The sequence below is a fragment of the Thalia democratica genome, chromosome 8, assembly GCF_965202585.1.
Source record: "Thalia democratica chromosome 8, ktThaDemo2.hap1.1, whole genome shotgun sequence".
NCBI classification, from domain to species: domain Eukaryota; kingdom Metazoa; phylum Chordata; class Thaliacea; order Salpida; family Salpidae; genus Thalia; species Thalia democratica.
In genome coordinates this window covers 54,242,924-54,315,012 of record NC_139172.1, presented here as the reverse complement: position 1 = coordinate 54,315,012, position 72,089 = coordinate 54,242,924, and the positions used below count along the sequence as shown (strand labels likewise).

At 23.0% G+C, this 72,089-nt stretch overlaps 1 protein-coding gene across 1 annotated transcript; it reads right to left on the bottom strand.

Moving 5' to 3' along the window:
* Positions 1-20,165: 20,165 nt before the first annotated feature.
* LOC145843319 (uncharacterized) lies at positions 20,166-47,871 on the bottom strand. The gene is made up of 7 exons (XM_082950781.1): positions 47,684-47,871; positions 23,502-23,607; positions 23,111-23,456; positions 22,715-22,819; positions 21,267-22,655; positions 20,666-21,167; positions 20,166-20,277 (listed from the first exon to the last, which is right to left on the bottom strand). Exons 1-7 carry the CDS (start codon positions 47,869-47,871, stop codon positions 20,166-20,168), a joined length of 2,748 nt encoding a protein of 915 aa, XP_082806907.1.
* Between the last annotated feature and the right edge of the window lie 24,218 nt (positions 47,872-72,089).

Here is a 72,089-nt window from a genome sequence, read left to right as displayed (position 1 = left end):
AATATATTTCAAACTAATGTCCTTTTGGTTCAGAATCTATCATATGTTGTTTATAAAGCGGAAACAGTTTTTATAAGAATAAATATCAAAAAATATAAATAAAGCAAAATCAGTAGTAACATTAGTTGTAATCATCAGTTACAACAAACGTTTTGAAACTGTAGTTTTGTAATTAACTGTAACCTCTAATAAATCGTGTGTCTAATTTATAAATTTTTAGTTAAGCAAAGTTTATTAGCTTAATTGAAGTGATAATTAATTCAATATTTTAAGTTTTTTAAAGTAAGCTCAACTAGTATTGATATTAATTGGTATTTTACTTTAAGACTAAATAAAGTAGGATAAAGTTTTGGTAAGCTTTCTTTTTACTAAGTCCACAGAAATTTAGCTATAGTGTTAAAAGTCCATAAAGTATTACTTAATACTGAAGTTATTTTGTTTAATTAATTATAATATTCAATAAATTTTTTATGATCATAATATTCGCGTAATCTTTTAAAAACTACTTTTGTTTTAGTTTTATAGATAGTATCGGAAGACAGTAAACTACTAAACGTTCTAAAAAATGACAAAAAATGTTTATTATTTTATTTATTTTTATTTATTTTATAAATTATTATAAAATTTATAGCCTATATTTATTTTTAAATTATATGTAATATATACGTTCTGTTTTATATACAGTTCAAAAGCCATAACGATCAACTTCAGTGTTTATCTTAAGTAGTGTTAAGTTTCAACTTTTTATTAATGAGATATGTTTAATTGACAGCATTTTTTATTGTAATGATTGGCCTTAAATTGTTAAAATTAAAAGTATTATTATTTATTTTGTTTAAAACAAAACATATCAAGTCTTTTATAGTTTAAAGTAAATAAACCAACAACTGATGAATCTTACGATAAACTTATAATTTATGTAACACGTAGCTAAAAGTTTGACAACAATTTATCACCTATTATCTAAAATTAAATTTGTTACTGGTATTTTTTGTTTAAAAATTGTTTAGCTTGTAAACAACCTTAACGAAGACTAAATTTTTTGAAAACTAAAACATTTTCGTACTACAAGCTTAAGCATCATAATAAATTGCTGTATAGTTTTTGTATCTATTTAAAATTTTACCCACATAATTTAATTAAGTTTATAACAACTTGAAGTCATAGTTGGTATCTTAAACTTTAAGCAAAATTTTGCTACAAAAGATGAATTACATAAAGGTTTATATATATTTAAGTAACATTTATTTAGAAAATGCATTTTATTATGAAAGTAAATGGTAAATATACGAGCCATTAAGTATGTTTAAAAGTATATATATTGATTTTTGTTACATTGTTTTGATTAAAGATAATTGATTAAAAAACTCGTTGACGTTATTGTCAAATTCCTACAAATTAAAGTATAAAATACGTTTATAATTTCTGTAATCATTTTGTAAAAATAGTTAAGTGTTTAAAAGTTATTTTTATCGAGAATTTCAAATTCTCATAACTTTCAGCAAGTTTTACCTAAATGACATACTCACTGTCTCAGTTAGTTATGAAGGGTTAACCATTTACTTAACTGTAAACTTCCTAACTTTTTTACTATATTTTTAAAAAGTAAAATAGAAATTTTTGCCTTTTTTTCCAATTTAAGTTAACAAAATAAAAAATAACCTCAATTAGACATAAATTATCGGTAAAAGTTATTAAAAATAATGGATTTTTTTATAAGTTTTTTATGAAATATTTTTTTATCTCGTTTTATATTTTTTATGTTTCATACCTTAGAACTATTCAAGTCTACAAATGTGATAGTAAATGAATATTATAAACTTAGATTTTTTTTTGTTTTAATTTAGTTACAATTATAAAATTATACAATATTTCTCAACTAGGGAACATTGCTTTGGTAAAAACGAACAAAGCATACCTTGTAAATTAAACAAATGCAAAATAAAGTCAAATAATTTGAGCACTTTTACATCTCTATTTTATTCTGTTACTAGTGTCTATTTTAACATTAATATTCAAATTTTACCAAATATTTTTAAATAACAAGTTCGGTATTTCTAACTACTTACTAGACTAAAATTATTAAATTTAAAATACAAAGGTTATAAAGAAGTATCTGTAACTCTATAAAATTATAATAAATATATTAGTTGCAACTACTTTTCAAGTAAAAATACTTTCAAATTATTTATCACTGTTTCTGCTTTTACAGCTTTAAAACATTTAAACAAAAAATGCTTACTTCTAAAAACATTTATTCGATTCTTAACGCTATTGGATTACCACTTAAAAAAATTGTAAAACATTTAGAGGTATCTATCCACGTCATTATTGTTACAAATAAAGTATAAAAACATTAACTTTTATAAATGAACATGTATTCTTCTTCAATGATCTAGCTTGCTAGAAAAAAGTTTGTACAGCTATTTTGAAAAGTTGATAAGAAAAACACTTTAAGTTTGAAAATAAATTTTAGTTGCCAATTTTACAAAATCTTGTGTAAATTCTATTTTTGTTCTTAAAAATTACTAATAATACTATTAGATATATTTTATTAGAAGTAGTATTAATAAGCTTTTTTAACAAAATAAGCTTTACACTTCTAAAAAAGCAAAACTGTTTTTTTGACGTGTTATAAAAGATATTTATGTATACCTTAATCTTCATATTTATTTTAAATCATATCACAACTTCAATCACATAAATAAATCAATTAGGTATATACTGTTATAATTTATCAAGATTATATCAGGATAAGTATATAAAAAAGGAAAACAAATAATTTATAATTATTTATTGGATAAACACATAATCTTTTTTAAATTCTTATTAATACTATATGTTAAATTTTATAACCTACTACTATTATATAAAAAAAAATAACGAAATATTGGTTAATGAAGTATTTTATGTTTTTTAAACAATTAAGTAAAAAGTAAGCATTCATTAAAATAAAAGTTTTTTTAGGTTTCTGAAATATGATATTTTATTTCTCTTTAATAATTGTTTTATACAACGTTTAGAAATAGCTAAGTTGAAAATTTTTACGTTTTAAAAATTTATTTACTTGATTTTTACTTGATTTTATTTACTTGTTTTAAAATTTTAAGAATAATTTTTGTATAAATATTATCATTTATAATAGTTAACTAAAAAAAAGTTACCGACTAACAAATAAATTTTAGACAGTTAAAACTTAAAATATAATTTTAATATAGGAATTTTCTATATAAATAAATTATTAATTTTTGCATTAAGTCGACAATAAACTGTTATTTAAAAAATTATTGAAACTTAATTTAATTTTGAAAAAAGGTCGAACAATGAGTGTAAATCTTTTTAACTTGACTGGAATAGCTGTAAAAACTTGTACAGTATAAGAATATAAGTTATTATGGTTATTTACAAAAGTTTATTAAGAATATTTGCTGTAGTTTTAAAACATTGCTTGTAGTGTTTTAGTTAGTTTGTAAAATTTTAGTTACATATTTTAGTTACAAATTCGTTTAAGTTTACCTATCATTCCTTGATAAGCAAAGTTTAAACTGTTTTCTTCCTATCTCAAAAAAAATAACTTTAAACATTTTGCAACACTTTTAATAAGTGATATCACCGGAATGTGCATTAATATCACATTTTTAGCTGACAATGAGTTTGGTGCGATAATGAACTTCAGTAAAAGAATACCTTCATATGGAATTCAAAACTGAAAAAATTACAAATTTTATGATACACTTAACAATTTAATTTTTATCAAGAGTAATTTTTATCATTTGAATTATTGCATTTATAAAACTATTATTAATTCTGTGTAGAGTTAAAATAAAGACAAAAGTATAAATACTTAAGATATATTAACTTCGAAATTTCATATTTTAGAATATTTTTGAATTAAATAGATTCTAAATAGTTATCAACCAGATCAATAAAGTTAGAATCCTGCCGGATCCCGATAATAATAACTAGGATCAGACCTAAACCGAATCTAAAAAGTGGTCATCTGACCGGATCTGTAAACTACTCCGGCCCGCAAAGAACTCAAATTTTTCTGATCCGGCCCGAGGATAAAAAACATTGCTTATCCCTAATCTAACTTAAGAATAATAAAAACTTAGCATTAAAAACTACGAATCAATAACTAATAAAAAAAGCAAACTAAAGTATAAACTGGCTGAAAAATTTGTTTTGAACTTGTTCTATATCCCAACGAAAACAACGATAGTACCTATATGTATTGAGTTACTTTCTAATAAGAAAATACTGAGTCATTTAAAATAGTATTAACAAAATGTTTTATTTGATATGAAAGAAAAAAAAAGGGGAAGGTTTCGTGAATTTTTAACTTTAGTAGTGTATTTTCATACAAAAGCTGAATATTGTTTTATTAAACGTTTAACAGATGAAATTAGATTATAACTGTAATTAAAAACTAAACTTTGTAATGCTTTATATTAGTATCTTGTATTTGATAAGTAAACACTGATGATATATTTGATAAATATAATAATAACAATTTTTCAAACCTAAACGGATAAGTTTAATAGTTATTGTTCTAAAACTTAATGTATAGCTGTTGTTTTGTTTTTATAAGTTAATATTCTTGCTTATTTTATAAATATTTTTTCAGCTAACTGAAATAGCTGTACAAACTAAGAAAATATTATGAATCAATTTTTTAGCGATATTATCACCAAAATATGTAGACAACTATTGATACTATTTGTAGTAATATTAGGAGGACGATGTTTATTTTACAATTAGTATTAGTTTTTTTTTCTAATCATTTAGTTTTTTTCGCTAACTTTTTTTTATTACCTAGCACAGGTTAAAAAGTTAGGTGATTTGATCCTTAACTTATTTAAGCATATTTTGTTCTGATTTTGTAAAAAACGATATTTTGTTTGTTGGTTACATTTTATTGTTTAAAAAGTTACTAAAGAGGTTTAAAAAATTATTGCATACCTTTGTAACTAAACTTTAAATTTATAATCTAAATCATTTATGGTCAATAATCTGTGCAGATTCTAAAAACCTTTTAAATATTTTGTAGCATTAAGTTCAATACAGATCTTATAAATTAAAAAAAAATAAATAGCTAAAAGTTGAAGTCTTTTGTAATTTTAGCAGGTTAACTGATTAGTCAAGCAAATATTATGAAAAGTAAATATTATTGAAAACTTGATTAGAACATAGATTAATTTTACACGAAAAAGAACTTTTATATTACAACAAAGGAAATGTAGACATTATTTAATAAGTGCAACTGGTATATTCAACTATGATTATTTTTAATTTGCACTAAAAAAAAAAACTTAAGGTAAAGAGAACATTAAGTTCTATAAAATTACCCATGTCATTCAAGTACATGATTTTCGGAGTTACATTATTATTCTATGTATTCTTCTAAAGCGAACATATGTGGGCTTTTACAAACATCGTCACTTCGAAGTTTTATAAAAAAAAATTATTTGTAAGTATTAGTTATAATGGGATTTATTATAAATAAAAAAAGTTTATCCATTCCAAAAAAATTAATTAAGTTTCAAAACATACTCATACGTAAAACTAAACCAATAATAATTTGAAAATGTAGTATAATTAGGTAGTTACAAACCTTGAATCATATTTTATATTACTATTTAAAAAAATTGTACATTAAACTCGTTAAATTGTATAATTCTTTGATAAGGATACTTGTAGTAAAAAAGAAATTCCTAGAAATAAATTTAACTAAACTAGCATATGTTCATAAAAAAAAAATTAATAAACCGATAAAAACGTTTTATATAAACATTGGAAAAAGTTTAAGCAAATTTTTACTAGATGATACAAATTTAATGAATTTGGTTTTTGTTTTGATGGCTGTTAAAAAAAAATTTAAAAGATATAGGGAACTATCAAATAAAAAGTATATTTTTCTTTAAATAAAATTCAAATATTTTTGGCCAAATTTAAATGATGTTGCAATTTTATCAATCGTTAGTCAGTTAAAAACTTAATTTGCATTTTTTTAAATGTAATAGTAAAATATTTCTTACGTCATTATGGAGCTGCTGCAAACGTAACAAGTAAATGTTTATTCAAATTAAAGAACTTTTTTTCTTACTAATAAAGAATTTTTCAAATCAAATTTTAAGGCCAGTGCGATTAGCTGAATACAATAATATTTAAGAAAAATCAGTGCTTTTAAAATAAAAGGTCAGTACAACATTTAGAATCAACGTTAAACTTAAATTATTACATATAAACAGTTAAATGTTTTTCAGTAACATTTTGCTTAATACATTTATGTTTATGAAAACGACATACTAGAAAATAAATGAAATATGATATTGCATAATATCAAAGACAAGTCAAGTAAAATACGTTTGAAAAAAAAAAATAAATGTTTGGTTTGTAACAAATTATCAAAATTATTAGTAAATAAAGTCTATTTATGAACTAAAAACTGCCTTTTTTACAAACTAAAATTTAGCATTACTTTAACCATTATAGTTTTATGACACAACTATTCTAGTGTGAAATATGTATAACGAAATATAATATAATATATTACATTTCGGGTACTGTAATAACCTAAATCTAATGATAAACTAACTTACTTTAAAGCATAATTATAATTGACTGTACATTTGTAGACTGAATATTATTGATAATTAAGTTCATGCAGTCTAACTTTTGAAAAAATACGTTTTACATTATGTTTAGTTTAGTTAATACTTTAAAAAAGATTTTGAAAAAAAAGTGATTTGTTAATTAAAGAAATAAAGGTTGATTTATGAAATATCATACTAGCTATGAACTTAAAAATAATATAATATATACTATGTACTTGTTTTGATAGTTTTATAGTTTTTTTTAACGAGAAAAAAAGAAGACAAAAAATAATTCAAAATGTTTGGTCTCAGGACCTGGGGAAAGAAGAACTGACCGGTCATCAAGTCGCACACCACTTGAACACCTTTTAAGGTGTTTTCCAGGGCTGTTGATAGAACATGCTTTGATTATACTTAAGTTTTTTATTATTAGTTAACATTATAATAATTAACAAATTTTAGTCATTTGCTTTACTTATCTGATCACGTCCAGAAAGTCTTGGCTTTGAAAGTAAACATAACTATTTTCTAATGTTACAGTAATTGTAATAACCTAACAATTAGATAATTGTTCAAAAAATCTTACATTTATGTAAACAATTATTCAAAAATATTTTTGTTTAATATTGTTCGTTTTATGTTACATATTTAGACTGCTAGGCTACAAAAATATCCTAATTTACAAGCAAAGAAACAAAATAAAAACAAAAAGTATTTTATTAGCATATAATGCTTTATAAGATAGCATATGTAAGTAAACAAAAATTAAAACTTTTTAGAAAAAAAAACAGTTTATAAACAAACAAGTGTACATGAAACAATTAATTTTTAAAAATAAGTTAGAAACTTACGTAAAAAATTGTTTTTATATTTTTGAAAAAGTAATTCATAAGGCACCTATTGTTATCTACCAGTTGACAATATGCCATATAAGTCAAATATTTTTTATTCAACTTACGTCATGTTTGGATCCCCACAAGTCTTGAAATTAAAAGTATGCATTTGAAATAATATGTTAACTTATATTTGGATGATGGTGAACTGAAACATTTTTAAGGAATGGTATATTCTCAGATATAAAATAAAGGTTTTAATCAAAAGTAAATTTTATTAAACGGATAGTTATAGTCTAAGCACTTTTCATGTACATTTCATTATCATTTTCCTACTATGGTTAAATAAAATAGTTTTAATTGTTAAAGTAATTATAGTCGTATAATAACGAAAATAGAATACTGTAAAGTTCATTCAGTTTATAAAAATTTTGATCTAATACTTTGAAATTAATTTTTTAATTTTGCATAAAAAATATAATTATTTTGAATTTAACTTATAGCTTACTGTCACCGTTTGAATTTATTATTAATTTTTTTTTGTCAATTTATAGCTTGGTCAAATGAATATAAAAAGAACTAAGAAATCAGCCATAATTGAAAAAACAACTTTCACAATCATTGCGACTTTTAAGGATTACCACAAGTCTTAACTTTAGAAGTCTAGATTTGAAATGTTACATATTATAATAAATGTTAGATTGAGACATCATCTATTTCTAGAGAAAATAAGATTCTCAGACCTATTTCATATTTTTTTTAAATATTATGTATAACCTAATGAAAAACAACTAAAAGGATATTCTAGCTTACTTTTAATTAAAAATAGTTTTTAAACTTGATATTCGTAAGTAAATGTAATTATTTACAGCTAATTTTTTGTACAATAAAAATTGTTGTGGTTTTTAAAATAAGATTTCAACTTAGACTTTAGTTTTGTACAATAATGTGAGTATTGTAACAGTTGGTATTATAGCTAACCGCTAGCATCAAAAATTTTACCTAAGCTTTCATAAAAATTTCTCGATCAAATTTCTTTGTTTTAAACTTCTTATGGGTAAAAAGCGCTTGTAAAACTAATCTTAAAAATATTCTCATTTCTTTTACTTAACGCAGATAAACACATTATTTAAATGTTGTTTTAATATAAATTTAAATAAACCAATGTGAAAACCCAAATATTTTATACTAGTAACTAAAACCTTATTTTGCAGGTATAAATGTATACAGGCTTTAAGTATAAAAATTAATAGTTTTAATAATTGGTACATGCGTTTAATTAGTTATTTTTTAGTATTTTTATTAAAAATTTAAGTAAGTAATAAAAAATAACTTGAATTTAAATTTAAATATTAAAACTATTAATGAAAACCTAAGTGCTAAATTTAAAGGGTTTTATTTAATAATAATTTTTTGGTACATTTAAAATAAAAATATTGTATACTTTTTCTTTTAAAATTTTGGTTAAAAAGAAAAATGAAAAGATTATTTATGTCTTTATCTTAGTGATAAACTGCTCATCTTAATTAAAAATTTTTTGTTACTCAAGATATAGAAATCTTTTTTATAATGTAAAGTTTGTTGTTTTTTATCTACTTCTGTTGTAAGTTATTGATCTAGCTTAAACTATTTTTAAGTATCAAGATTGATGATTCTAATTACTCAGTAAACTTAAACACTAAGTTTTAAGATCAAGTTAGTAATGTTGACGCTTAAATAAAATTTGACTTACATTTACTATAAATAATATTAAGTATATGTAAACAGTATTCCTTAAGCACAAAAGGTCTCGACAAAAATAATTTCAAGGATAAAGTAAATATTAAATTTTTCAAATAAAGGCAACGACGTTTCACCCCAAAGGGATCTTAAAGCCTGCAAAATAAAAAATAAGACGATTGATAACTAAACAAAATAAAAAAAAACAATTAATATAACCAATTTTATAATTTTTAATTTTAAAAATAATTACTTCAATATAAAATTATTATTAAAGTAAACGTAAAATAGTTTAGTTAACAATTAAAACTGTAAAAAAAAAATTAAATATCAGTCTTTATATTTAAAAATTTTGATATGTTTTATCCAAATTTCGATGTAGCTTATAACAACACAAAACAAAATGGCATTTTACAAATAAAGGTACGGAAAAAAATAACAAGCAAAAACAAAATAACAGTTATGAATGCGCTAAGCTTTAAAATATAGTTTTCTAAAGTGCAGACATGTGCAAAAAAAATATTGTCTTTTATTTTAATTTAGTTTTTTGTCAGCAAGTGTTATCTTAATTTTTTTCAAGGTTGCAAGTTTTATAGATCTTACCTACATTTTTATTTCTCTAATCTTATGCACGATGTTCCATTTTATTTCTTAATATGTGGTATTGTGTTTTAATTTCGAAATGTACTTGAAAAGTTTTGTTCCTTTGTTAATTTCATTTCTATTATCACTAACGTGTGCGTACCATCTCTTTTTGAATAGGCCTCCCGTAGGTTCTATGTATTTTTGGTTTCGTTATAAATGATATAAAGAAAACTTAACATTTAAAACTACCAATCGATAAATAATGATAAAAGCGAACTTAGACTTAAAATAAACGTGCTAGAAAAAATGTTCGAACTTGTTCTACATTCCAAGAAAAATAACGATGACACCTTTATGCATTTAATCACTTTTTAGTAAGAAAGTACTGAGTCAACTAAAATATTATTAAAAATTATGGTTGATTTGTTATGAAGGAAGAAAAAAAGTATGATTTTTTTAAATTTTTAATCATAGTAGTGTATCTTTATAAAAATACTGAATACTGTTTTATCAACCGTTTAAGAGATAAAAATTAATTATAACAGCAATTTGAAACTAAACTTTATTTTGCTTTATAGTTTTATCTTGTGTTTAATACGCCAATACTAATGACATATTTAATAAATATGACAAAAAAAATCTTTCAAATCTAACGGGATATATTAAATAGTTCATTGTTTTAAAACTTAATGCATAGTTGTTTTTAATTATTTTTATTAGAAATGTTTTGGCTTATCTTAAAATACTTTTTTCAGCTAGCTGAAATAACTGTACAAATTAAGAGAAAAACTGAACTGAATTTAAAACATTAATATCACTTACTTATGTGGACAACTGTTGTTATCATTTGTATTCTTGATAGAAAAACGTTATGTTATAGTAACTTCTATAATTTATTATTTTTCCTAGTTATTTAGTTTTGTTCGCTAACTTTTTCTTATTACTTAGCACAGGTAAAAAAAAAAGAGAATCGTTTCTTTGACTTATTGAAAGAGACTATATGTAAAAAAGATATTTTGTTTGTTGACTACGTTTATTTTTTATAAAGATTCAAAAAAAGTTCTGAATTTAATTTCATACTTTTATAACTAAACTTTGAATTTAAAGTAATAATCTAAATCGTTTCAGGTCAATAATCTGTGCAGATTCTGAAAGCCTTAAAAATATTTTTAGTAGATCATTCAAAACAGCTTATATAAAATAAGAAGTTTACTAGTTAAAATTGAAGTCTTTTGTAGTTTTAGCAGATTAATCATATTAGATATATCATAATAGTTTATTGAACTGGTTATTCAGACAAACTTATGAAATTTATAGATTATTGAGAATTAAATTTGCAACAGAGATTAATTTTACATTAAAAAAAGAACTTTAATATTCCACCAAAGGATATGTAGTCATTATTTAATAAGTTCATATGATATGTTTAACTATAATTATATTAGATTTGCACTAAAAGATTAATCTAAAGATAGAGAGAATATTAACTTCTCTAAAAATAAGTTGTTCGCTCAGTACATGACTTACGTAGTTACAATATTTTTATATGCATTCTACTGAAGCAAACATTTGCGGGCTTTTACAAACATCGTCACTTCGAAATTTTATAAAAGTAATTAAATTTATAATTATTAGTTAAAATGATATTAACTATAAATAAAAAAGTTTACTTACTTTAAAAAACTAAATTTAATATCAAAACATATTCATACGTAAGGCTAAAATAATAATGGTTTTAATAATAATAAAACTAACTAGTTACAAACCTTGAATCATGTTTATATTACTAATATAAAAAATTTTCGTACATTAAACTTTAAAAAAATAAGTTGCATCAAATTGTAAAATTCTTCAGTAAAGATATTTCTAATAAAAAAAGCATTCCTACTAAATAAGTTTAATTAAACTAGCATATGTTCAAACAAAAATTTGTAATAAACCGATAAAAACGTTATATTCAAACACGAGAAAAATTTAATGCAAATTTTTACTAGATGATATAAATATAATGAGTTGAATCTTTGGTTTAATAGCTTTCTAAAAACATAAAAAGATACAGGTAAACTATCAAGTAAAAAGTATATATTTCTCTAATTACAATTCAAATGTTTTTTTTTGCCAAACTTAGATGATTTTGCAATTTTATCAATCGTTTTAAGCAAAATAAAAAGGTCTTATAATCGACGATTGTAACAAATTCAAAAATTTCAGTAAAAAAGAATCCATCAGTATACTAAATACTTGTGGTCTGATGATCGAATTGGTTGATATATTAACTTAAGCTTGACTAAAGGCAAAGGAATGTTCAGGCTTAGACTCTGTAAGACTTTCTTTGATGTTTTCTTCGAGTTTAATAGTTATAATCTAAACTAGTTTAGTTTCACGTGCAAAATGAAGTTTTTAAAAATATCAAAAATACTTTTAACTTTCTATTGTTTACTTATTTAGTTGGTTTGATACTTTTCTGAATTCACATAGTTCATTATTATTAAAAAAAAAATTATATAAAAACAACTACTTTGGTATATGACAATTTAAGTTTTTTTATAAACGAAACTGTAACTGATATAATCAAAGCAACTTAACGACATAAGTTATTTTTTTTACTAAACAAATTTATAGTTATTAATGTATGCTTTATAAACTACGGTATCATAAAAAAGGTTATATTAAAAAATATAGTATAATATTTTTAAGAAAAGAGCAAAATTATAAAATATTATTATAAGTGCTTTTTCCTCTTTTATATTATTTTACTTGTAATGTTATTATTTAGTTTAAGTAATTTATAACAAAAATTGTAAGATAAGATATTTAAAACGTAATTATTAAAGTATTTTGAGTTCGTTATGGTAGCAACGTTTTGATTGTTTTCTTTTGTATATACAAATTAAGTTTTAAGTAGGGGAAAAAGAGAACAACATTTTTTTTTCAAAGTTTTAACTTTGTAAAGTTTTCGCTAAAAGTTTGAAAACTTAATTAAATTTGTAAAAAGTTAAGTTTTTGAATGCTTGCTTTTATATTGAACAAAACATTATAACTTATTTTGTAACTTTATTAAATAATTTATTTCACTAGCTGCAAAAAAAGTTATAAAAATTAAAAATGATTTTACTAGACAGGTTTTTTGAAGACAGGAAAATTAGAAAAACAGCAGCAGTTTCACGCGACTTGACTGATGAGTCCTAATTAAGACAAAACTGGTCGTAGGTCTCGGATGCTTTTGTTGTTGATTGCAATAAAGTTCATTAATTGTTGTTGATGGCGCGAAACACCTAAATTATGTTGATAATCCCCATAGTAACTATTAGATAAATATTCATAACAAGAATAATCTAGCAAAATTAGAAAAAAAAAATTTTTTGTTTTTATTAGGTACAAAACGAAACTAAGTTTTGGTACAAAAGTAAAAATATTTAAAATTGTTTGAATATTTTAAATGACAAATTTTGTCATAAATTAAACTTGTCATAAAGTACAATCTGACAGCTTAGTACAAACATTAATTAGTTTCTTTAAAAAAGAAATTGCAAAAACATTGTGTTTTGTTATTTATAAAAACAAATTAAGTTGTTGTAAAGCTAAAACAACTAAAATTAGGGTAATTATTTGTTTAATTAAACCTTTGATGTTTCTGTTATGTTTGCTTAGTAACTTCGATTTTATCATTTTAATAATCAGCTAAAAAGTAAAAAATTAAACGAAATATTTTTTTTTTCCATTTTATCATTTAATATTTGTCAATAGTTGTTGTTTTGAAGTTTTATCACTTCTGAGAATATTTATTCTCTAAAAATTCAAGATACTTTTATTGACAATTATTTAATAACATGTTCAAATATATGCAAATTTTCAAACTGAACATTTGCGTGTTTTTGAAGTGACGCTGCTATATAAAAAGTAATTGATTAGATTATCTTTATTTCAAAGATTTATTAATTTTTACGTCAATAACTATAAAAACAACATATGTTTGTATAACAAAAATACGTAAATATTAAAGATACACTGTAATTATTCTTTACTTTGTTCATATATTCTAGTTGCTTAAAATAGTACTAGTGTTGAAATATGATAAATCAGTTGTTGTAACAATTATTTGTTTTATTAAGCGTTTGATTTCAAAACTTGAAATCTATTTGAAGCAAAAATCAATTTATGTATAAATAATTAATAATTTTAAATTGAAACAAATTATTACTCTTTAATTTTTGTTGTAGTTGTACTCTAAGTTTTTGACTGATACAAATAATAAACTTATAAGTTGTATAATACAAGGTGTTTTGAGTTTAAAAAAATATTAAAGAAGTTTTTGTTTCATTATCTTTACTTCAGTCTATTTGTAAGTATTGGAATATTAATGTTAATTTATGATAATGTTTTGTTTTAGTTATTTATATATATAAAATTATACTAATTAGTTTACTGTGCTTAATTATAAGTTGTTTTTTATCATACTGCCTAAATTATTTACAATAGCTAACAAGTATTGCAATAGTTAAACTATCGATAAACCCTGTTAAATTAATTTGTTTTCAAGATATTTTTTTTTTAATAAGCACAATTGTAGTTTTGTGTTGCAATTATTTATTAATAAATCTAATGCTAAGTAAAAATTATACTTATTATGTATAATTTTTTTTCAACAGTTTGACGTAGATAAAATTTTACAATTTTATTAGAAATAAAATCTTCAAAAAAACTGGTTTGAACAATTAGAGCATACTAAAAAACAATAGCAGCAAGTTGTGTAATTTTATTCTTATACAAGGTAGTTAATTTTTATATGCAGTTGCAAGTAAAAATTTGTAATATATTTAGCTATCAAAAATAAGTAAACATTAAATACTGTGAGATATCACAAATTATTAAATGGACTAAATATAATTTAATTTTGGTACTTATAAAAAAAGTTTCAAACTAATTTGTATATTTTTATCTGAAATTTGAGTACAAAATTGGCGTAAAAAATGAGTTTTGACTACAACGTTGTCCTGTCCATGTCATTTTGAAACTAAACAAACTATGTAATTCTTATTCTGTAGAGTTGAATGAATAAATAAATTAGTTATATCCTTGAACAAACACAGTTTGTACGGCTGTTCTAGTTAGCTGATAAAGAGTAATAATGTAATTATAGTAACAAATAACTATTTTTTTATTTTCTGAACCAAAATTTTATCATAATAACTTAATTTAATTAAGTTTAAACTGGAATTTTTTTTGTATTACGACTGAAACTTATAAAGTAGTAAGCTAAGCTAAGTTAGCTTTTAAATAAGTTTATTTAAATAATATATATATTATATTTTATTTTGAATACAGTAGTTTTAACAACTTGGCTTAGTTTATATCACTATATTTTTTAATTAATAATTTTAATTTGCATTAGTCATTCCGTATTTTAAAAATGATAAGAGACAACTTATTTTAATTTTTAAGCTTATAAATCAATTAGTTTGTAACAAAAAAACTTAAAATAACGTTTTTAACGTCCAACTAATAAAATTAAATAAAATTAGAAATTATTAGAATATATCTTAAATTATTAATCCACATTGTTTTAAAATATTGCCAGTCTATAACTTCGTAGTTTGTATAGCTATACATTTAGTTTATTTAAAGTATTTATTTTTTCTAATAAAATACGTTGGCTATAATAAAAAAAAACTCTAATTATCATAAGTTTAAATTCATAAATAAAAAAAAACAATTAAACTATTTAATAAAAACCGTGAGTTTCAGCACATCTCCCGATTTTTAGAATACGAGTTGAAGAATTATTTTTTCAGAAGTGATCTAAAAAATTCACTAAAAATTTGAAACTTGTTTTGTTGTCAAACCAAGGTTTTAATGTCTAAGTAAGTATGGTTCCAATCGTTCTTAGTAAATTTAATTTTTCTTGATAACTATTTAAAAAACCTATATATGGAATATAAAATCATTAAACATAGTAGAACTAAACATTTTACTATTAGACATTCAGATTACACAAAAACTTTTCTAAGCTAGTTCTATTAGACAAAATAAGATTAAAATTACTTTAAATTTCATAAAATTTCTAAAATTCATAAATTGTTAAAATAATATTTATTTTTAGATAATTTACTTGTTTATTAGATTATAGCTGACTTTTTTACATCATTGTGAAAAAACAGTAAACGTAACAAGCTTATTTTTATTTAAATTGAAATATTTAAATTGTGTTGGAGTGAAACACTTTTTTATTAGTTTGTACAGCTATTCCAGAAGCTGAATAACATTTTTTCAAACCTGTTTATTTCTAATAAACAAATTTCTCATTTAAAAAAAGTTAATACTATGTTTAAAATAACTTTATTTCAGTTTATTTTATAGAAATCTATTGAAATTCATTTTTTAACGTTCGAAAAGCTTAACATTAAAGTAAAAGTGATTTATTTTGTTTTAATTTATTAACAAGTGGTATACACCGACAAACTTTTATTATAAATATAATTAATTTTCATATTAAAACTAAAACTTCAAAAAAGGGATTTTTATGTCTTCAGTAAAATTTTAAACAAAATACTCATTTAATTTTTTTTTGAATACTTAAAATATATAAAAGTAATAATAGTTTAAATAAAAAATTTATTTATTTGCATTTTATAGACATTGCTTGTCTGCAAATTTATCCAATTTGTTTAAACATTACCAAGTTCTATTATAACTTAAAACTCTTACTCATACATTAATACATTATTACAGCCAGTTGGGTTAGCTGTACAAATTTAACAACAAATTTCAAGCAATAAGTAATGTTTTATTGTTGTATTATGTAAATGGGTTTTTCGATTGTTTATTGTTATTGAAACATTTTCGATTTGGCTTTATTCAAATTTAACTTGATTTTAAGTTTTGGAAGGTATTGTAAATAAAAATAAATTTACCTTCCTTTTTTTCAAAACTATTTAACATCAGATTATCTCGTATAATTTGCTATATAGTGAAACTTTGAATTAGTCATAATCTGCAAAACTTAAAAACAATTTGTCTCTTTTAATTTTTATTCGGCTTCTGGAATAGCTGTACAAGCTGATGTAAAATTTGTTCCACTTCTGTAAAGTTAAATATTTCAATTTAAATAAAAATTAGCTAGTTACGTTTACTGCAATTTCACAATGACGTAAAAAATCAGCTATAATTTAATGAATAAGCAAATTATCTAAAAATAAAAACTATTTTAATATTGTGACATTGATTAAACTAGAGAGAGCTCAAACATTTTTTAACGAAAAAAAATGAAATATCAATGGTTAGTTTATGAAACTAAGGACTAGAATTTTTTTTTTGTCTTTTAGTTTTAACTAAAAAAGTGTTTTAAAACAAAAAGTGCTGTTGGCTTAACAAAACTACAATAACGGTGTAGTTAACTTCTTGACTAATAGTAAACAAAATAGGTGTCTAATTAACAAACATCATTACAGTTGAGGTTAAAATTTTAACTATGTTTGTAAGACTTTCAAAAATAAAATCAAACTACTTAAAACGACTTACCAGAGATGAATAGTCAAGAGAAATTGATATCTCACCAAGCGAGTTATAGTATAAAAAATGAAGCTACAGTTTGTAGGCAAAGTTTAAAAATTGACAAAGTAAAATCGTTCACACACAACGTCTAATACTTTGTCAATTTATTGTGAGAATTTAGACTAAGCTCCCTACATCATTTTTAACCAGCATTTATTAACAGTATTAGTTTTTTATTATTTATTCATTGTTCTTTTTTTTTTATTGATTGCTAATTATTTCTTATTATTACTATGTATATAAAACTAGAATTATTTATATAATATAATGAAATTGTTTCCGCTCAATCTTGTAAAAGAAAGTACTTTTTAATTATTGACATATATTCTATTTAAAAAATCTAAAACTGTTCTGAAATTTCAGAAATAAATTTTGTAAAATAATTGTTGACTTAAATTTGTAATTTTAATTGGCTATTTTCGAAGATTTCTGCATTAGTGTTTGAAGTCTTAAACATATTTCTAATACGATTCTATAGAGGCTTTTTAAGTTTTTGACATTCAATGGTTGGTAGTTAGGATGTTTGAACTTACATTAAAACAGATCGATTGTATTTTAATAAGAAATTAGTGATTAGATACAAGATTTGGACTCGGATTCGGTCGAATCTGAAACTTTGGATTCGGTAGACCACTTTTAACTTTTTGAATTTTATTCAATTGTTTGTCAAAAGTTAATTTAAATGTAAGAATAATTAATGATTTCACGCTTGAGTTGATAAAACAGTGCTTTTTTACACTTCTCAATTTTGATTTAGAGTTTTGCACACAGTATAAAAACTATGACAAGTTATTTTTGTTAGACTCTCAAACAAAATTAAGTACATAGTCAAGGCATTTAATCTCAGCTTTTTGGATAACTGATTTTACTAATTCAACATATGTTTAGTTTTTATGTTTGCTCGTGAACCTATATCGGTTCAAATAAAATTTTGGCTTTTGCTTACGAGAATACAAAAAATAAATATATTTGTAAGAATTATTTATTTCATTTTAGTAAGGTTTTCCTCAAATTACCTTAGTTTAGTGAAATCTTATCTGCATAGATCAAGCCTTACCAGGATGTTTTTTCTCAACATCTCTATTAAAGTTATCTGGAAAGCTTAAGATAAATATTATCTAGATAAGTTTATGGAGTTTATTGTTGAAAGGTCTTGCTTACAAAGACCATTTAGTTTTTTTAAGTATCTTTTGTTTGATCAACATGGTTTTGAGTCTCCATTTAGATGTTATTGATTATTTGTTTAATTGAGAGATAAATGATTTGTGAAGAAATTGACTTATATATTTTATTTTTTTTATTATAGACAAGTTATAGACAAGATTAAAACAAATATTTTTTTTATCAAATGAAAAAAAAATGTAGTTATTCTAATTAGTAATTTGTTTAAGAGTTTTATGATTTCATATTTACAGTTATTCTAATTTATTTTAAACAATTAAAGTTTTGACTAAATGTGCAATGGTGTTCGTTATTATGATAGTTGTTTTCGGTATAAATCTATAATAAAACTTTTGTCTTAAGAAGACAAAGATGTATGAGGCTTTTTGATTCAAAATACTTCTCAGATTTACGTTTACTTACCAATTACTGAATACCTGATAACGATCTAAATTTTCGAGGGCAAGTTTTCAATTAACATTTGATTTTTTTCATATGAAACCATTAAAAATATCTACAAAAATGTTTACGTCATTTTAAAATTACCACAAACTCTGCAAACAATCGTTTGTATAAAAATTAAACAGAAAACTAACAATTGAGAGGCTACATCGGTTGCAAATTTGTACAGCTATTCTAGTTAGCTGAATTAATTTATTGAGTTTTTTTATTAGGTTGCCCTGGGAATTTAACTTCAAACTATTTCAAACTGTATAAAATAACGAAACCTATATAAAAATAAATGAACCTTGTTTTAAAACTTTGTCAAATTTTTCAAATACATGTTTGTCTAATAAATTAAAACATTTTAAATTAAAATGGTTTCGTTTATTTAATAGTTTTTACAGTTTTTCTTAAATAGCCGTAATAAAGTTTTAAACAGTCTTTAATCATCGTAATTGACCTCGAAAATTTTTTCAAACTTAAATTTTTTATGATAATTGTATTAAAAAAAGTAAACAAATACAAAATGTGAGCTTCTTTTTAAAAGCTTGTACTGCTATTACAAATAGGTAATTATTAATAATCTTTTAATATTGCTCGTGATTTTTATTTGAACCATGTACTAACTTAAAAAGGAAAAAACCTAAGTAATTTTAAATATTTAAACAAATTTTGCGAACTATTGTATGTATATAAAATGCAAAATAACGAAAAAAAAATTACTGTTATATTTTTTAGGTTTCTAGAGTTATACGAGTTAGCTGGATTTATGTATTAAATATCAATTATTTCTTTTCTTTCTTTAAATTTCAGTTTTATTTTTTTTTCATGTAAGTTAACTTACTAAAACATTTGGTATGTCATTTTAATATTCAAAAGAAAAAGCAAATTAAAATGCAACTTTAATTTAACTTTTTCAAATTTAATCTAGTTACCAATTTTTAAAATTGATTTTTTTTATCTATAACTTGTAAAAAAAGTCTATACTGTAGTTTATTGAAAGAAATAAAAATACGCTGTAGTAATATTTCATCCTAAGACGTGGCACACGAAAAACCATTTGGTTATTGAGTCGCACACCACGGATACTTTTTAGTTTCACGCAACTTATCATATTATTTATAATACCAAGCGTAGTGATACATAATATAACTTTCAAAACAATAATAAACTATGTTTATACATTTTTATATACTTAGTACTTTTGAAACAACCAAAATGTATAGATATTTATTTTGAATATAAAATTGAGTATTAGAAACATTTTAAATAAAAATTAACTAAATGGTAACATTAATGGTCGAACTGCCATGGAAATTTTTAGTAGTGCTCTCATTGACTTAACATCCGATTCTTTTTTACAAATTATGATCCGTCCGGAACTGAATCTGGAAATTTACTACTAAATAATAATAATAATAATAATAATAATAATAATAATAATAATAATAATAATAATAATAATAATAATAATAATAATAATAATAATAATAATAATAATAATAAAAATAATAATAATAATAATAATAATAATAATAATAATAATAATAATAATAATAATAATAATAATAATAATAATAATAATAATAATAATAATAATAACAATAATAATAATAAGGCCGCTATCAGCCGAGATCGGCTTTGCATGTTGTTCACAGAGAAGAAAAAAAATAAAAAAATTACATGTTACAAAAAAAAAACAATTAAATTTATACTGCTTCTTATTTCTTCATCTTCTTCTTCGTTTTTCTAAAATATTCCTTTTCTCTTTCTTGCAGTCTTTTGTGTATAGTTGATCTCCATTTGGCACGGTCATTTGCAAGCAGCTCCCAATCATCAGTTCCAATGTTCAAGCTTTTTAGGTCGCGCTTGCATACATCTTTAAAACGTAATTTTGGACGTCCTCGGTTTCGTTTGCCAACGACCAACTCGCCATACAATAGAAACTTTGGGATCCGCTCAATATTCATTCTCAGGATATGACCGAGCCAGCGAAGCCTGCGCTGACTGAGCGTAAAGTACATAGTGGTAAGACCAGTACGTCTCAATACTTCCTCATTGGTGATCTTTTGCTGCCATGTAATTCCAAGGATGCGACGAAGGCATCGTAGGTGGAAGGTATTGATTTTCTTCTCCTGTACGCTAGGTAACGTCCATGTCTCGCTACCGTAAAGCAGAGTACTGCAGACACAGGAACGGTAAACGTTAGCCTTTCTTCGAATGCTTAGCTTTTGGTTATCCCAAACTCTTGCAGTCAAGCGAGAAAAAGTGCCTGATGCTTTGCCAATGCGACTATTTATTTCTTTGTCCAATGATGCGTTTGACGCAACATTTGAGCCAAGGTATACAAAGTTATCTACATTCTAGTTATCCTTACAATTGATCTTGATTGATGGTAAAATATTTGTTCCTTGACTTAGAATTTTAGTCTTCTTAAGGCTTATAGTAAGGCCGAAATCCGAGCATGCCGAAGAAAACTGATTCAGCAGTGTCTTCAGGTCTTGGGCAGAGTGAGCCACGAGTGCAGCATCGTCAGCAAATAAAAGATCACGTATGGTGACTTTCTTCAGATTTCGCTTAGCTCTTAGATTTGAAGGGTTGAAAAGGTGTCCGTCAGTTCTTGTATGAAGCTTGATTCCAGTAGTTAATGAATTAAAAGCATGCTTTAATAGCATCGAAAAGAAGATTCCAAACAAAGTTGGAGCAAGTACGCAGCCTTGCTTTACCCCACTTTTGATTTCAAATGAATCAGATACTTTACAATCATATTGAATGGTTGCCCTTGTGTTTGTATTAAAAGACTTCACAATATTGAATAATTTTGGAGGACATCCAATTTTCAGCAGTATAGCATATAGTCCTTCTCTACTTACCAAGTCAAAGGCTTTAGTGAGGTCAATGAAAGCGATGTACAAAGGCATGTTCTGCTCATTACATTTCTCTTGTAACTGACGTACAGAAAAAATCATGTCGGTGGTAGATCTTTTAGACCTTAATCCACATTGAGACTCAGGATACACTCTTTCAGCCAGCTTCTGAATACGAGGAAGAACCACTCTTGTAAAAACTTTACCAGCAATCGCAAGAAGAGAAATTCCCCTGTAACTATTGCAGTCCGATCTGGAACCCTTGTTTTTATATAAGACTATGATCTTAGCATCACGCATGTCTTGTGTCACTATACCTTCTCTCCAACATTTGGCTAAAATATCATGTAAATGAGGTAACAAGCATGACTTACAATTGCGAACCAAGTCCGCTGGTATGCCGTCACTACCTGGAGCTTTCCACGGAGCTATCATATCAATGGCTTTACTGAGTTCTTCAGTAGTTGGTACGCTATCCAGGTCATCCATCATTGGTAGACTATCCATTCTGTTAAGGGCATCATTAGTAACAATATTCTGTGTAGAATACAGAAGGGAAAAGTGTTGAAACCATCTACTCAACTGTTCATTCCTACTGTGTAAGATTTCACCAGTCTCAGATAACAAAGGTGATATTGACCTCTTTGTTGGTCCAACTGCTTTTCTTATTCCTTCGTAGACTGATTTGGTATCTCCTCTGTCAGCAGCAGCCTGAATACGGGCACTAGCCTTTAACCAAAACTCAGTAGCACATTTTCTAGCTGCCCTCCGAAAAATTTTTCTGGCTTCACGAAGTCTATTAAGACACGTGTTACTTGGGTCACGTTGATATTCAACATGAGCCCGTCGCTTTTTCTTTAAAAGAGGAGATAAAATATTAATAATTTCTTCGAACCAGTCTTTGTTCTTAAAAAATGTTTGTTCTTTCCAAAAGTTTCAAAGGCATTCTGATATATACTTTTTTCGATCCTAGACCAAGACTCAGAAGCAGATGTGTCCGACGAAGAGACAGATGGCATCAGAGTTGAGAACGTTTTGATATTTTCCTTGTCCCGCATTGCACCTACATTTAGTCGAACTTTACGAGTTAAATTGTTTGAATTGTGCATGAACTTTATTGAGATGTGCATTTTACAGCAGACCATAGAATGATCGCTGTTGCAGTCTGCGCTTTGATATGATCTAGTTAACAGAACATCGTTAATAAGATGGCGTCTCACTAAGATAAGGTCTAATTGGTGCCAGTTTTTAGAACGGGGATGTCTCCAAGATACTTATTGCTGCCATTTAGTTTTAAAAAATGAATTGTTAACACAGAGGTTCTGTTTATGACAAAACTCTAAAAGGTGTTGACCATTAGAATTCATTCTTCCAAAACCAAAATGTCCTAGACAGGGAGCCCAAGAGTCGTGATCAGATCCAACTCTTGCATTAAAATCACCCAGAATAACAAGTTGGTTGCTTTTTGGCAATTTATTCACTACGAGATTTAACTTTTCATAAAAAGTATCTTTAATTTGCTCGTCAGTGTATAGCGTATGCGCATATACACTAATAAGGGTCGCTATTCCTTTTTTGGTGTGTAAACGTAGAGTAGCAATACATTCGTTTTCGTCACCGACTTCTACCGGTTGTAAGAGTGTGTTCTTGACAGCAAAACCAACACCATATTCTTTACGTTCTTCAACAGACTTACCAAACTAGAAGAAAGTAAGTTTTTTTTCTTTAATTGAGCCTTGACCAGCAAGGCGCGTTTCTTGAAGAGCTGCAATATCAACTTTAAGACGAAGAAGTTCGTTATTTATAATAGCAGTTTTTCTTGCATCATTTATGTTTTCGGGGTCCATACCACTAAATATTATAACTAAAATATCAACTTGTATAAGAGGTACGAACTGTTTGCAATCTGTTTTCAGGTATCCTGCTTAAAGCTTAAACTATTACTAGTTAAATAGTAAATTAATGTATTTGTAGTTGTAACGGGTTATCTTCAGCTCTAGAAATTTATTTTACCTTAAAGTACGATCCCAAAATAAAAGTTTTGATTACATAAATCTCATTCAATAAGACAAATTAGCAAAATACATAAACTTAAATCAAAAACACATTATTTCAATATTTAAATCAGTTCAAACAGCAAGATAATTACATTGTGAACTTAAATTAAAATACAAAATTGAAGTATTTCTTCAGCTCCATATGTAAAACTTTTATTAATTGCAAACTTTAAGCTTTTTTTTTTTGCAACTAACTTCCATTTGAGTTCGGTTCATTAGTTTACTTAGTTTTACTTTTTAAATCTTTACTGTGTATAAAGTTCTTAAAAAGATAATGTAAGTAAAGAATTTTTACTTATGTTTTCTAATAAAAAGTTTATAATCTTTCTATCACCTCTTTGAGCACTAACATTTTGTACCTCACAGTAAGAACTATTGCAGTAAATTAACTTTTGAAACCATAAGTTTTTCGATACTTTGGATTTTTTCAATTTGCTAAACATATTATTATTTTCTTCTTATATACCTTTCATTCATTTGTTGAAAAACTTTGTTTAGAACTATTTGAAAACCTGATGATCTCTTATATCTTATCTAATAGTGAAACATTGTACTGTTTATACTAAAATGTTACAAAAAAAAATTAATAATAATATAAGTTATCCTTACGTAAAAGGTATCCGTGGTGTGCGACTCAGTAACCGAATGGTTTTTCGCAAACCACGTCCTAGAACAAAATATTTTTAGCGTATTTTTTGTCGTTCAATAAACTACATTACAGACTTTTTCTTTAAGTTATAGCTAAAATAGATTAATCATTATAAAAAAAAGTTAACTAGATTAACTTTAAAAGTATAAATTATCATTAAAATAATATTTTTTACTTTATGATAAGTTGCATTTTAAATAAATTTTTTTAACTTTAAAATGACGTACAAAATGTTTTGGTCAGTTTTTTTTACGAAAAAAAAAATTTTAAACTGAAATTAAAAGAAACAAAAAAAAATTATTAATTGTTATAAAAATAAATTGATTTAACTCGTACAGCTGTACAAACTTGAAAAATGTAACGGTAAATTATTTTCGCTACTTTATTTTTATACATACAATAGTTCGCAAAAAATGTTTGAATTTAAAATGACTTATTAAGTGTTGAAGTTCCATTTCTTTGTAAATTAGTACATAGTTTAAATAAAAATCACGTGCAATATTTAAAGATTGTTAATAGTTACTTAATCTATTTTTAACTGAAATAGCAGTTCTTACTTATAAAAAGAAGCCCACATTGTGTGTTTGTTTTAATTTTTTAATAGAATTACCGTAAAAAATTTAAGTTTAAATAAATTTTCGAGGTTAATTACGATGATTAAAGTTTGTCAATACTTTAATACGGCTTATCAGCTAAAACTGAAACAAACTATGAGGTTAACGAAATCTGTTTAATTGGAAATGCTTTTGTTAATTACACAAACGTATACTATAAAAATTTGTTCAAATTTTACAATAAGTTGCATAGTGTTTGGGATAGGTTTTGTTGTTTTATTTAATTTAAAACAGTTTAAAAATTTAATTCATAGGACATCAAAATTAGAACACTTAATACAATTCAGCTAACTGGAATAGCTGTACAAATTTGGGATGAACGAAGCGCTAGAATTAATTACTTATTTGTTATATATTTATACAAACGATTGTTTGCAGAGTTTGTTGAAGTTTGAAAATGACGTAAACATTGTTGCAGTTAGTTTTTAATAATTTCAAACCAAACTCCCATATTTTAATTAAGAAATTGCTTTTTAAAATATAAATCGTTATTTCGTATTCAGTAATTGGTATGTAGATGTACATTTAAAAGGTATTTTAAATAAAAATATCTTCATACATCTTGTCTTGTTGAAATGAAATAAAAATTTATAAAGAAATTTATAACGAAAACAAGTGTTATAATATCGACTGTAATACAATTGTAATCAAAACTTTAAGTGTTTCAAATAATATATTTTTATCTGACATAAAACAGCTCTGAAACAAGTTACTAACTAAAATAAATATATTTTTAATTATTTTAAGATAAAATCAAAGTGTTTTGAGCTTATCCAAGAGAAATCATAATTAACAGAGAATGCTTTCACTTTAATGCAAGTCTTTTTTTATGTAATAAAAACATGAAAAGTTATAAGAAAAATATTTTCATACAAACCTGCATAAACTTTTAGTTATTAGCAGAAACAAAATTTAAGTTATACTGATTTAATTGAAAAACAATTATATAATTTTAAGATGAATGTATGTAGCCAGCCTCTTGATTAGTTTTTATCGCTTAGCCTGTGATAAATTCAAACTAAAAATTAAATAAATAAAAAAACCATTAAGTTAAAAATTTTAATTCTTACAATCAAAACACTTAGGAACTTCAAGGTTCATCAAAGCTATTTAATTTTGGATAAATTACAGATTTATAATATCGCTTCTGTTTTGAAAACAGAGACAGTTTTTAAAATTGTGTTTACCAATTTTTGTTTCATTTTTACTAATTTATATATCTACTGAACCTAAAAATCATTTTAAGTAATTTTGTTTACGTCTTCGTTCTATTAAACTAAGCCCTACAAACGTAAGTTGGTTAATAAGATAACACAAAGTTGTTAGTCATTAACAAAAAGCAGTTAGTTTGTGCAGCCAATTTAAAAACCTCAAAAAGCACTATATTTATATCAATAATCAATGTTGATCGTTTTAATAAAAATGTAAACTAAGTTAAGCATTTCAAAAACCTCTTGTCACTATGTTTAAACTTCAGTGATGTTTTATTAGAACATAATTTAACTTAAAACATTTCAAAAATGCTTGTTTTTTAAGTCAAGATAGTTTAAAGATAAGAAAATTAAAAAAAAATATAAATTATGTGCTTTAATTTATTTAATAAGTTATGCTGTAACAAATATTCAAGCTCGAAATCATTTTAAGTACAGAATGTAAATGAAGCTTTTAATTTCCACTTAAACTTAAATTTTGGATGAATACCAAACGCTAGTTTTCCGCATTATTTTGTTAAGTACTCCAAACGTTTTATGTTAAAACTAAATCATATACTAACCAAAAACTTATTTCTTTATGCGAGAAATTTAGAGAGCAAGGTATTCTACTTTTTTTTAACTTTAATTAAAGTTTTTGTATTGTACACAACAAACAGTTTATTGTTTTAAAAAATTTTTTTAAATTTCTAATTAAAACACCGTAAATAAATAGTTAAACTAAATATCAAATTAAAAAATAACTATTTATTGTGCTGTGTTTGACAGGTTAGCATTTATGGGATTTTAATTATATTATTTCAAAATTTTATAAACTAAAAGTATTCACTGCTTTAATTTATAGTACAAGTTTTTTAAAGCTCTCGTTCTTCAATAAACAACTTATTTCTGCTAACTGTAATATCTGTACAAAGAAGGATTGGTTGTTGTCTAATTATTTATGTCATTAACTAATGTAGACCAATTTATTCAACTAATTTCATCATTTTCAATTAAAAAACAGTGTTTTAGATAATAATAAAATTTTTAATAAAACTACCAAAACTAAAAAGTCAACAAAATCGGCGAAAGTCTGCAGAAAATGTCTGGACCATCGTTTGCCGTGAGACAAGCTTAAATTTTACAAAAGGGTTGATCATGCCAATTCGATCATCAGGCCACAAGTTTCGGTAGACTGAGACCGGTCTCAGTCTACCGAAACTTGTGGTCTGATGATCGAATTGGCATGATCAACTCTTTTGTAAAACTAACAAGTAGAAAAAGGTTAAAACGTTTAGTAGTCATTTTTATGAAAAATACTTTTACTTAAGTAACAACTCATAGTAAATATTGGAATGTTTTTCAGCTAAGAAGAACAGCTATTCAAATTATTCAAAAAAGATCAAACTGATTGTTATATGATTGTATCATAATTATACAGACGAATGTTTGCAAATTTTGACGTAATTTAAAATGACGTTGATAGCGCCATAGTTAATACTACAAAAAAATAAAACCAAGGTTTTCTTTCAGTTTTTTTTTTTGCCTTTATTGACAAAGTCTTAAGAATTAAAAATAATAGTTTTTAAACTTGCATTTAAATAATACTTAGACTATTGAGTTTTAACTTGATCTCGAAATATTATAAATCAACAAAAAACTTCATAATTTTTATATAATTACAAACAAATGTAGATATACTAATCATGGTTAAATGATGTTTTACTATGATCATTTTGTATGTCTTTATAAAACCACTTTATTAAGAAAAGTATTAAAATTTTAAAAACGTTATAAGAAGAACACAAGTTAACTGTATAAAAAAATTTTCACTTAAAATTAGTAAAACGCATTAATTTAATAAGCTTAGTTAACTTAAACATGATTTTGTATAATAAAAAAAAATTAAACTGATATCGTAGCTTACAGTTACCATAAACATTAACTTTGCTTAAACTTCTTTTATGATGATTTAGTTAAATAATTATCAAATTACATAGTTTAAAAATAATAAACAACTATTCTATTCTAATGACGTTTTAAAGGATAGTAGTTTTAAATAAAAAAGTTATTTTTATTTAACAAAAAAATCTACAAATTTATAACTTTTTTATTTAAAACGATCGATAAAAAATAAATTTGTAGATTTTTTTTTTAAATAAAAATAACTTTTTTATTTAAAACGATCGATAAAGGCAAAAAAATCACAAAGAACTTCACACAACCAAGGGAAGATTTGAGACACTTAAAACTAAAATATTCTTACTGTAAAGGATAGTAGGAAATATAAGGTATAAAAGGTTCGTTATATAATAGTATTTAACTTAAGATATATTTTTGATGTGAAGAACATATTTATAGAGAACAAAATATTCTCAATATTATTACTATAGCTCTAATCAAAAATAGAATCTTTTAATAACAGATTAATAGAATTTAAGTATAATAAACAACTATAAGTTCTATTATAGCAAGTTAAAATTAATATATCTAAATAAGCTATAATCAAAGCTACATACAGCTTTGATTATTATTATTATTGTTGTTATATTGATTTTAAAACTTAGCTAAAATTTAAACTTCTACAAAAACTTAGTCTTAATATTAAAATTTTATTTGTTTAGTTTCTTAAGTAAAAATTTTCAATAATAGTTTAGTTTTATATTAATTTAATTATTTAAATGCTATTTTCCATGACTGTCACATATCTTTTTTAGATTTATTTAAGCACTGAGGAGGTCTTTAATCGAAACTTAGTTTGTAAAATAAATTTTTGAAAGAATAAATATGTAGTTCTAAATTAAATCATAAATAAATTTTATTTACATTTTCGAATCGTAGAGGCATTGGCATAAGTGAAACAGTTATATTATATTAATAATTTAAAAGATTAACAAATTGAATAAAATCTTCAAACTGTCAATAAATATATGTTATACTAAGTAAGTTTATACCTTAATTGTAGCTTTTAAATAACATATGTGGTTTTACTTAACACTCAATGTTTGTTGGTTTTTAGTTTAACTTAAATTTGATTAGATAATTTAGTTTGAATTAAAACTCTAAGTCAAAAAAAACTTTTATTTTAATGGGTTGTTCGTAGTACAAATTTAAACTAGTTATTATTATTAGTCAATATAAAATTAAAATTGTTTTTTTATTTAAACCCACATTTGAAGTTTTCGGTTTTACATCAAAATGACGTTAACTCATTAATTAAATTTATAAATTTAACTCTATAAAACTCTATTATTAGTTTTTATTTTTATCGAAACTTAGTATAACTCGAATTTTAGTTTTACAAGTAGTTTTAATTAAAATATTTTTCTTAAGATATTTCAAATTTAAAAATAATAGTTTTTCGTATCGCAAATTTGACAGAAAACAATATTTTTTTAATCATTGTAGTAAACTCAAAAAAAAAAGTAGTTGAGTTTTCTTTTTTATAAAATAAGTTTACCATAACATTTAGTCTTGTAGAAGTTTTTATTTCTCAGTAAAATTTTGAATAAAAAAGTGTGAAAAAGGTATAAATAACAAAAACATTGCCGATGTCATTTTAAAATTACAACGAACTATGTAATCATTTTGCTGATTAATAAAATATAAACTATGTGATAATTGATAGGCCCTTACTATTTTGAATTTGTACAGTTATTCCAGTTAGCTGAAATAAAGTATTCAAAAAGTTGTTAAATGCCTTGACTTTTAGTATAAAAAACTTTTTAAATACTTTAACATTTTCAAATATATTTCGGGTAAAATAAATGTTTATCAAATTTTGTATTAAAAAAACACAAGTTGTGATAACAAGTGTGATATCTTTCAATTAAACTAAACTTTATCAACAAATATTGTGTTATTATTTTATATCAAGGACAAAAAGTATTTTCATAAATTTCTAATAATATTAATGAATAATTGTACTTTATACCTTAACAGGTTTTAAAAACAGGTTAAAGTGTTGATAGGTAATATAGTATTAAAAATAACAAGACTTTCAAATTTCTAGCTGTTTTATTTTGAAACCACCAAAAAAAGTTTGTGCAAAATGTTTGCAGACTTAGATAAAAAATACTGCAGCATTTATAATCTTTTATCTAAATAACTCAAAGGTAAACTGTATAACTCCTAAAAATAAGACCTTAAAGTATTTATGAGGCATTCATCACTAAACACATTGAGCGAAATTTAAGACAGTTTGAGAAACGCCTCAAACAAAAATTGTTAACACATTTAGTATTTTTTCATAATTTTAAATTGTTCTTGTAAAACTTTCTACAAACTGTTTTATTTTTCTGACATTGCTTTTTATAATAGTTGACTCCTTTTAGTTTTTAACTAAAAACCAAAGGTGGCATTTTTATAAGCACCATTAGAGGAAATTAGTTTGATTTTTTTCATTTATTTTAAACAAAGCTTAAGAAAATTTAAAAAATATTTTTAATTTTTTTAAGATATTATTGATTTTATCTATTTATTTTTTAGATTGTGTATTTTTAAATTACTAAGTTCACTGTTAAAGACATTTTATAGTCAAACTTATGTTTTCAAACAACAGCATGTAAAAATAAATAACGTGATTAGTGTGATCTTATTTGTTATCACCTATTTCTTTTTACTTTAGGATTTTTAAATTGTAAGTTTTCAATATAATAAAGTTAACTGTCAAAGTCATTTTGTTGTCAAAGTAAATTTTACAAACATGTATGTTAAAATATAAAACGTGATTAGAATATATATTTTTTTTTTGATTTGTAAGGCTTATTTAGAGTATTGATTTCAAAACTACTAATTATTAACTTTTGCTGTATCTATGAAGATAATATATATTTTTTGTTTTTTAATAATCTTCTTGCTTAAGTAATAGTTTATAATGTGATAAAGATACGAAATAAAAGTAGTGAAATTAAAAAAGGAATACATACTATAATCATTGACTCTATTTACAAACTCGATTCTTTACAATACATTATTAAAAGTTTTACGCGATAATAAAAGTTTAGGTATTGTATGTAGTTAAAATGAATCGTGTTAATACAAGTACGTAATATTACAAACACAGAATTACTAATAATTCAAATTTTTTTTTAAATAGTCATTATGACCGTTCAATTTTTGTTTTGATTTTTCTGAACACAAATGAATTTATTTTAGTATTCTTTTGCTAGTTACAACTATGTTTAACTTTTAAATAATGTTTTATTTCAACTATCTAGTATAGCTGTACAAACTGAAAAAAAGTGAAAGCGAATATTTACCTTAAATGATAAATTATTAAACAAGTTTTTATTTGCAGAGTTTGTTGTATTTTAAAGGTGACACTTACAATATTATAGATAGCGTTAAGTGTTTTAATTAGAAGATTATTTTTTGGTCATAAATGATTTTAAAGTTATAAACCTATTGATTTCAATCAAGTAATTCATAGTCTGTTTATATGAAAGTTTTAATTTATAAAGCTAGTTCGAAGTTAGTCATAAATAAAAAACGAATTTTGTTGTTTATATTAACATGTGTTATAATTTTTTGATAGAAACACATTTTTACTGTTTGTTTATTTTATGTAAATACAACTAACCGAAGAAATCAAGTATTATTAAAAACTTAAAAATATTTTTAAGAGCTAAATCAGATACTCCAGTAAAAATAAATTTTTATAAGTACTAAAAATAATTGTTTTATTAAAACAGTTAGAATTGTTTTCAGTTGTTTAAATAAATGTTAGAAAAAGTTTAAAATGCGCTTTTAGTTAAATTTAGTGTCAAGAATACTACATATATGTGTATAGTTTACTTCATTAAAAAGATGTTTACTATAAGTTAAATGTTTAAGTTTTATTATGCTGCTTTAGTAAACAAGACAACTGCAAGCAAATTACGAGAATTTGAAATTTTCTAAAAATACATGTTAATAATTGCTTATGTCGGAATATACACAGTTATTTACATACACGCATAAGAAGACATGGATAGTGACATTGACGTCAGATATTTTATTAAATATTTTATTTTTCACTGATAAAACAAAAGTTGTCACATAAGTATAAAAATAATTTAAGTTAAAAGTATATAGAAGTCTTTTTCGAATTTAAAAAAAAAATTGTTTTATATGCACTAATTGAATAAAATTTTTTTTAATCTATTGTTTGTACATATTTCAAAAAAACTACTAGTTTTTCGATATCCATTAACCAGTTTAGCTGAAGGTATAAAAAGATTGATATGAATTTAATTAAATTTACAAAGATCTTAAATTTCGTCAAACAATTTTTACTTAGTTTTATTGCTTATAATATCAAAATGTAAAATTACACTTGGTTAAAAAATTATTTTATAGTTTTTAAAAAAATTTATTATCAGATAAATTAGCAAAAGTGGCTTAGTAGTTTGAAAATGACATTGAAAGTGCCATAGATAATAGTATAAAGAAACTAAACCAAAGTTTTTTTTTTTCAGTTACTTATAAATTTAATGACAAAACTTTAAGACTTGAAAATAATAGTTTTTAAAAACTTGCATTCAAAATAATACATAAACAATTAAGTTCAAACTTGATCTGAAATTGTTAGAAATCAAAGAAGCAAACTTCATAACACTGATAAAATTCTAAACTAAAACAAAATATTAATAATGGGTAAATTATGTTTCACTATGGTAACTGTGTATTTCGTTATAGAGTTTTATATTTAAATGAGTATTTAAATTTTTAGAAACGTAATAAGAAACACAGCAATTGAACTGTATAAAAAATTTTTCACTTAAATAAAGTAAAAGTTTTTAATTTAATAAGTTTCAATTAAACATAAATATGACTCTGTATAATAAACTAAATTAAATCTTATCGCAGCTTACAGTTACCACTAACTATATTATAATGGTTAAGTTTAAAAACCATCAAAGCAGACGTTTAAAATAGAATTAAAAAACAGTTATACTCTAATGACGTTTTAAAAGATACTAGTAAATATTAGGTGTATAAGTTTTTTCATGTAATAGTATTTAACTTAACATATATTCTTGAAGTACAGGACATTTTTATAGAGAACAAAATGTTCTGAATATCAATACTATAATTTTAAGCTAAATTAGAATCGTTTAATAACAGATTAATAGAATTTAAGTACAATAAATGAAAAACGTTTTGTTGTAGCAAGTTGAAAAAATTAGTTCTAATATAATTTAAAATTTTGTAGATATTTAAGAATCGAAGAGGCATTGGCAGAAGAGAAGCAATTATATTATTTACTATTACTACTAATCTTATCCTAAATATTGTCTGAATCTTTTATATATTAACTTAAAACTGAGGAAAAAAAAAAAAGTGAATAGTGGTCACATTTTCCAAATATATCTAAACAAAATAAATAAATCTAAAATAATTATCTAAAAATATCTAAAAATAAATATTAATATTAATAATATGATACTTTATAAAGACTGAAAGTTTTAATACTTACTAAGTCACAGCCTAAAAATTATATTTTTATCTAAAAGCTTCAAAACTTGACAAAGCATGTATTATATCATTATTTGCCTATTAAATATGACTTAGTATTGGAGCTATTAAAATTTGGAACTTTTAAAATGTTTTTTTCTAAACAAGATGTTAAAAGGTATATGTTGTGTGTGACTCGATAACCGAAGGTTTTTTCGTGGACCAGTATCTAGGACTAAATACTTTGGGCGCTTATTTTTGTCGTTCAATAAACAATATTTCTACCGGAATTTTTAATAAATCATGAACTTTATTTTTTTTCAAATTATACAAAATAACAAGATATTTTTTTAAAATAACATATGAATTTTTGATTTGCAATAAAAAATTATTCTTTGAAATACAAACCTACGAAAAATTTCCTATGTTTTTAAAATTTGGTACAATTAGTAATAAAATCAAATGATAACTTAATTTCTGCTATCTCATAGTTGTGCATCACTGAGTTTTAATTGAAATATTATTATTGACTGACGTCAAGCAGTTTGACCACAAAAAAATATTTCTAAAGTTAAGTTAAAAATATAGATTTTAATTATATTTTTAATTTAGGCAAAAAGTAATTTGTTTATTGTGTATGAAAATAATATTAATGAACAAAAGTATAATTTAAGATTTTAATCAAAATTATTAAAGAAAATATTGCATTGAAATTGTTAAACTTTAGAATATTAAATAATTTAATGCATTTTTTTTATACATTAAACAAGAAAAAAAGTACCCAAAAAGTTTTGTCCATCGACCCAGTAGAGGAGCATTTGCATTAAACTTCATAACAAAGTATTGGTATTCTTTACCCACAAGTATTCATTTTAATAGTTGTATTCAAATATTTTTAAACTTTATGTTTGTAAAATACTCCTTATATACTCTTAATTAATTTAACTTCAGCTAAATAGAATAGCTATATGAAATTAGCTCTTGTACTTTTGGCCAATGTTTTAAATTAACCTTTAAAAAAAACCTTAGTTTGACTGTTTGTTGTTAAATAAAACTTAATAACGTTGTTTAATTAAAAAGAGATTTTCTCGGATTAAAATTGAATTTTGTAGCATTTTAAATGACTTATGCTAAAGGTTTGAACTTTTTTATTAACATTTAACTTAGTAGAAAGCTAATATTAAAGATTTTAATTAAGACATGATTTTTAATTTAAACAACTGCTTATAGTTTGTATACAAGCATTAACTAAGTTTTTAGTTTAATTGAAACCGACTTATTAAATTAATCTCTAATATTCTTTTTTTTTCACTTTTTTTGATAACTAGACTTAAATAGTTTTTAAGTTTAGTTTTATAAAAAAAAACCATTTTAGAACCTTTTTTTTTGAATAATATTGTAGCTGTTTAAAGTGAAATTTATATAAAGACACACAAAAGTTTAATTGTGTTCCAATTTTATTATTTAAGTAAAACTTACGAAAAACAAAACTTTAAACAAATTATCTCGAGTTGTTTGGTAAGTTTATTAAAACGATGCAATGGCTTAAAAAAAATTAAATAATTAATCATTAGCTGAACTACAATAGTAGTGACTAAAAAGTTAAAGTCTTTCATTTTTAATTTTAATGAATCTATGAGAATCGCAAATCCTCTACAAATGCTTATTTAATAAAATTAGTTTTAAAGAAAATTAAATGTTTTTATACATGCCTTTATTTTCTTGATTTGTGCTAATTTGAAAATAACTTCAACGAGATTATTTAATAATAACTCGTATTGTAAAAACTATTACAAAAGTATTTATTTATTTTTGTATTGAGGACTTTAATTAGTTTATTTAAAACAAAACGCTTTGAATAGCTTAATTTTTTTAGCAAGTTATTATTGATAGACTTATAGTTAATTTGAAGTTATTTGTTGCAGACCAGTCGTTTAGTAAAAACGAAATCTGTTAAATCATTAATTGTTATCACTATTTAAAAACAGTACTTTATGTTTCAAAGAAAATACTTGTTCAAAGCTCAAAACTTTCTAATTATTATAAATTAATATTATATAACAAAAAAAAAAACTTTATGTTTTTAAAGTTATAACTAAACAAAACTCGTAAAATTTGAACCTTGTGTTTTATCAAAACACTAAATTCTGTTTACAATATATCAGACAAATAAAATTATGTACTAATTTTACTTGTAGAAAGGTATCAAAAATGAATTATAAAAAATAATTTGTAAACTATAAACGTTGTTCCACTTATTTGTATCATAGTTAACGTAAAAAAGTAGTTTAGAATTTTCTCAAGTTCTTTTGAGTTTCTGTGTATTGGAGCTGCAACTGAAAGTATAAATTACTATTAAAATCTCATACATATATAAAACTCCAATATTTTTCATTTTTAGAGAACTCTATGTTTTAATCAAAACCAAATTTATATTTTACAAAGATTAAAGCTTTAAGTTAGTGAAACTTTAATACTTCCTCACACTTGAACTTATAACAATTATTAACCTCACTATATAATTGATTTCGGTATATTATTTTTGTTTATACTTTTTTTAAATCTAGTTTCTTTTTGAAATGTGTAAGAAATAAAAAATTACTTAAATTCACTGACGTTAAAACAAGCAAGAAACAGTTAAAAACTGGATTTTCAATTTTTTTAGCTAAAGTCCATTTAGCATTTGTTTAGTAAACTTCAAAAGATGAAGTTAGTAACTCAATAGGCTCAAATCTGTACAAATATTTAAGTTGTACTAAAAGTAAGACAATCAATTTAAGTCATGTTTATAAACAATTTAAAAAAAGACTTAAAAAAATTAAAAACTCTGATGGTTGATAATTTGAAACCTTTTAACAACTACAAAAAAATAATTAAACCTCTAATATAAGTGCTGTTATTCAGCTAACTAGAATAGCTGTACAAATTGAAGGATACATAAGTAGAAACTTGTAAAATTAAAATGGTTTTATAAATTAACCAATGTTTTTATCATTTGTGTCTTTAGTTAGATGACGTTGACATTAAAGTATTATGTTTTTATTTGTTTTTTTACAAACTATTTATTAAGCTTAAACATAAAATTCAAAGATATTTGACTGTTATACTATATTTCTATAAAACTTTTATGTATATTATTTTTTTTACAGTTTACGGATTACTTTAGAACTTGTGCTTCAAAACTAATTCTAATAGACCTTTTGAAAACAAATAACTAGATATAAATTATATAACTTTATAAGCCTAGATGATACTAAAACAATATAGCCTGAAATAAAGTTTATGGAAAGCTGTATTGGTTTAAATTGCTTAAGAAATTAAGTTGTTAAACAAAAATAAATCAAATAGTGATACCAATTTAGTTAGACACAGAAAATAGTTTGAATCAACTTTTGACTTTCTTTTATATTTAATGCTCACATCTGGTTAAAAAAAACCAAAACGCCTAAACTTTTTCAACAACATATACCTTTTTTAGAAAACTTTTATATTTTATTTTTAAATATACGGAAGATTAAGTATCATTAACTTTATTTCTATTATCAAAAACTGTAATACAACTATAGTATATTATAGTTCTTACTTACAACTATATTGTTTTTTACCGACTCTATTAACTCAATTATTTAGTAAGTTAATTTTAGGTCTCCATAAAGTTTACATAAATTTTAGTAAAGAAAATCCCCTAAACCTAAACATCTGAAGAGTAGTCTAATTTTTCGTTGCAAATAAAAAAAATCGTTAAAACTTTAGAATTGCATTAAAATAAAACAGCTACTCTATATCAAAAAAAAAAGCGTTTACCTTAATAAAACACACTTAATGTCTTATGAACTATTATAGATGGATAAAATTTTTGAACAAATTTAGAATTTTTGTTAAAAAAAATATGATATAAATTTTCAAAAACAGACAAAAATTTCTAGGAATATTAAGCTTATAAAACCTTGTTTAAGAAAACTTTACAACTTTATATTTAAAAATTAAATGGTTATTATTTTAATAATTAGAGAAGTTTAATATCTTTAGATAATTGAAAAGGTTTTTTTGAACATTTTCGTTACTATTTAAAAGAATAATAAAAATAGAATAACATACTAATGTAGCATTTTGAAAAAAAAATTGCTGTTATAACTCACAAAATTAAAAATAAATATATAACTTAATAAAAGTATTTATAAAACTAAACAAAAAGTATAAAATAGCTAGGTTTTTTTAAACAGTTTTAAACTGAGTTCGCTTATTAAACAAAATAGAATAAATTGGTAACATTTTAAACTCTGCTCAGTCTAATATTATCAACATAACGGCAGAAGATATAGCTATAAGGAATATATTTACGATCATTAAATACTTTTTTATCGTGTTTATGTAAGTTTGTAATTAGATTTATGCAAAGAGTGTAAAAACTTTTTTTTTGCAAAGTTATACTTAAATAAGTACAAATGCCTCTACCTACATACATAAATTTGTTTTTATTTTTGTTCCAAAAACCTTAAGTTTTTTTATATAATTAACATATTTCATTACGTTATTTAACACATTGAACTAAACAAATTTCTCATTTTTTAAGTTACTTACTTCTTATGAAAAAAGAGTATATCTCTTAAACCGTTAACAGAAACAAATAGAATTCAAATTTTTTATCATCTCACTGAAAAAGCTGTCAGACTGACTATAAATCACAAATATAATTACGTTATAAATGTTGATTAAGTTAAATTAATATTTGTAAGCACAGTTTATCATTGTTATAAATTTACGTCAACAGTTAATAAAGTTTACTCTTTTTAAAAAGGTTTATTGTAAAAACTAAGTTTCGGTATTGTTAAAGTTTCAGCAATTTTGCTTAAGTCTGAAATTATTTAAAGCAATTTATATAGTAAAATTCAACAAATTAAAACTGTTGCTTAAAATATTCGTTAAAAGTAATCTAAGATAGGATTAAGCTAAAACAAAAAAAAAGTTAATTTTACAATTTTAAATAAGTGATTAGCATAATTATGTAAAGCTTATCAATTGTTTTGACATAAAAACTGCATTTATCAAAAATAAAACCATTGATAGATTTTGAGTTTAAAAAATATTCACTAGAGAATATTTAAAACTACAGATAGTTTAATTACAAAAAAGTTCTATACAAGTAAAAAAGTGCGTAAAAGAAAAAAACCTTAACAATTATTAAATTATTAAGTAATTCAACAAACTTTATTTTTAGTTATAAAGCATATAGATATTAATTAAAATTGTTATTATAATAACCTATATACTGAACTTCCTCGCAACTATAGAAAAGTAAAAGATTAAAAAATATTCATTAAAATTTTAAAGGAAAAATATTTTGTAAATTATTTTTTTACCATTCAGTTTGATATTGTGAAAAATATTTAAGTTAGCATATAACCTCGTGCTTCAATACAAATTTCAAAAGAAATCGTTTTTTTTTAAAGCATTTGTTCATGTAATCACCGTTGATAAATATTGTTAACACATCGAAATCGTAAAGCACGTAGAAATATAACAAAAAAAAAAAAATTTTTACTAAGGAATAAAATTTAAAAACACAATAAAACAATTATATCTAGGTTCAAAAAAATTTTGTTTTTGTAAAGGTAAGTCTTTTAAAGTAAATAGTCTTATGCAATTGAAAAAAGAACACTTTATACGAATTTATACGATAGAATATGAAATAAAATACAAATGATAAATTTTATAAGCATTTGAGACTATATTTAATAAACATGTTTCGCTAAAAAAATTAAAACTTAAATGTAAAAAAACCAAATCCCGTACATAGAGAAAGTTAAAAAACTAAACACTTTGAATAATCAGCTATAAAGTTTATAACCAAATAATGGTGTAAATAAATTATAGCATAAAAAAAAAATAAATCAAATTTTTTTTTTATAAACAAATAGTTATTAATTAAACAAACAGCTAAACTTGTTAACTAGTAGACTTCATCACTTATATATCAATTGTTTTTAATTACGTAATTTTTGGATTCCCGCAAGCATTGACTTCAAAGGTTTGTAAATAGAATGTTATAAAATATTACATTTCTGAAGACAGGTGTTACAATATTTAAAGAGAATGATACGTTCTCAGAAGTAATCTAAAGACTTCAAACAAAGAATTTATTGTTTAAGCGGACTTAACGTATTCGTTTCGTAAAAAATATCATAATTTTTTATTAAAAGCATGTAAGATACGTAAATCATAAAAATAATACATATATTAAAGTATGTACCAAATTTTATTTACTTAATAAAACTTTTGTGTTTATTAGGTTCAAAATAGAGTCTTACTTCTGTGTAACAAATTCAAATAGTTTAACTAAAAACGTAGCTTACCATTAAAGTTTAAGTTTTTTTTCAGTGTTTTAATCCGAAACTAATATATTAAAAAACTAATTAGAAGACATGAATAAACAATTAGAATTAACTTTTGTATTCTTACAACGTTAAACTTGGACTTCCACAAGTCTTCACTTTAAAAATGTGAATCTAATATAAACTATTTGTAAAAAGTTATAGTACTAGCTCTTATGTATTTTAGACGATATTTATTCACAGAACTAATAAATAAATTTACATAATACGAAGTAAATAAAAACTAATTATACAGTAATCTTCCTTTATTGAACCAACATATGTTTCTGTGGTTTAACAAATCAACACACTTTAACTGGGTTCTGTAAAAAAATAAATACTGTAATGAAAGAATTGAAGCTAAAGTAGGTGTATAAAAGTATTCATTAAAATTATTACAAATAAAAAAAATTCTACAGATTTTTACAGGTTAATAGTTAATAATAGGTAAAATACATAAAGTTATATTCGACTGTTATAAAATTAAATAATATTTGTAACTATTAAGTCTATACCTCCGATACAGAATGACAAAGCTAATGTTGTTTAAACAGCTACAATTTAAAAGTTATAAGATCAAAAACCTAAAAAGTTGTTTCAAGTAACTAAAGTAACTGCAAAAACTAATACTCGTATCTACCAACAATAGCTCAGCAACTTTTTTCTATTTTGTTTTCTCTTTATTTTTAACTCTTTATTCATTTTTAAACTAAAACGTTTTTATTTGTTTCTCATTTATTTAATTTTTTATTACTGTTACCCCTAATCCTTAGTCGGTAAAAGGCTCTACGGATTTGATCGGGTTGGAACTGTGCGCAAGTTGGAAATGAACGCGGGTTGGAGCTGAGCGGTTGTACTTATTCAAATGCTAGTTTAATTCTATAGTAAATATTACAAATAAATGTTCTGGATGAACGTTTCATAACTTTAATTATGAATTATATTTTTTTATATAATTTTAAACTACACCTTTATTTTTAATTTAGTATTTGAAGTTTAACTTTTCAAGTTTTCTTTCGCAACTTATAAAACGATATAATAAATATTCAATACTTCAATTCAGCTAACTAGTATAGCTATAAAAACTGCTTTACATGTAATCGATAATTTTTGGACTAATGTCGTATTATTATACTATAACATGTTTAAGGAGTTTTTTTAACTTTAAAATGACGAATAACGGTTAAAAGAAAAAATATAAAACTTTAATGCTGCTAAACATAGGTTTTGTGATATTCAATTATCTACATAAAATTTAAGTAGATAATAATTAAACAATATCGATTTTTTTATATTAATCACTTGTCACATTTAACTTTTATATCAACTTATTTATTTATTAATTTTATTATTTTTAAATGGTGTATAAAAAGTTTATTGAATAAACTATTGGTCATTTAAAAAATTTCTAACATACATTTAAAAAAATAAGATTAAGTTTTTTTCTTTTTTGATTTATATACATACATATGTAGCATATACCGTTTTTAACAAACGTTAAAAAACTTTGAGTAAAAAAAAATTATATGATATTTACAATTTTTTTTTCGAAGTTTCGGCATGTATATAGCTTTAACATTAATGGTATAACGGTTTATAGTTATTAATAACAAATATAAACGGATTATTGTTTGTTTGACTTATCACGGTCGCCTGGCCCTACTACTCTTAAGTGGAGCCGGCCATTTACTATATAATCTGCTACGGAGTTAGGCAACGCGCCTGATCCAGATCAAGTGGTCATCTGTTTGATCGGTTTCATACTCATCTAAAATAACTTATCTGTAAAATATATAGCGATGAAAGGCCAAATTAAACAAACAAAGCAAGACTACAACGAATTGTTTATTAAATAAACTTATTAATATAAGATATAAAAGAGCAATCAACTTAAGACTAATACTTAAACTAATCATTAAATGCACTTCATGCATGAATAACTTTATATATGATTTTAAATTGAAACAATGGAATATTAATCAAGACGATATCTCAGCTAACTGAAAAAGCTGTACAAATTAAGAAGAAATATGCAGATACTTAAAATATTATAATACATTAAAATGTAGACGTATGTTTTCACAATTTGTCGTAACGATAGAATGACGTTGTCAATGTTATACAATAGTTAGTTTTTAAGTTTTTTTTTGTAGTTGTTTATTTTTGTTAAATGTTAACATAGTATTATGTAACTATAAATTTTAAATATTGGAGGTTATGTTAGAATAACTTTTGAAAACACTTTTGAAAGAAAACTTTTAACTTAAACTTATAATTAAAATTGCTCATGCTCTACGAATTGTGCAGGTACTGAAAGTCACTAGAGTATAGTTATTAAGATTTTCTAAATGGGTTTTCTAGTTTTTAAAAATTAACTGTGGATAAGGGAAATTGTTTTATAATTACAACATTTTAATAATGTTTAAAAAATATATTTTTTTATCTCAGCTAACTAGAATAGCTGTGCAAACTAGGAATTTAACATTCAAAAACATTTCATAACAATGTGAAAGAATGTTTTGATAACTTCTAATTCTACTAAGATGATGTCAATTAGTACAATATCAAGTTCTTATCATTTCAGACTAACAAATTAATCATCTTAAAATTTTAAGTAACTTAGAATTAAAAATTTGAAGTAAGTTTTCTTTTATATAATAATTTCATATAAACCCTAATTGGATCACTACTAACTAAAATATTACTAACTAAATGTTAAGTAAGCATCATAAAACATTTTAATATACTCGAAATACTTATTTTAGAATAACGTCAAAATTAAATTTAGTACAAATATAACTTCATAAAAAAATTTGATTAAAAACGCTTATTACTTTATTATATCTTAAAAAAAATATATACAATTAGCACTATCGAATTTAACAAATCGGCAAAAATAAAACAATAAAAATATTAATTTAGCAAAGGTTTGAGCTGGGTTTATGTATTTTGAATTCATATCTGTTCGAGTTAGAAAATATTAATTCTGTTTAAACAACTAAAAAAAATATTTTTATGAAATTTTAACTACTTAGTTGAAAAAAAAGCTAACGACTAGAGGTAATTTAGTTCATTTATAAATGGTTTTAATACTTCCTTATTCTAATATTCACAATTTTTTACTGTTAAAGTAAGCATAAAAATTTTGTTATTTTAAGAAAATGATAAAATCTCAAGTAATATAAGGAACCGAAGAAAAAATGAAGTCTAATTACCAACTAAATTTTAAGTACTAGTACAGTGCATCCAATTGTAAGTATGTAATTTGTTTTAGTTGTGGACAACAGTTAAATATGTAGAAGTAGTGGAGAGTACAGAAAAGCAATTAAACTATAAAAAATGCACTTATATCTAAGACAAAAGAAATTTAGTTTACAGTGTTGTTGTCTTTTATCAAACTAAATATATTAGAACTTGAATCGTAGCTAATAAAAAACGCAATGATTGACTTGCTCAGTTTGAACTAGCTAGAGCTTTTCGTGTTTTTACCTCTTGTTTGTCATCTGTTTTATTGGCTCAAGTTTTGATGCTTGCCTTCACCGTTACGTAATAAATAAAAATACAAGAACAAATTTACTGTATATATCTAAGTTCTTTAGACTTTATTCAGACAAATTCTTAGATAAGAAGCTTATACTTTGTTTTAATAGTCTTTTTTTCGCATTTTGATGTTTAATTAAAAAGGAATAAAAATAAAAGTATGACTCCTTTACAATAACACAAAAGTACTACCACTTACTGGAAAAATGTAATGTTTAAATTATATAAATTATTTTTTTTGTTTTAGTGAATAGCTTTATTATGATTTATAAAAAAACTTTGTCCATATTTACAAAATAAAAAATCACAACTGAATTGATATTATATTCAAATATTATGATAGTAGGTAAAAATTAGTTTAATTAAAACTTGCTTTTAGCCTTTTTAAGTAGAGAATTTAAGTTATAAACAGTAAAAAAGTCAGCAAAACTGAAGAGATGTCTAAGTTATAGATTTGAAGTTGACAAAGTAAGTAACTACAGTGACCTGTTAGCTTAGGTACGCAGTTTCTATGTACTAACTGCCTGTATGGTACGCACGTTTTAGTTAAAAAACACTGTGTTCAAAATATTTTTATTCATACTTTAAAAGTATAATCGCAAGTCTGAAACTAGTAATCGAATCTAATTTTGAATAATTTATACAGTATAAAATATAAATAAATTAAAACTTAAGAAACCAAAACATGAGTTATGAACTTACAAATTGTATGTCAAATTAAATTTTTACCAAAAAATATTAGATTATCTAAGAAAAACGAACAGTATAATTTAAATTAGCACACCCCATGTCAATAACATAGATATTAAAAAGTTTAAAAATTCATACAAAACTTATATAAACGAAAATAATGCACAAAAGTTTACATACCAGTGATTGAAACCAATGATTAAAAAATCGATAAAAGTTTAAAACAAGGTCTAGAATATACATATAAAAATATGTACATACAAACTAAAATATCAAAAAAATTACTTATAAAACTGTTACGCACTCTTTTTTAAATCGATTACTTTTAATATTCCCTTTGTAAACTACAGTATACTATGAGTCTTACACCATTTTATCCTTTACTATTCTGTTTCTCACCAAGACAACCGGATTGAATGCGAAAACTTCTCGATAAAAGTTAAGCAGGAGTAAAATTTTAAAATCATAAACTAGCTTTTTTAAAAAAACACAAATTAAGAAAAGAGTGATCAATGTTTTCATAAGTCTTTATTGGTTAAAAAATTGTAATTAGTTATACGTGCTATGTAAGTTTTATAAAAATAAAGAAAAAGACAGGTTAGAAAACTTTGTGGTTTGGGTATAAATGAACATGTAAATAAATAAATACTTATCTTTAATAAATACTCAAGACTTCTAATGTCATTTAACATATTTAATTTTAGTTTTTATGATGAAAGTAAATTTTGGACATTTTGTCATTTAATTTAAACATTTAAAGAGTCATTTATAAATTTGTTGGCTCCTACCATGTCTATATTGTACTTAATAATGGTAATTTAGAATAAAAACTTTCTAAGTACGCAGTTTTGAGCTATGTTTAAAAAAAAACGTATCTAGTTGGTTACTACATAATTGTTTTAGATAAATGTAGTACAGGGTTTACCAAACTTATTTACTGAATCGTTCCTTTTCAGAAATTTGAAAAAAATCGCCCCCCATGATTTTATAAAGTTTTTTTTTTCTTTAGTACACACTTATGAGCCAAAAAGATTGTATTCGAAATGTAATTTAGTCTGGAAATTCTTTGCACGCACTTTTGGTCTGCGTTATAATAATTTACAGGGCTTGTAAAAATAACTAACAGTTATTTTCTCATAAGCCCAGTAAAGTGTATTAAATACTTAAATATTAAAAAGCCCTTTGTAATCTGTAATTAATGCTTTTTAAATATGAATTGTTTTGAAACTATTGAAACCTTTAGGTTAGTTGTGGACAACTTTTGTGGTCACAAGTCATTTTTACTAAAAAATCTTTTCTAGTGTCGACTTGTAAAAAAATGTACTTGCGGGCTGCATAATTTAAAAAACTAACGTATAAGATAATAAAAAAAACTCGAGCAAAATTGTAATAAATTGATTTAGTATTATTCTGATCTAGTAAGTACTATTGTAAACTGAAAACCAAATTGAACACGTAGTTCAACGTATTAAGTACCAAAAATCTAAATTTTATTTGTTTTGCACAAGTAGTTTTCAAGTTGCTTAGCGGGCCGAAATTTGACTAGATCTGGACCGTACGTTACCCATTTTAAATCTTAACTGAAACCTGAAAATATAATGAATTTCTGACATTCAGTAGTGAATGCTAAGTAACTTATTTAAGTCGCAAAATATACTTAAATTATTTTATAAATAAGCTTGTTTTAAAATCACTCTACCCTAGATTAAAAAATACAAAAGAATGAACAGCTTATTTTACACGTAATGAAATAAATATTAAAACATCATTGTTTATCTAATTTTAGGAAGTTTGACCGACTGGTTGATTATCTCACATGAAAAGTCGTTTTATCAATAGCTTCTGTTAATGCAAAAAAAATCATTAAATTCAATTATCTTTTTTTTTGTTACAAAATGGCAAATTTCGTTATGTTAAAATGCACTAATGTTATGGACAAACGTAAAATCCAGTAAAACATAAAATAAACATTCATCAAAAAAAATTGATCTATATAGGCTATTAAGAAGAATATTTTTTTAGTTTAATTAATACTTAGTAAGTTATATACTTTAAGTTAACAAATTATAAATCTGCACTTTTTTTTGGGTAAAAAATGCGAACTCAAGAGAAAGTCTACCGTAATCAATAATAATTAGGCATTAAGTAAACTTGTAGTAGAATAAAAAACTTAAATACAATACAAACCAGCTTAGATAAAAAAAAATCAACCAAAATTCAAGACCTTACAGAAAATAAAGTCTGCAACTGAAGTCTGTTCTAATGTGAAGAATGAGCTTCATGACTGCTTGCATTTTTTTTTTTCATATCTGGTTTTAAATCAGTCAAATAATTCCTCAAGTTACCCTCTATATTTACATAAAGATTATATTTTTTGCTCAATATGTTGATAACTAAACTGAAAGCTTTCTCAACAAATGGCTAGAAGGGAAAGCTATAAACAACAATCTAACTTCCTCCAAAATATTTGGATACTTTTGCCTTAGTTTTTGTTGAGTCCAAAAGCTTTCATATCGTTCTTTGAAAAAAAATTTCTTTGGTCAACGGTTTTACAAAGGTCAGTTTGTAAGTCTGAGAAAGTTTCATGTAAGTCAACGTTTACTGCTTTGAAGGGATCTATAATCCACTTCGGGACGTTTAATTGAAGAACGTCAGTAAACCGTTTTTCAATATCACATTAAGCTGTTCCAGATAAGATGAAGACACTTCTATTTCACCTTCACTTATTTAAAGTTTTATGTTTTTCAAACTTGCAAACTGTGAAAACTGATTATTTTTGAAATGTTTCAAAACACTTCAAGTTCGTTTCTGAGACTAGTTATCTTACTTTTGACTTTTACAAGATTTAAGTTTTTACCTTGTAAAATTGTGTTCAGATTGTTGATCTTACCATATAAGTCTGACATGTAAGCAATGTCTATTTTTCTTTTAACAGGATTGTCTGCCAATACCTTATCCTTTTCAGAAAAAAAACAATAACTGAGTTAAAAACTGCCAAAAACTATAACTTTCTAAATAGTTTACTTTTGATAACCATTTTACTTATGTATACATTATCATTTATCAAAAACCTTATCATTGTCATTGCACAGCTGTTTAAACAGACGACTTTGTAAAGCATGCTTTTTTTATTTGTTGACAGCTTTATCACAAAGTTTAATAAGTTATTTAAACGGACGCTCAAACTTTTCGCAACTAAATGTTGGCGATGTATATCGCAATGTATAGTAAATATATCAGGGTTTAACTCTTTGTAATATGTGATTAATTCACAATACTTACCTATCATAGACGGAGTATCATCTGTTGCAATTTTTTTAAGATGTTTTGAAGGTATTTTATTTACTTCAAAACACTTTTTAAACTTTGAAACACAAACCTTCCTGTGCTATGCGTTTCAGTTAGTTGGGAGAACGCTAGTTCTTCGTAAGTTGTATCATCAACTATTAAACGCACGCAAACAAGAAAAAGATATACATTTTCCGGCAAAGTGGACTCGTCAACCTGCATAGAAAAAAAATTACTGCACATCATTCGAACAAACTTTTCTTCGACACATTCTGACATTTCATCTATACGTCTTTTCACAGTTTGTTACTTAAAGGAACAGAACGTAATACTTTACATGTAATATATTTCCCCAATGGTGTGAGGTTGTACTTGTTTAATAACTATGAGAGAACGATAATAAGAAACTCTTAGTCCATCTTCAATACTTTGTGTAAGTTTCTTGAACATTTTTGTGATTTTGCACTGTTTTGTTTTCTCATCTCGACGTTTTTTAAAAAACTCTCTTATCTACATGTACGGAATGAAATCTATACTTTACGTAAACAAAATGGACTTTTTTTTGTTAAAGCTTTACCTCAGGGTCAAATATTTAATGGCAAGTTAAATGGTAAGCTAAGAATTAGTATAACAACAAAAAAGAAAGTAAAATTTTTATGACTGCCAAAAATGTAAAATCGCCCCCTTACTAGTTATCGCCCCCCTCTTTCGCCCCTTTACTAAAATCGCCCCCAGGGGGGCGATATCGCCCACTTTTGGAAACCCTGCAATAGATTTTCAAACTAACTTTCACTCATATCGCATTCAGAACTTTAAAACTAACCTTTTGACTAAAATAAACTTATATTTTTAGCGTTTGTCGTAACTTTTAAATGACTTATACAGTTTAAATAAAGACTTTTTATACTTGATTTTAACTTTAAAGCAAGCAAAAACTAATTGGTAATCAATGTTTATAAATCATGTAAAATTAACAAACTTTTAAACTTATTTTTTTTATTTTCTTAACTCTTTATAAAAGTTAAAACGTTAAAACTTCTCAATGTTAATTACAAGCACAATTTAGTTTTTTATCTAGTTTTAAAAAACTTTAAAATTTTTAAAATAACTTTTTTAGTAATTAAAACATAAACTTTTTGAAAGCATTAAAGTCTAAATGTTAGAGATGCATAAAGAAAAAATTCCTCAAGTAAGACAAAAATATAAATTGGTGCTTTATTTTACTATTTATTTAAGTATTAGATAAATACGATTTTATTTATATTTTTCTTCGATAGCTGTCAAATTTGCAAGACCGTAAAAAATTGAACGAGGAGATAGAATTGCACCAGTGCACGAAATTGCACGAAGACATTTTTGCAGTAGGGGAAAAATTGCATAAAGACATTTTTACACAAAGGATCACTTTTACATGAGTAGACAATTTTGTACGGAGATATTTTTGCACCGGTTTGGTTTTTAAATTTTCTATTTATTTATTTTCTTTTTTTTATTTAGGGAATTTATTTCATTGATGTTACTGTTACCTCTAAAACTTACCCTCGGTCGGTAGCTTTTTTTTTATTAATTAATTTTTTTAGTAATTTTTTTTTACTAACACTGTTACCCCTACCCCTTACCTTCGGTCAGTTACTTTTTTTAATAATTTATATTAGATTTTCTTATTACTGTTTTCCGTTTATGTTTATTTTTTATGTTTTCTAATACTCTCGTGCAAAATTGACTCTCCGTGGAAAACTGTCTTCTTGCAAATTGTGCCCTCGTGAAGTTCAGTAACCTCGTGCAATTTTATGTTCGTGATATTTTAAACCTTCCAGTTTTTCATAGCTATAGTAAGTACAAATTTATTAACTCTATCGTTGTCAATAAAATTTCAGTTTAAATTATGTAAAACAAAAACGATAATTTTGATGAATGACAATCCTTACATCAAAATCAAATTAGTTTTCATTTTAAAATTTTTGAGAACACGTGTTAACTGTAAAAGTTATAAAAACGATAATTCAATACTACGTTTCAAAAATACAAACTTAACTGTAACAGCATGTTGAAGTAGACAGAAAATAAAACAATTGCAAGTATACAAGTTTAAATAAATATAATTAATATATGTTTCTTTTCCAGTAGTATAGTTTTTCAAGCTATTTTGGTAAAGTTATTGAAAACTTCAATACTTTAATATTAAAAATAAAATTCATTAGTTAACACAGTTAAAGTAGTAAATGCAATTAGAACTTGAAAAATGTTTGATATTATGTCGCTAAATTTTTAGTTAGGATTAAACTTAGTTCTTTTTATTTTAATTTTTTTATTTATTATATCTTTTCGTGTATCCTTTCTCGTACCAGGTTTTAATTTCCAACGTTTGACAATAAATGCATATTAGTAAAAAAAATTAAGACGTTTTATTTCAGTTAACTTAAATAGCTGTACAAACTAAGGACTAAAAAAGACTGATCAATTTTCTTACTCAGTTTTTTTGTAGTATTTTTTGTCTGTAAAACTAGTTTTAACTTGAGGATTAAATACACACTATTAGTTTAATTAAACTTTAAACTAAAACAGTATGATTAGCATTTTTTTACTAAACTTTTCAACTTCTTTAATATTTTTTGTGCTACAAATAACTTAAAAACTTTTGAATATTAAAAAAAAAAGTGTTTTTTTATCAATTTACATTTAATAGGTTATATTTAAGGTTAAGTTGAACTTCCTAGTCTATGTATTTTCATCGTAACTTTTAATATAAAAAAATTACAATAACGAAACTAGACTAAGTTTTAGATTTTAAGCTATCAAGTTTTACAATACATTTATTGTTAGCATTAGTTTAGTTTACTTTGTATGTATTTTGTTAGAACAAGCTTAATAATGTTCTTTTTAATGTAAGTGATGTATGTTAAGTATTTAAAAGTAGTAAACTTCAATAATAATAATAAGTAAAGTAAAAAGTCAATTTGATATTAATTAAAAAAAAATCAATTAAAATATAGATTTTTTACCTTAAAACTTTGCAAAACAAGCTATAAAGCTTTAAAACAAACTAATTTAGAAATAGGTATAAAGATAATTCTTATATTATTCTTAATAGCTTTAATAAAATAAACAATGCTACCAACAAAGCTTAACATAATATATATCTTTAAAAAAATAGAAATTATGTTCAATAAATACAATATTTTTATCAATGTTAATTATCAGCTAACTAGAATAGCTGTACAAACTGCATCACCCGCTTGTAGCAATATATTATAAGAATGTATATATAATATACTGACCTTTTGCTTCAAGGGTTTGTTGTAATTAAAAAAAACAGAATTTTGATTGTTTATAAATTTAAAACTGTGTTTTATGTAAAATGAATAAAAAGAATAAAAAATTAGTCGTTGAATAGTATCCTTGCTGAAGTTTTATTATTTAAGTTGATTACAGCAGATACTCTGCAGTTGGTATAAAAAAAGCTAGTATAATAAAAAAAAAGTACAACAAATATTTACTATATATAATGATTATTTATTAGTTTGAAAATTTTATTTTTACACATTAATCTTAAACAAAATGTAAATTATTTTACTGACAACTTAATAAAGCAATACTTTTTGTTATCATTTTTATCTACCGTTTTTAGCTATTTAAAATTAAAAACATTAAAAAGTTAAACAAATTAAACCGTCTTTTGTATTAAAGACTCAAACAAAAGCTGATAGTAATAGTTAGTTCAAGTTGTTGCTTGAACAAATAAACTGCTAAAATTAACAATTGTTGATATTTATCTGTTTAGACTTTTTAAACTTTATTGCTTGCAAAGCCTACAGAGGCTTGTATATTTCTTTTTTTGCATTAGCTTAAGTTTTAATTGTATTCTTTTTTTTTTTCTTGAACTCTAAATAGTTTTAAAGTTATTATTATTATTAGCACAAAGTAACATATAAAAATAATATATGATAAAAATATTAGTATTAACACAAATGAGCATAGTTCAATGAAACATGTTTAATCTGCTAGCACAGTACAAAAATGGATTTTTTTAAAAACCAACTCTGCAAAAATAAGCTTTACAATCTAAATACTAAGCTAAACTCGTTTATAAAAAACTTACATTAATTAAAATCTTTGTTACATAATTAAATTGGTTAAACTTTTAAATTAAAAATACCAAAAAATATGTAACACTATATTTTGATAAAACTTAAATTTAAAAGATTTAACAAATTTGATGTTAACTATAAATTCAACAGTTTTTGTTTATTTGTTTAGTTTTTATTTTTCACTATCAATATTACCCATAATACTTACCCTCGGTCGATAACCTTTTTATTTACTATTTTGGTTTAATTTTTTTATGTCTCATGCAAAATGACCAATCTTTCTCATTGTCAATATGTCTCATGCAAAAATGATTTCTTTGTTTAAAATATCTTCGTGCATATTTGATATAATAGTAAAACATCTCCTACGTCAATGTAAAACTGCAGCAAACTTAATAATTGAATATTAGCTTATTTAAAACAATTTTTCTCGTACACATAAAAAAATATTTTCATCGGCTTTTACAGCTTATCTAGCTAACTTAATATAACATTACGTAGAAAAACTACGTATGTCTCAAAAAAAGTTTATACAACATAAAGAACAATGTTTAATTTAACATATAATAAAACATATTTGTTATGAATACTCATGTTACACTTTCATTTAGGTACATTTATTTTTAAGATAGCTATTTAATAAAAAAACAATGCAATAAATATTTTACTATCTGCAAAAGTAATAAAAGTAAAAAAAAATTTCTTAAGTAAATAATTATTTGTCTTATACAAACTGTCTAAACTTATTAAAAATATATGTTTATTTTTAAACAAATTTGTAAATCTAAAAATAGTTTTTTATTTGTTTTAAAATTTAAACTAAGATTAATCAATAACTTATCTAGTTTAGTTCATAATGTAGAACTATTAAAGCCTTGGGTATGAAAAGAAAAAATAGATATGTATAAAAAAAATATATAAATAATATGTATACAATGTTAAAGGGGAACGGGTCTAAATTGCACGAATACAAAATTGAACCAGAAAAAGATTACACGACTGCATAAAATTGCACTAAGCCAAGTTCGCATGAAGACGATTTTGCACCAAGGGTCAATTTTACACGAGTTACATTTTTGCACGAGAGTAAAAAAATACAAAAAACAAAAAATACAGAAAAACTTTTTCAACTAAATTATTGTCTAGTATTAATTTTTATACTTCAAATAGTAGTATTTATTATACCATAAATATATAACTTATGTTTTAACTTCCTTTGAACTATGATGATAGCTAAGTACATTGTTAAGTCTATGCTTTATAACTATAACTCGTTATATTACAAGTTATTTAAATTATTCTTACACTATAGACAAAGTGTTTTTATTGTATTATAAATAATATGGTTGATTTAAACATTAGCTTTTTAGTATTTCAAAGTAAAATAAAAGGTATTATGTTGTTTAGTTTTTACGAAATAAGGATTTTGTTTTATAAATACAATTGAATTACTTTAACGGTTTAGCCTTATGAATTATATGTAAGCCTTATAAACTTATATGTGAGTGCTTTATTTTTTGATTCTTTAACTTATTTAAGTTTAGATTTAACAATAGTAAATATCGTACAGTTTTATTAAAGTAAGATTAAACAGAATATATATAATCTATTATCAACCTTTAATCTACAAAAATATTTTGTATTTGTTCCTATTTTTAATTAACACTAATATACACCTACTTTAACTTATTTTTTTTAGCAATATATATTAGTATATGAAAATAAAAACTCGGAAGTTTTTTATCTAATTTAGTGTATTAATAAGGCGATTTATATGTTGTAGTAATAAGTTTTTTTTACAAATCTAATATAAACTTATAAAAAAAAAACTTAACTACTATAAAAATACTTGTTTAACTTCATTATCATTCATAGTAAGACATATTGAAAAAAAACATTGTTATTTTAGAGCTGCTGTTACTAGTGCATTTTGGATAATGAATAACTTTTTATATACTAAAAAAATTCATTATATTATATACAACGTGTGTTATTACTTATTAGTTATATGATTTAATGGAAAACTAGTATATAATAAATCAATTCACTAAATAAATAAAAACACTTACAATAACAAATAAAATATTTTCGTGTGTATTTTTTTATCAGTCGTTTTAAAGACAAAGCTATTATTGTTGCTAAAGTAAGTAAAAGATACAAAATAAGTTAGTATTCTTAATGTATATAACATTTATTAAACACCATAAAACTTTGGGTATAAATCGTATATTTAAATTGTACTTTAATGAAACAAACAAATTTTAGCGTCTAATGTTAAATTTTATTATAAAACACTAACTAATTCTGCAAACATACGCATTTATAATAAAATAGCACTACTTCCAACTATTGCTCCAATTTCTTTTGAAGTTTGTACAGCTATTCTATATTGCTAAAAATACGTTTTAGTAAAATATTATAAATAACATGAATATTTAAATAAGTAATATTGAATTTGTAGTTATGCTTGATTAGCTTAATCTGAAGTTACAACAAACAAAGCAGCATCAATTTTTTGATTGCGATTATAATAAAGAGCTATAGAGTGTTATTAATAATTAAAGTATTTTTTTTTTTTTAAATACATTTAGCTGTTAATAGTATTTTATCTGATGTACTACTGTTAGTGCTTTTAGAAATCTAGTTTACTTTATTAACAAAAGTTGAACACTTAAAATGAAATACAAACCTAAAAGCACCTAACTCTCTGTCAATATGTAAATTATTTTAGCTAAAAATCCAATACTACTTCTGAGAATATTTTATTCTTAAAAAATTTAATTGTCCACCGTAATCAAATATTAGATAGTTTATTATTTCTAAGCATACTTTTAAAGTCAAGACATGCGGGAACATAAAAGTTACGTATCTTAAATATAGATAGTTGACTAGAAAATAGTTTTAGCTGTTTATTGAATTATTTTCCATGTAAGTATTAAAACAAAATTTTTATAAATTAAAATTATGTGTATAAGGTATTTTAAATTTTATAACATAATTTTTACAATGAAGTTTATTGCTGGTTATTGATAAATTTGAATTTTTGAAGTAAGTTTGTTTTGTTTACAGTATTAAACTTTCATTACGATATTGATACATTTTTGTTTAGCCTTTTAATAGACAGTTAATAATGTATTTTTTAATCTAATGTTTTAGCTTATAAGTGGTTAACATATATAAGTCATTGTTTTACATTTTTATGTATGTTTTTTGTGAATCTGGTTTAAGTAATTTGTTTTTATTGTTGCATAAAACAAAAAAGAATAGTTCTTATAATTTTTTTGTAGACAACAAACTTTGAAATTTAAAAAAATAGATATATGCATAAATTAATATCTTTTAAACTTTTTTAAGTTAACAAATGTTTACTTTTTATATGTTTATCAATTTATTAAAATATTATGTACAGTTAATATAAAACTAGGAATTTTAATATTTCAACAAAATTTATCAAGAGTAACACTAGTTAATAAATATAATTCCTAATAATGGCAATTCATAAATAAACACTTAAAAAGAAACAGTATATTTCTGAAAATTTAGCGATAGAATTTGAATAATTTTTAACTAGAATATTATTACACAATCCAACTAAATGGTAATAGAGTAAAATGTTTTTAAATAATTATCATTAAAAAAATATACTAACAAATTTATCTTTTTTTTGCAACGATTTGTATTCACATACGCCTGTATAAGTAAATGTCAATAAATTTATGATTTAAATTGATCTTTAGTTTGAAGTTCATACAGCTAAATAAATGCTAAATAAATAATTAAATAATAAGTGTAAACTTCTAATTGTACTTACTATAGTAGAACTTTAATAATTATAATATAATATTTAGTTAACAGACAAATAACAAATAAAAGGTAGTACAAGCTACAAAAGTTTGGTAATTTTTTTATCTTTTTTATTTTTTTATAACCATAAGTTGTCTACTTCTAACAAATTTTCGTTAAACTAGAATTTCAATGTAAAAAAATTATCAGTTTAATACAATTTGTGATAATTAGAAATTAAAAATCTTAAAAAAGTTAGTTAAAGTACAAAAATTAAACTATAAAACGTTCATAAGTTAGATAAACACTGTCTACGTAAATTTGAAATTACGACAAACTTTAAAAAATATAATATTGTATAATAAAGCGGTGTTAGTTGATAACATATACAATTGGGTTAGTATTACTTTTTTAGATATTTAGTGTATTTTTGATAAAATATTTTAACAACAAATAATTAGTTAAAGTAAGGATTAGATAATATTTTAATTTCTTCAATAAAAACTATATAAAACAAATAGTACTTTTAAACGACATAAGCAATGTGTTTATTCAATATTACATATTGTTATGAGATTATTTATATAATTAACGTTAGGCTTGGCTAAAAACAGTTTTCGATTTATTTTTTAAGCATAAAATACTACTAAATGTTGCAATAATGTTAAAAAAAATTGATAACTATAATTCAATATACTTTATGCATTTAAATATCTTGGTCATTTGACTTTTACGTAAGAACTTTTAAATTAACATGTTTAAAGTTTTAAGTATAATGTTACTTTTTAGAAAATATTTTCTTAAAGTTGATAAATTTCAGAAATGTATTTAGTTTTATGCCCAATTAAGTTTTTAAAATTTTAAACTTTTTTGAAGAAATGTAGTACAATTTATATGTAACTTAAATGCCATTTTTTTAATTTTTTTAATAAATTTTCACAAAACTTCAATATTTCATTAAACACCTAAAACGTTTTACATCAATGAAATAAATAAACTAAGTATGTAAACCCGAATAATTAAAGTAAAAATACCATAAATATTTTCATAGACGTTGCATATTCATTATTCTAACTAGTTATTAAAGTAAAAAATCAAAATTAGTTTTATCTGTAGAAAATATTATGAATATCTGTATTTAAATTTTGTTTCATATTAAAAATTTTTTTTCATTATTTTTGTAAGCTCCGAGTTCAAGCGAAAAAAATATAAAAAAGCAGTAAAGTTTTTTTCTAAAATTTCTAAATAATTAGAAACAATCTTACTTGTTTTATTTTTAAAGTTTTTTAGTGTGTACCATAGACAAAGATTAATACAGCATTGTTACATTTGTTTAAGCTTTATTTTAAGCCTAACAAAACTTTCAAATACAGACAAGTCTAACAATCCTAAATACTTATAATAAAGTATTAGTGTGTTTATAATTATATTTTTTGCTATAAGCAGTTTGTAAGCACCCTGGTAAACTAAATTAAATAATAGACTAGAAAATTATTCTAAACAAAATTATAACTGAAAAATAATCTAAATTAGTATAAAAAACTACAATAAATCATATTATCACTCCATTTCAAATTTCCTGTTATTTTACATAATTTTAAAGTATTTATTGAACTTTAAACTTATTGTAGTAGTGCTAATAGTTGAGTTGCTATGATGTTGACAGTCGGAAGCTTAGTGATAAAGTAGTGAAAATTGAAACTACTTAATGTATTTTTTTGTTATGTGTAACTTTTAATAAAATACAAATGAGATTTTATGCTTTTCATACTGAACCTATATATTGAAACAATTTTGTACATATGAGAACTAAAAATAATTTAATATTCTGTAGTTATGTGAACCGCACTTTTAAAATATATAACATTTAAAGAACAAAAGCTAAGATAGTTGATCTAAAGTATAAAAAATCAAATATTCAACAATACAAACATAATTTCTTTTATAATTCAGTTTGTAATTCAGAAATTATACTCCTGTATGTATTTAATAATCTAAATACTTACTTCTTTTTTCTAATTCAAACTAAAACACGAACATTTTCACGATTTTTAAAGCTAGTTTTAATTTTCTAACAACTTTCATTTTAGATTTAGTTAAATGCTCAGTGGTGTATAAACACTTTTCTTTGAAATATTTTATCATTAAATTATACTAGTTATAACTCAGCAAAATATTTCAAAACCCTATTCATATTATATGTTTTTGAGGATTGTTTTATTAAATTCTTATCTCTTTTTTACGTTAGTTGTACTTGAATATTGATAACATTAAAATCTAGCAACACTGGTAAAAAAATACTAATATTTTCATTTTTGTTAGGTTCTAACTAAGTTTTGGTATGCAAATGAAAGCATATTAAGTGATTTAATAATGTTCATTCGCTTTATGATTAGCTTAATACAAACATTAGTTAGTTTCGTTAAAAAATATTGCAATATTTCTTTTACATTATAAACCATACATAAATATTTGTATTGTTTGTATTTTATAAAAACAAATTAAGTTATTTAAAAAAAAAACTAAAATTAGTTAAATGTTTGTTTAATTAAATTTAAATATTTCTGTTATGTTTACTTTGTATGTTCTATTTTCTTGTTTTAATAAAAAGCTAGTAAGCTAAAGAAATATAATGAATAGAACGTTGTTTCCATATAATCTTTTAACATTAGTTGTCAGAAGGTTTGATATTTGATTGAGACTTTATTTTATTGTTGAGAACATTTATTCTCTAAAAATATTACCATACATTTATTTCCGATTTTCTAATAACATATTCTGATATATGCTAATTTTCAAAATGAACATTTGCGTGTTTTTGAAGTGACGCTACTATATAAAAAGTAATTGATTAGATTATCTTTATTTCAACAATTTATTATTCTTACGTCAATAATTGTAAAAACAACTTATGTTATCTTATGTTTGTATAATAAAAACACCTAAATATCTAAGATACACTATAAATATTCTCTGCTTTGTACAACTATTCTAGTTGCCTTAAAAACTGTTTGTATCTAAACATGATAAATCAGTTATTGTAATTATTATTTTTAAGCGTCTAATTTAAAAACTTGAAATTTATTTAAACCAAAAGACAACTTATATATAAATAATGAACAAGTTTCAAATCGAAACAGATTATAACTCTTTAATTTATGTAGTAGTTGTACTCTAAATTTTTGACTAATTCAAATAATAAACTTATAGGTTGTATAATACAAGGTTTTTTGAGTTTAAAAAATATTAAAGATCTATCTAAACTTCAGTCTATTTGTAAGTATTAAAATGTAAATGTTAATTTATGAGTATGTTATGTTTTAGTTATTTATATATAAAAAGTATACTAATTAGTTTACTGTGCTTAACTATAAGTTGTTTTTATCATACTGCATATTTAAAACTGCCTAAATTATTAACAATAGCTAACAAGTATTGCAATAGTTAAGTCATCGATACACCCTGTTAAATTAATTTGACTTCAAGATTTTTTTTTTTAAAAGCACAATTGTGGTTTTTGTGTTGCATTTATTTATTTATTACATAAATCTAATGCTAAGTAAAAACTATACGTATTATGTATAAATATTTTTTTCAACAGTTTGACGTGGATAAAATGTAAATAAATTTCATAATTTTTTTAAAAATAATATTAAAAAAAAAACTTGTTTGAACAATTAGAGTATATTAAAAAACAATACAGCAAACTAAAAAACAATAGCAACAAGCTGTGTAATTTTATTCTTATAAATGGTAGTTAATTTTTATATGCAGTTGCAAGTAAAATTTTGTAATATATTTAGCTATCAAAAATAGGTAAACATTAAATACTGTAAGATATCACAAATTGATTTTATGGACTAATGTTATTTAATTTTTGGTACTTATAAAAAAAAGTTTTAAACTAATTTGTATATTTTTATCTGAAATTTGAGTACAAAATTGGCGTATAAAAATAAGTTTTGACTACAACGTTGTCCTGTCCATGTCATTTTGAAACTAAACAAACTATGTAAATCTTATTCCGTAGAGTTGAATAATTAAATAAATTAGTTATATCCTCTAATAAATGCAGTTTGTACGGCTGTTCTAGTTAGATGAGAAAGAATAATATTATAATTATAGTAACAAAAATACTTTTCTTTATTTTCTGAACCAAAATTTTATCATAATAACTTAAATAAATTAATCAAGCTGAAACTACAATTTTTTTTTGTATTACGACTGAAACGTTTAAAGTAGTAATCTAAGCTAAGTTAACTTCTAAACAAGGTTATTTGAATAATATATATATTACACTTTATTTTGTTTACAGTACTTTGAACAAGTTGACTTAGTTTATATCATTATATTTTTGAATTTATAGTTTTAATTTGCATTAAAGATTCCGTACTTTCAAAATAATAACACACAACTTATTTTAATTATTAAGCGTATATATCAATTAGTTTGCAATTAAAAACTTAAAATAACGTGGTTGACGTCCAACTAATAAAATTAAATAAAATTAAAAATTATTAGAATATATATTCAATTATTAATCCACATTGTTTTAAAATATTGCCAGTCTATAACTTCGTAGTTTGTATAGCTCTACATTTAGTTTATTTAAATTATTTATTTTTCTAATAAAATACGTTGGCTAAAATTAAAAAAACTCTAATTATCATAAGCTTAAACTCATAAATCAAAAAAAATTAAAGTACTTAATAAAAACCGTAAGTTTCAGCACATCTCCCGATTTTTAGAATACGAGTTGGAGAATTATTTTTACAGAAGTGATTTCATATTAAAAATTTGAAGCTTATTTTGCTGTCAAACCAAGGTTTTAATGTTTAAGTAAGTAAGGTTGTGATCGTTCTCAGTAAATTTAATTTTTCTTGATAACCATAAAAAAACTATATATAGAGCATAAAATTATTAAACATAGTATAACTAAACATTATATTATTAGACATTCAGAATACACAAAAACCTTTCTAAGCTAGTTCTATTACACAAAATCAAATTGAAATTACTTTAAATTTCATAAAAATTCTAAAATCCCAAAATCGTTAAAATAATTTTTGTAATTAGATAACTTGCTTTTTCATTAAAATATAGCTGACTTTTCTACGTCATTGTGAAACTGCAGTAAACGTAACTAGCTTGTTTTTATTTAAATTAAAAGATTTATTATATACAGGAATGGAATGTTTTTTTCATCAGTTTGTACAGCTATTCCAGAAGCTGAATAACAAATTTTTTAAACCAGTTTATTTTTAATAAACATATGTCTGGTCTAAAAGTTAATGCTAAGTTAAAATGATTACAAATTCAGTTTATTTTATAGAAATTTATTGAAACTTTATTTCTAACGTTCGAAAAGCTTTAAATAAAAATATAAAATGATTCATTTTTTAAAATTTATTAACAAGAAGTATACACCTACTAACTTTCATTATAAATATAATTAATTTTCATATTAAAACTAAAAGTTCAAAAAAGGGTATTTTATATATTCAGTAAAATTTTAAACGAAATACTCAGTTAAATTATTTTAAAAATACTTAAAATATAAAGAAGTTATCGTACTTTAAATAACTAGTTTATTTATTAGCATTTTTTGGATACTGTTTGTTTGCAAATTTATCTAACTTGTTTCAACATTACCAAATTTTATTAATAACTTTAAACTCTTACTCATATATAAATTCTTACTCATACATAAAAATAAAATAAAAAAAAAGCATTGTAAAGTAGAGTGTTTGAAATTTTTTTTCCAATAATATGCATCATGTAAAACTATTATAAAACATTCTAATATTAATAAAATAAACGTTTTCAGCACTAATTTAAAGTTTAACAGCAATTAAAACAATAAACTTAATATTTTTAATTATCGTGTTTTAAAACCCTAACTTTTTAAGCAAGTTTAATGAACTTTAAGAATTTAAATCAATAAAATATAAATATATTTTATTTTGTTTATTAAACAACTGTTATAGACTTTCAACAACAAGTTTCAACAACAGCTAACTAATATTTTTAAAGCTATCTAGAATAGCTGTAGAAAATAAATAAGAATTATGGTTCGTGTAAATAATTTACTAGTTTTATTATTTAAATTTCTTCCACTATGCTTCCACAGGTATGCTTCCACTATTTGTTGTTATACTTCATGTTAAGTATTATAGTTCATTTTTAAGTTTTCCTTTTATTTTGTAGCTTTTTACTTTTTCGTATCATTTAGTATTGTTATATGAAAATACAAAGTCAGATATTCATTTCATTAACTTATTTAGACGGATTGAATTCAATTTAAAAAAAAATACTTATTTATTAATTACATTTTATTGTTAAGTTATTTTAAGGAGTTCTGAATTTTTAGAAAACAATTTTAACCAATATCTGTTTCGACAATCATCAACAAAGTTGAGATGTTCGCGCTATCAACAATAAATAATGAACTTCACACGACCAACAGCAACACAATCCGAAACAACCTACGACCGGTTTCGTCTTAATTAGGACTCATCAAGCAGGTATAGGGACGAGAAAACGTTGTTGTGAGCTTACTAAGCGGGCTTAAGAAAACAAACTCGAATAACTGTAAAAACTAAATTTAAATACTAAAAAACTGTTATTTAATATTTATCTAGTATACTTAATACTTTTTTTTTTATAAAAATTTAGAAAATTTCATTTTGAAGTTGAAATATATTTAAGTTTAAAAATAAATTTTAGTTGTCAATTTTACAAAATTTTGTTAAAATTCTATTTTTTATTGCTAAATATTAATAATGAAGTGCTGTTAGATATATTTTAGTAGAGTAATATTTATAAGCGTTTTCAATAAAAATTACTTTAAATTTCTAAAAAAGCAAAATTGTTTTTTTTGCAAGTTATAAAAGATTTTGTGTCTTAATCTTTATAATTTTTTTTAAATCATATCATCACTTCAATCACATAAATAAATCAATTAGGTATATACTGTTATAACTTATCAAGATTATATCAACATAATAAGTATACAAAAAAAGTAATGGATAACTATTTCTTGGATAAACACATAATCTTTTGAAAATCCTTATTAAAACTTTACGTTAAATTTTATAAGATAATACTAATATATAAATAAAGTTACAAAAGATTGGTTGTTAAAATATTTTATATTTTTTAAATATTTATGTAAAAAGTGAGCATCCTTAAAAATTAAAACTTTAAGGTTTCTTAACTAAGATATTTTGCTTTTCTTTAATCATCGTCTTAAACAACTTTAGATATAACTTAAATTTATTAACTATATAAAAATTGACTTACTTAATATTTTAAAATCTAAAATATTTTTTTATATAAAAATTATTATTTAAAAAAATTAAGTAAAAAAAAACGACTAACAGATTAATTTTAAACAATTAAAACTTAAAATATAATTTTAAAGAAAGGAATTTTGTAAATTAATAAATTTTTAGTTTATGCATTAATTAAATAATCTACTGTAATTTAAACATTTATTGAAATTTAACATTATTTTGTATAAAAGTTTGAACAATAAGTGTAAATATTTTTTACATGAATGGAATAACAGTACCAATTAAACAGTATAAGAAGATAAATTAATATGATTTTTACAAAAATTTATTAAGAAATTTTGCTATAGTTTTAAAAAATTGTTATTAGTGTTATAGTTAGTTTTTAAACTATTTGAAACTTAAAACTAAAATCAAAGTTTATATCATAATTTTTTTCTTAGTTATAAATTCGTTTAAGTTTACCTATCATTACTTGATAAGTAAAGTTGAAACTGTTTTTATTCCATCTCAGTAAAAATGACTTATGCATTTTTCAACAATTGCAACCAGTGATACCAACGAAAAATAGGATTAATATCACATTTCAGCTGACAATGAGTTGGGTGTGACAATGAACTTCAGAAAAACAATACCCCCATAAAAAAACTTAAAACTGTAAAAAAATACAAATTTTATGATACACTTAACAAGTTAATCTTTATCAAGAGTAATTTTTATCATTTGGATTATTGCATATAATAAACTATTATTAATTTTTTGTAGAATTATCTGAATATATCAATATAAATACTTAATAAATATTAGCTTAAAGTTTCATATTTTAGAATTTTTTTGAATAGAATGGATTTTAAATAGTGACCAATTGGATAAATAAAATAGTATCCAGCTGGATCCGTATAATAATTTCTAATTAAGATCAGACCTGAACCGGATCTAAAAATGATTATCTGACTGGTTCCGCATACTGAATCTAGTTGATTACTATTTGGAAAAGCTCCAGCCCGCAAAGGACTCAAACTTTCCTGATCCGGCCCACCGATTAAAAATATTGCTTACCCCTAATATAACTTAAGTATATAGAAAATTTAACATTTAAAAGTACCGATTAATAACTAATGATAAAAGCAAACTTAGACTAAGAATTTTTTTTTGAAGTTGTTCAACATCCAAACAAAAATAACGATTATACATTTATGCATTGAGTTCCTTATAATAAGAAAATACTGAGTCATTAAAAATAGTAACATTAATTGTGGTTTGTTTCATATTAAAAATAAAAAAGGTAAAGTTTTGTAAACTTTTAATTTTAGTAGTATATTTTAATACAAAGTCTTAATATTATTTTATTAAACATATAACAGATGAAATTAAATTATAATAGTAATTAAAAACTATATTTTATAATACTTTATATAGTTATCTTGTACTTAAAACAAAAATAATAATAAAATATTTGATAAATATGACAATAACAATTTTTGAAATTTAAAGGGATAAGTTAAATAGTTCATTTTTTTTAAACATTATGTATAGCTGTTCTAAATTGCAATTATATTAATTTAATTATGAGTAAAGATTACGGCTTATTTTTGAATAATTTTTTTAGTTAATTGAAATAGCTGTACAGTTAAGAAAAAATTTTGAGTCAATTTTTAACGTTATCATCACTTATTTATGTAGACAACTGTTGTTAATATTTGTAGTGATGAACAAGGTTGTTTATTTTATAGTTAAAAATATTTTTTATTTTAATCATTTTGTTTTGTTCGCTAACTTTTTCTTATTACCTAGCATAGGTAAAAATAATTAAAATATGAGGTTTGTTTCTTAACTTATTTAAGCAGATTTTTTTTTTCAGATTTTTGCAAAAAAGATATTTTGTTTGTTGATTACATTTTATTGTTAAAAACGTTTCTAAAAAGTTTTTAAATTATATTGCATACCTTTGTAAGTATATTCTTAGTTTTAATTTTTAATCTAAATCGTTTATGGTCAATAATCTGTGCAGATTCTGAAAGCCTTAAATATATTTTGTAATAAAATGTTTACAACAGCTTTTTTAAATTAAGAAATTTAAATAGCTAAAAATTGAAGTTTTTTGTAATTTTAGCAGTGCAATTATAAAAAAAGTATTTTTTTTTGAATTTATTAGTCAAGCAAATGTTATAAATAGTATATACTATTGAGATCTAGTTAAAAAAATAGATTAATTTTACATGAGAAAAAAACATTAATATTTTATTAAAGGAAATGTATTCATTATTTAAAAAGTTCAATTAATATATTTAATTATGAATTAGTTTGATTTGCAGTATAAACTTAATTAAAGGTGAAGAATAAATTAATTTCTTTTTAAATAATTTTGTCACTCGAGTTAATAATTTAATGAGATACATTATTTTTCTACGTATTCTACTAAAGCGAACATATGCGGGCTTTTACAAAGTCGAAAATTCACTTCCATATTCTATAAAAAAAATTAAAATGTAATTGTTAGATAAAATGATATTTACTATAAATAAGAAAAATTTATCCATTTCAAAAAAAATAATTAAGTTTCAAAACATTCTCATACGTAAAACTAAAACAATAATAAGTTGATAAATTAAAATAACTAGCTAGTTACAAACCTTAAATCATATTTTATATTACTATTAAAAAAATGTGTACATTAAACTCGTGAATTTGTTTAATTGTTTGGTAAGGATATTTGTAGTGAAAAAGAAATTCCTATAAATAAATTTAACTAAACTAGCATATGTTCAAAAAAAAATCTAATAAACCGATAAAAACGTTTTATTTAAACATGGGAAAAATTTTAAGCAAACTTTTACTAGATGATACAAATTTAATGAATTTGGCTTTTGTTTTAATAAATGTTTAAAAAAAAGTTAAAAGATATAGGGAAACTATCAAACAAAAAGTATATATTTCTTTAATTATGATTCAATATTTTTGCCAAATTTAAATGGTTCCTCAATTTTATTAATCGTCAGTCAGTTTAAAGTGAAATAAAAAGGTCTTACAATCGACGAATGTAACAAATTCAAAAAACTTCAATAAATAAGAATTCACCAAAGACGTATGGTCTGATGATCGAATTAGTTACATATGTTATCTTAAGCTTGACCAAAGGCAAACAAAAGTCCAGGCTTAGATTCTTTAAAACTTATTTTGATGTATTCTTTGAGTTTAATAGTTATAATCTGAGTTATTTTAGTCACCTGCATAATAAAGTATATAGAATTATTACAAAGAATTTGTATTCTCTAAAAAGCTTTCATTTTTATTTGGTTAAATACTTTTCTAAATTCACATAACTTTTTATTATGATTAAAGAAAAGGTCATATAAAAACAACTATGTTGATGTATAACAAACTCTAGATATTTTTTGTTAATGAAAAAACTCGTTGTAACTTATAGTTAATACATTTTAATGATATAAATGAATCATTTAATTTTACATTAACAGTTTTATAATTGTTTAAGTGTGCTTTATAAATTCAGGTATTAAAAAAAAGGTCATATTAAAAAACAAAATAGAATATTTTTTGTAAGAATCGAATACAATTATAAAACATTATGTTAAGTGATTTTACCTCTTTTATTTATTATACTAGTATAGTTGTCGTTTAGTACTAGTGAGTTATAACAGTATTACAATATTTTAAGAAAACATTGTGATATAAAAAAATTGAAATACATTTATTTAAATGTTTTGTGTTTGTTATGGTAGTAACGTTTTGATTGTATTGTATATAGAAATTAAGTTTTTAGTAAGCATTAAAGAAAAACAACAGTTTAATAATTTTTAAAAGTTATAACTTTTGTAAAGTTTTTTACTACAAGTTTTAAAGATTTATTTAATTTTAAAACGCTCCTTTACATTGAAACAAAACATAAATTATTTTGTTACTTAATTATACTATTTGATGTAAACTAAATACAAGTTATTTAAAACACTACCTGCACAAAAAATTACAAAACTAAAACAATGATTTAGTAGAAGATTTTGGAGATAGTAAAGTTGAAAGAATAGTTATTGACAACATTTAAAATAATTAAGTATGATAAGTTTTCACCTAAACAGAAACAAATAGTTTTCAAAATGTATTAAAATAGGTTGTCTTGTATAAATAATTTGAAAAAGAATCTAAACCTACAATTATATTAGATATTGTCACTTTAATAAAACTTTAAGTGTTTTCTTATATTCTAACATAAATTTTAAAACAACAAGTTTTTATCGATTTCTTGTTTTTATTCGATATTGCAAACTATAACGTAAAGTGAATAGCAATATTTGATTAAGAATTTAAAATAGTTTTTTATAGTTATTTTCAAGTTTTGTTAGAAAAACTGATAATAATAAAAAAAATATTTTCAAGAATGTATCATTTTTTGAAATTCAAACTTTAATTTGGTTTTTGCAACTGGTTTTTGCTTGCGTGTTATTTAAACAAACTCGCTGTTTAATATACTAAAAACAAGGATCACGATCTTACTGGGAGAAATTTATGTACGTTTAACTAAAAGTAAAATTATAGTTTTAGTAGAATTTTAGTTAAAAATTAGTATTGGACTGATTTTGAAAAAAGCTACGTGCAATGCAACAACATTTTAGTTATGATCTTTTCTTTTATTCTGTAATAATTTAGATGTAAAGTGCACTTAAATGAATTTAAATATAGTACCTAGCTATTATTAAAACATTAAAACTTCTGAATAGTTGATATATAAAGAATGACAATGGTTCGAATCAACGTTTAGAGTATTAATTTAAAGTTTCGGTTAAAAAAAGAACTAAATGATATCTTTTAATTTTTTTTTTAATACGCTTACTTTTATGGCATACTAAACGTTTTTGTAGTTGAAGTGTAAAAAAACCCTAGTATTCTGATACTTATTTTACAACTGCAATTGAATCTTATATAAAAAATAAACGTAGCAGATTGATTAATATTTTTCTTTTAATTATATGGAAAAGCTGCAAAAACTAGAGGAGATGACGTATACAATGTGGAATGTTGTAGTGCTTATATTATTATGAATGTTTCGACTATTTGTTGTAATAATTGAACGACTTCGTAAGTGGAATAGTTTTTTTAGTGATCGTTATTTTTTGTTTGCTCACATTTATTATTTCTCAATATAACTATATTAAAAAACTAGAATCAGAATTTTTTTTTTAATGATATTTTACAAAGTTTTCATGAGGATAGTAAGTATTTATTATTAAATTACGCTTTACAGATTTGAACAACATTTTAAAGAGTTTTTAAATTTAACAACACACTTTAAAAAAAAAAAAAAACTTAACTAAAACATATTAATGAAGTTGTTAAATGATCTATGAAGATGTGATGAAAATCATTAATATTTCTAATAAAAGTTTGAACGGGAGTTTTTATAATTTAAATATTTGGTGGTTGATAATTTTACTCTTTTAACAATAATAAAAAATTGATTGGATTTGAATAATTATAAATACATAATCTTAGTTATCTACAACAACTGTAAATGTTATGAAAGTAGAGATGAGAAATCTTAAAAGCGACGTGGTTTTATAATTTAATTAGTATCACAATATTTTGTTACTCTAGTAATAGCATTGAAAATTTAATTTTAATAAGATCTACTACAAGTTTTGTATACCAGTGAATAAATAAGTAAAACTGTTTTCTTTTTTCTAACTTTTTACCTGTAACATTCCTTGAGGTTTAAATTAAATATATCTTTTTTTATATAATTACCAACAGATTTATTTGCGTTACTTAGCACAGGTTATAAAAATATGTGAGTTAAAATTAATTACTTAACAAAGACAAAAGAAAAAAAGTTCAAATAAATCCTAAGATTAAGAACATAGAAGCATTTAAGGTAAAGAGTATTATCAGCTAATTGAAATAGCTGTACAAACTTAAAATACTACACATATACATTTATACAGCAAATTTTGTTTATATTAGAATAAAAATTGTTAGCAGAATTTGCTGTTGTTATAAATTGACGTCAATAGTAAATAAAAAACATTTTATATAGTTCGTTTGTTGAATAGTTAAGGTATATAGTTTAAGCAAATTTTCTTCGAATGAATATTTCAAAACATACTTTACAGTCAATTGATACAAAACATAACTGGTGCTTATCATGTTTGTTAGAAGTTTATCTTAGGATAGGCAAAAATACAGACATAAACTATTTTTAATATTTATACGATGTTACTTGATCATTTATTTAGCCTGATTTTGTTAAGTTGAACAAAATTCTCAGCTAAATGCTACAATGTTCCACAAAAAATTATGTAATATAAAGTTTTGAATGTAATGTTTTTGGCACAATCTAAGAAGTGTGTACTGTAATAAACTTCCTAATATTTTTTTTATTTCACATACTTTAATAGCAATAAACTGTAAAATTCTCAAATTAAAAAAAAAAAAGATTTCTGGACCTACTAAATAATATTCAAAGTATTTCTCTTTGAGAGTAAATTTTGTATAAAACTTAAATTTATTTAGCTGTTCTGATTTCAGAAGCTTTAAAGTCTTAATAATAGCTAATTAACATTAAATACCTTATCAGCTAAAAGAAATATAATAACAAATTAGGAGAGAAAAACCTTTTATAATTTACAAACTAATTTCGTTTTTTTCTTTAACTTGTAACAGAACTTATACAATAAAAATCTTATTATTTTCTTCTTTACTATAAGTGTAACAATTCTTTCAAATAGTTTTTGTTTAACAACAAGTTGTATTACAGCTGAATAAATTAACCTAAAGCTTTTATTCATTGATGTATAGTAATTGCCATACCTTATGTTAAAAAGTTTATAGTTATGAATAAAGCTTAGAGGTGAAAACTTATCAACTTAAATTTTATTTTTATGATTAATATAGTTTAAACAGTTTTTAGTTAGGAAGTTTGTTAAAGCGTATTATAATAAACATAAAATTCAAGTAAAAAAATATAATAGAAATAGAGTATAAAGTTTGAAAAATGTTTCTTAGCTGTTGGTACATATAAATTTTAGCGCGTAAAATGTGTTTACCATAGACGTAGCTAGCTCAAAAAAGTTACGAATCTGCAAAAAATAAAATCAAGAATAACGTGTAATGACGTCATAACGGAAATAGAGTAGTTTTAATTACCTTTAGTTTTGTATGAAAGTAAGTAGTTTTTTTTTAAGTTTAAAAATAAATTGAATGTTGAAGTATAACGAATAACTGAATACAAGGTAATTTGTACTGCTCTTGACCCCCTATAATTATTAATATGTTGAAACTTTTATGAACCTATAAAACCTTTCATTTATAACAAAAATACTAATTAACAATTTAACTTTAGTAGTATTACTGATAGGCCTTAAATATCTAACTTTAAAAACAATTTACCAAACTCAGAAAACATTTGCAAAAGTTGTTACTTTTATTAGATAAAAATCATAAATTTTAGGTGTTGAATAAAAAAAAATAAAGATATAAAAAAAAAAAGTTTACAACATTAGATAAAATTCAGATGTACAATTACTTTATTTTGTCCAAAATAGTTAATAAATATAGGAAAAGTACACATCTTTGTAAATTTTATTACTAGCTTTGGTAGCATAAAGATTTAAGATGTAAAAAAGAAAAAAAAAATTTCTTACTAAAAAAAATTGTTAAATAAAAGCTGTAAAAAAAATCAAACTTTTTTTTTTTAAATAAACTTGTTAAATAAATTTACTTAGTTAAAAAACCACAAACTTTAACTATTAAACATCAATAATGTTCAGATACAATGTAAAACATATAATTAAATTCAAAAATAAAGATTTTTAAATATAAAATATATTAGTTTTATTTCTTAAACTTTTTATGAGGTAATAATACAACTATACACTTGTTACAATATATAGTATTAACTTATTCTTTTTAATCTTAGATTGTTAAGGTTATATTAAACTTTTTTTAAAACAACAGATACAATACATATTCTTAATACGTTTAGAAAAAAATAAATACAAAAACTTCATATTGTAAACAACAATGCTTGTAAAAAAATAAAATTTACCGTAATATTTAAAGACAAGTGAAAACAAATTTCATATTTCACATAGTTATCTAAAATCATAATTCAAACAGCTTTTTCTTGAAGTACTTATCTCGAACTCATTGTAACAAACTGAACTTCAGATTGATTGACTTTAATAATAGCTTTTAATGTCAATTGTACCAAGTGGGTGGTTTTACTTTCAATTGATATTTGCATAATTTTCACCTTAGAAAACTTAGTTTTAAAAATCTTCAAAACAAATAAATTTGTTAACATCCACACACGGTGTACCAAGTTTACAGTAGAAGTAGTACAAAAAAAACTCGATAATTGTTTTTCAAAATGTAAAGCTAACTAGAAAATACAAGAGTACTAATTTATTTTTTTGTAATTTTATAATTACTAAAACTTGTTAATATAAAGATGAAAAAAACAGAGATAATGAAAAACCTTTGAAAGTTAGAAACAAAACTATAAACTTTGAAAAAATCTTCATGTAATAAAACACTATGCATAGAAAACAAACTCATTGTAAACAAATAACATAAAAATACAAGTAAAATAGGTATTAACAACAGCTCTACACTATGACCAACATTATTTCCAGGATTTTTTTTCTTGAATTTTCTTAACATAAAAACTAGCAGTTAGCTGAGCAGAATAAAATAAAATAAAATCATAAAAATAAATTACAAAATAGTATTTTTTCCTTTGTAAAATATGTTCATTTTCCGAATTTTTGCCTAGTAAAATGTTCTAAAACTTTTTCCTGAAAACTTTCCTTTTCTGTTAGATGCTTTTCATTAACCAAAGACTTTTCCATAGTAAGTACTCCTGATGCATTTAACAATGTGCAATTTAAATCTTTCAACTTTGCTAAAAAATGCAATAAAAACTTTAACTAAGGTAAGCATTTATAAAATCTTTAAATCAAGTTTCAATTAAAAAATAAAGTTTTAAAATACAAAAAAAATATAAAATTTATTTATATTAATCTTGAGAAAGTAAAAACTTTAACTAACCTAAGCATTTATAAAATCTTTAAAATAAGTTAAAATTTAAAAATAAATATATATATAATTTGGTTTTATCATTCTTGACAAAATTTATGTATTAATGAGTTTTCAGTTTGTCTTCTTGTTGCAAGCTATATGTCTTATTGTGTTATTTTTTCTGATTCAATAGAATCTAATCTTCTTGATAAAACTTTAGGAAATGATACTATTAAATTAATTCAAAAGTTTTTTAATTTTGTATATTTTTGAACCACAGGGACTTAATCATAAATTATTTAAC

Coding starts and splice junctions, on each gene's coding strand:
- LOC145843319 (XM_082950781.1), bottom strand. CDS start 47,871: ATGTCAGAATGTGTCGAAGAAAAGTTTGTTCGAATGATGTGCAGTAAT. Junction 23,608..47,683: donor GAAACGCATAGCACAGGAAG/GTTTGTGTTTCA, acceptor TATAATATTTAG/TGGTATGGACCCCGAAAACA. Junction 20,278..20,665: donor TCAACTATACACAAAAGACT/GCAAGAAAGAGA, acceptor GTAAATTTCCAG/ATTCAGTTCCGGACGGATCA.